We start from the raw sequence: 72,089 nt of genomic DNA, 5'->3' as shown, positions 1-72,089 counted from the left end.
TCACGGACAGCCGAGGTTTATTCTTTTTCCGAGTCTGCGTTTGGAAACGTTCCACAATAACTCAAGCAGTTAAACAGCAGAACTGAGTGTTTTGCATCCACTTGAGAAAGGATCGTGTAAAATATGACCACAAGCTGAATAATGTTTCCCTCGACGAGCCTGTTTACATCCTTTCATCAACTCTGATGTAATCAAAGTTGAGAACGTCCTACATTTTCTGTGTGAGCCTGCAGGTAATTGAATTGCTCTAAAAGGTCTTATCTGGAGAAAGCCTCCCCTGCGCTCATCTCAATCAATCACCCCCCCTTCTGATGCCTATTTATATTCCTCCAAATACATTAGCTACAGGTTTTCCTTATTCATTTCCAGTGCATTTGAGGTTTTATGCCGATGACGTCCCGGTGTGGGCGACGGGCGACAGAAGTGATTGACTGCTCTGTCAAATACACCGCTGCGAGGCGTCAGCTGCTTTCAAGGTGCATGAGGATCAAGGGGAGCGCTCGGTGACAGGGAAAGTTTTGTGGAAGTTAACACTTTTTCCTCTTAACACGCCGTATCTCACATTCCTACTTTTTACACACAGTCTCCCCCGGGAGCTGCAGTTCACCTCCAATCTTCTGCTGCAGGCGGCTGAGCAGCACCAGGAAGCCCAGCAGGTGGTAACCACTTACTAAAGCACAGATTTGAGGCACCGCTTCATGGTTTAATGGGAATAAAGTACTTTATTACATCATTATATTTATTCAGAAACTACAGGAAGTACTTTTTTTTTTACGTCACATTACATTTCGTTGTAAGTGAATTCAACCATGAGGCTACAAACCCAGAACAGCAAGAATCAAGTAAGTACAGCACAGATATCTATGAGTGTGTGAAACTTGGTGCACATCCAAATACAAATCTGGATCTAGTGAATTTAAATGTGTTTTTTATGCCATTTTATTTCAATTATTAAATAAATATTATAAACCTCTGGAAAGGGCCATCGTTCCTTATCAGAACTATCTTTTAATGCTTAAGTACTAAAAGCTGCAGCTAATTTATATCTTTTGCAAACGTGTCAAAGCTGAAAACACTGCACTGCACATTCTTACTGTGTCGAGCAGACACAGAACAACAGGAACATTCAGTTGGAGTCCTGCCGCTGTTTGACAGAGTTCACAAGTCGTTCTCATTTTGTTTTGTTTTAAATCAACTCCTGAAAAACATATCTTCGGCTGCTACTTGCTCATAAGTTTCAATTTCGATTAAAGTTATGTGAGCAATCCAGTGTTTGCGGTTATTTCAAGTCACTCTGGACAAAAGCATCTTTCAAATGCATGCAGTGCGCCCCCTCTCGGAGAGGTACGCCTCTGCAGACTTTTAGAATAGAGGTGATCACTCTCTGGTATCCAGGCAACCTGCTTATCATTAAACTGTTATGATTACTGGGTTTAATTGTTCGTGTTATGTTTGTGCTCACTGTGTTTTATGCCCCGCTGACCGATTCATACCTAACCCTAACCTTCGCCCAACCACAGTTCTCATTTTACCACTAAACCTTAACCAGGATCTCAGAAGTTGTGTTTCGCCTCATCAGGACAGAACTTTGGTCCCATGAGGTCGACTGGTCCCGACAAGGTCAGTGGGAAAGGTCCTCAAAAGGTAACAAGTACACACACTGAAAACCAAGGTGTTTGCCTGTCCCCCCGTCGAGCCATTTGATTGTAAGTAATGTTCTTCCTAATTGGAAAAGCTCTCGACTCCGTGATTTAACCAATAACTCGGTCGACTGTGCAATCAGTCACCAAGTTCAGTATTTTCACCAAGGGCACTCGAACATGTGGACTCTAGTAGGAGTCATATACGCACACACAGCACCTGAAGGGTTAGAGCAACACAGTAGTGCATGGGTTATCAGTGTCGCCCCCCCGGCAGGAGGGTTCTACATGAGGACAGCTTCCCTCCATGTGCAGCACACGTTAACCTGAGAATCGAAATAACTCTGAATGTGAGCGTGAATTGTTGTTAGTCTCTGTATGTTGGCGTTGGGATCCGCTGGCGACCGGTCCAGGGTGTAGAACTAGACTCAATAGTGGCGTCCAATGTGGCTCCATCCCTCCCGTGTCTCTCAAAGGATAAACAGAAGATGATGGACGGACAGACAGACAGACGGACATATAGTAACCGCTTGGTGAAGTGATGGACACTCATTATTGACAACAGATTTAAAAGCCACAACCCTGAGAAGCTGAGAAACAATAAAATTGAATCGAAAGAAAATTCTGATGTTGTGTCTGCAAACCCTCATCGGACTTTGAATGTACTTAACATTCACCCCGGCTCCGTCTCTGTCTCCGGTTGAGGTCAGTGATTTCGCTCCTTTTAATGAAAGACTTTTCATTTTCCAGACCACTCCACAAACTGTACATTCACGGGCACCGTTCCAGTTTCACAAACCAGCTTTGCCAACCCTTCCACCACAGCCAGGTCACGGTCTGTCTGAAATCAGATAAGAAGCTGCCTCCAATTATCTGAGTGATGAGTATGATTTTACAGGCGCTGAGAGGAAATGTTCACAGTGCGTTTGCGGCCGCGCCAGGCAGCTGAAGACATGAAGGATTCCACCCACTGTGCTCGCCAACGTGGTGAAACGTTGGAACCCACTGACAGTTTGATGAATCCCTGCTCTGCTGGAAATATGCTCCCAGCTACAGCAGCTTTTCCAGCCCTGAAGCAAGGTAACGAAATTACAGCGCAGCCACATACAGCCGTCGTCCTTCTAACCAAACTTTACTGTAGGGTTATCATCCCTGAGTTAGAGACGCGTGTGCTAAGCAGTTGACTTTGTCTTTGTCCGTTCCTCTGAGGCAGCACTGATCTCTACGGGGGATTCTCGCACTACAGAAACGAAAAATTAGATCTGTCCAAACCAATCACGCATCCTGTGAGAAAGCAAAGCGAGGATTCGTGGTTCTTCAGCATCGGGGCTGTGTATGTGTCTGACTGCTGCCTGCAGGTGTCTGAGCCTTCGTGACAAGTAGTTCATCTCAGCTGTGAAGCTGGACAACAGGAAACAACAGAATGTGACGACTCAGTTAAAACAGTGAACAGCACCTCTGTGATGATTGATGGTGGATTGTTTTCTTGGTATTTTTCTCCCACATTACGAAACATATTTTCCTCACTTGTCTGAATGCAGCTAGTTTTTACTTTTACCTGCTAAAGCAATGCATTTACAGATCTCAGAGCAGTTTTCATTGGAATTACTTGTGTTTGAGGAAATAAATCACCTATGAAAAAACTTAGTCTAATAAAGAGTAACAGGGACAATGAGACATGCCCTTGTTAGTTTGAAACAAATTAAATTGTGAATGAGTGTACTCCAGTAGAGTGGTTTATTAAAGACTAAATAGTTCGGATGAAATTTACTTCTTTGTTCAGATAAATAAGCTTTTAGGAGACATTTTGTCGTTATGGTTACGATAAAAATAATAACACTTGGCCTTGGGCATAAGAAACTCAATGTTGAGTGTCAGTAGGAAACAGTAAACAAAAAGAAAAGTCCAAATTTATTCTCATCCTCACTTGACTTCCTCCTTTTTCTCTCTTCATAATTTGAACAGCTGGGTTTTTGAAGTGAAAGAACTGATTCTGTAATTTTTCATCATCACAGGGGACACGTCTCTGTGCCCTGATTAATTCTGTGATCTGTCACTGATTGAGTGCAACACAGTGTTGTCCTGTGCACTATTAAGGTCTTCATGGGTTGTGATACTTCATTTCACATGGACACCCCCCCCCCCCCTGAATGAGAAGTCGGATCACTGGACAGAAACATTCCTCCTGTAACGTCTCCTCAGCAGCAGAGATCAAGGACTCCATCCGAGCGAAGCTAGTTTCATCAATCTCCTGCCGTTTAGAGGAAGAAGTTAGTGGAAGGAGACGAGAGCAGCTCTGTTTACTGAGGTCAAATTACAGGGTCTGTTATTACATTGAGCGCCAAGTGAAGAAAACATTTACAAACCAGATTTTTACATTTTCAGAAACACTTAAAAGGCACATTTCAGTTTGATATGTGTCCTGAAAGAATGACTGCACATTTAACTACCTTGGGTTTTTTTTTTCGCTCTCTTGACAGCTTTACAAATGGTTCCACGCTCTCTGTTCTGCAGCCCTTCACTCCTGACCTCTGATAGCTCCCTCGTCACCCAGGAAACCTTCCCGAGCATCTGGCCCACTTTCTCCCCCCCCCCTCCGCCACAAGAGTAAGCATGTCGGGGCAGACGACTGTGCCTCCCTCCGGGCCCGGATGATGAGATGGTGCATTTACATTAGCCCAGTGAGGCAGGAGCAGTGGCTCGCTGCCAGCACAAAGCGTGGAGCATGCAGCCAGAGCATCTGGTGAGTTTGTGCTAATGCAGGAGCCGCCCCGGTTTCGCCTTCAGACAGACTCACCGACGAAGCGCGGGCAGGCGGGCAGACACACTGGCACACAGACAGATCATAAAGTCAGATAAACAATCATATTCAGGAAGTTAATTAGCCATTACTCGTTCAGCCAAACCATTTATCAGCCAAAGAGGGAGACAGGCTCCTGGCCTGAGCCTCAGTTAGTTATAACCAGGGAGAGACATTAGAGAGGAGAAGGGACGGCTTCATTTAAGGGAGTCTGGACTTCAAGCTCTTGGCTCGGGTGGCAAGGAGACCAGGTTGTTCTGTTCAGAGGGAAATTAGGTTGGAGGAAAAACTCATTCTGTGTGGAAATTACTCAGCACACAATCTGCCACCTAACCACTGACCATCGGGGGGGGGTTTTCTTTGGATTTCAGCACGACTTTCAATAAAGATTCAAATGGAAGGGGCTGAGAATGGGACATTAGAGCCACGAATGTGAATGTCCATTAGCAGAGATGGAGAGTGGACAAGTTAATGGCGGTGAGCCCAGTAACGATTTGGGAAAGGTTGCATTACACCTAGATTTGATGTAACAGAGAAGAGGAATAATGCAGTTCTTTAGGTGAATTGGGTTAAAAATGGCCGTGCACTATAGCTGAAATAAGCAATAAAAGTAGCACCAATAAGCATTTATCACATCCCACGATTCAGCCCGAGCAGCAAAACGCAGCACAATATGTTCCAAAGCAGAACAGGAAAGGAGAAAGACTGGATGTTATAGAGTACGGCCGTCCAACCTTTCCGCCTTCTTGTTCCTTCCTACACACCAACGCAGTGTGTCCATATATGTATGGATATATATATATGTACACACATTTATAATGTAATGGGCTTTTTATATAATTACACAACCCCACAAAAAATAAACATAATCTGTTTTGTCTTCTGCTCGTAAGAAGTATGTTAATCGATCTATTAGAAAAAGACCATTTATGTACCAAGATACAAGACTAATATTAGAAACTAGAATCCCAAAACATTATATATTATCATTGGATTTCAGCTACCTTATCCCAAATTTTCAAGTTTTACATTTTTAATAGGATCTATTACTGTAAAAGTTGTCTACGACCAAGAAGTTGCACGATAAATTATCAGAAATTAGTTTTCAAACCATGTTGATATAAACTCATATCAAATCAAATCAAATCATCGACATATATGTGAAAACCTGCTACTTTACATGATCCTGGTGAATCACTCATATATAAACAAGAACAGAGGTGGACCAAGAACAGAACCCTGTGGAACTATTTTCTTGTCACAAGACAAAACAAGCACTACTTCAAAATGTAATGAATACTTTCATGATGTTTTTAACTGATCTGTTTTTCTCCCTCTTGTCTCCAGGTTGGGAAACACTGGCCCCACAATGTCATACAAACCACTTACGTTTACCTTGAGGTTGGTAGGCTGCTTGCATTAGGGGCGGGGTGGGGACACTGATGCATCACCACCGAGCTACGATCCCATTTGCCGATGTCACACTCGGAGTGTTTGTCTCACCTCCAGCAGAGAAACGCAGGAGAGACGGCGCTTCACAAAGCGTCGGTTCCCCCCCGTGTGCCCGTGGCCCAGTCACCCCTGAAACTAGATTCCCTCTTCCATCATGCCTGAGGGAACAATTTAATTAAAGGCCAGCACACCCATCACCCTATTCTTGACATGTCCACAGTCAACAAATATGGAGAGCACATAAATGCCCTGTTGGACCGAGCGCTGGTCCTGCTACACTAACTGTGAACACACACCAGCAGATTGTGGCGTGAGGACTTTAATTGACACGGTAAAGGGGCAGAGTTATTTTCACAAGAATGCTTCTGCTGAATGACGTCGTGTAATTGAATTCCGGTTTTGTTTTTCTACTTTCCCGACCTGAATGGGCTTCATTCTTTCCTCCAATCCGGTAATACAATCCATTAATTTCCCCCTTAATTATGTGTCAGCTGTTTTCATCGTGTTAACAATGTGTGTGTCAGACAAAGACACAACGGTCTCTCACATTCCTGCAGAGACGAGAGGGGTCAAATTCAGTTTCAACTCAATGGAGACTGTGTCCAGCCGAGTGAAAAGGGCCACACCAGGGTCTCTGCATGTTCTGCTGATGACAGGGATGTTTCCACCATGGGTGACTGGGTGGGATGATAATAGCTTTACTCTGGTTGTACTCTGGGTTTTGTGTTACGCTGTCACTAAGATGCATTGATTTATGTGTGTGTGTCTGTGTGTGTGTGTGTGTGTGTGTGTCCACTCCCTGGTAGAATCTGGGCTCTTTAGCTGCATTCATGTTTCATTTTCTTCATAATCTAGTTGCTGACTTTCTCTCTGCTGTTCGGTGCAGTGAAACAAACAGTAGGTTAATAATAATAAATTAAATAGCTCTATTTCTGGATCGGGAGTGAACTTTATTTGTCCCTGTGAGCTCTTTAGATTAATCTTTTGACCCATCGTGAAAGATAAATATATTGTTGAGTGTAGCTTTGTGTTTATGGATAAATGCCGACTAGAGGTTCACCGTGATGAATTCAATCAAGTTCCCAGCGTCTGATAAATAATTCAAACTAAGATATTTACATAAATGGAATGAAAGTAAATCAGTAGTTCATCCAGATGGTGGACAGATATTTAAAAAATCCAAAAGAAACTATAATGGTTTGCAAAATGTTTAGAAGACTTGTATAAAATATGCATGATTTATGACAAGTGGGCTAATGCATAATGCAAAGTGACTCTAGTCCTTTAAATCCTCCCTTCATGTTCAATCCACTGGTGAAACATGCATGTGTATTCTAAGTGGGATGTGCGAGGGAGAAATAAAAATCTCTGCCATATTTTCTGTAAGATGGTTTGATAATTAAACTACCTTGTGATTTTTGTCTCCCGACTCTTGTATAAGCCGTCGACCCGGACGGGACAGCCAGCGAGTCCGCGTTAAAAAACAGGCGTCCTCATCATTTGTCTCTGGGCCCAAGGGTAATGAACAGGGGGAATTAGATGTACTCTCTAATTACGGAGGGGACAAAAAGCCAGTCAGGCTCCCTTGTCAAGGTCTCGTTCCGGCAGCACCACAGGGAGCAGCTTTCACTCATAAATCAGAGGTGGGATACAGATCTGCCGCAGATTAGAGAGAACATAAAAGGGAGAAATATCGTCCCCGTGCGGACCCGAGACAATCAACCATGTAACGGCCTACGACAGGCAATAAGTGGGGGCCTGGGCCCTCCTGCGTGTTATAGGCATCGTAAACACCTGCTGATCAGCATCCGACACCGGCCACGTGCTCGGCAGCAGCCGTCGCAGCAGCAGCCTCGCCGCCATCATCATGATCGTCACGTTGGCCCTGACAATCAGACGCTGCAACCTCAGTGTTCCGGGATCCTTTTACATCGATCGACGTGCTCCTGCTGCTGCCTGCCTGCATGGTGATTGCATTTTAAACTTGTATGACTGCTCGTGGCCCAGTTGTCATGGTAAGATTACACAGAGATGAGATGCCCACGCAGCTGTGATCAGCACCGGCCCCTCACGGGTACTCACACTGAAGCCTGTTTTTAAAATACCCCGAGTTAAGGTCTGCTATACGGCGCCTGTTATTCTGAGTTTTTGTGCAAAGTGTTCCCCCCTTGGGTCTCCGAGTGTTTGTATAGCAGCGGTAAAGAGACATCACTCCGGCAGAATTACAAGCACAGACTTTAAGTAGCACATAGAAAAGGAGGAAAAAAGGACGGTTACTACCGACTGCAACTACTGACCACTCTGTCTCGGTGTTTACAGCAGCTCCTACAAACCCACACTGAAGGGTGGATCCTTTTATCTCACAAGCGTGTCATCTATAATGTATTAACGCCAGTGTTGGAGTTACCGTATATCTGTAACAACAAAGTGGGGAAAAAAATCCTTTCATTTAAATCCTGTTTGAAGTATTGAACAATATACCATCCATCCGTTCTCTATACTGCTTATACTTCGAGGGGTCGCAGGGAAGCTGGAGCCAATCCTAGCCGACATTGGGCGAGAGACAAACAAACAGTCTTGGGCTGTGGGAGGGACTTCAAACAGAAAAGTCCTCGCCCAAGCTAGGATTCGAACCGGGAACCTGCGAACCAGCACACCACCGTATCGCCCCACAATATACATGTGCCGACTTGCTTCCTCCAAACGCAGCCAACAAATTTGTCCTTCTACCACTAAGCAACGGAGGCTCTACCAGGTGGATCCTTCCCGGCCCGAAATATATCCCATGATTCATTGTGGATACGTGACAAACTGTTTTTTAAAGAGGTAATGGCGTCAAAAAGGAGGCGAAAAACGTCAGAAGTACTCAAACGGTACACATGTTGCTTGGCGACGGAGGTAAGGAACAAGATGGTGATGTAAAAAGTTTGATTTTTTGCCAGTAAACTTTTGAACTCTTGAATTTGCTTCCATTGTTTGGTGTGATCCTTACTTTTGAGTCAGATTCTGTGTCATCACAACACCACACAACCCAATTCAACGTAGACACATTCAGGAGAATCAGAGAAGGTATCAGGCACCGCTTCCTCATTTCCAATATTATATTCTGCAAATTTTTGATTGCCTTTCTATTTTTTCCAATTGTCTTCTCCTTTCCCGTCGAGGGACCGAGAGATAAAAACCAGCAGTTTATCTACTCAGGGGGAATTAGAGTTCAGGTGCTGCCATGTTCAACTCGTGTTCTCTTCTCGGCGCTCGTTGAACTTCTGTTAAACTTTCGTCCTGTTTCCAGAGAGAAGCTGTGGAACATTAAACAGACTGTGCTCTCTTTCAAACCCTCGGAGGTTACGCTGAACGGTCAGCTGATTGGGTCGTTGGGGGGGGGGGGCATTGTGTTGTATTGGGTTTTACTTAAGTGTAAAAATCCCTCCAGTACCAGTGCAAATACATAAATATATAAAGATTCATGCAGTGGTTACCTGAAGATGTCTGTTGTTGCCGAATTGCTAGATTGTCTAAATAGCCCTGTTAAAGCTCAGGGAACCAGGAGCTCTTTCACTGCCCTCCACTAAGTGCACACTTCAAAGATGGCCGTTATTTGAAATTGCTTTTGTGATATGCTGCTGTTGTTGTCGTTGTTATTGTCGCTGCTAAGCCTTCCAACCTCACGCTGTGTTATCGCACATTATTCCCCAGTGACACTCTGATGGCGACAGGGATGTGGATTATTACTTCTGGGAAGTCTCTCTCTCTGTCCCTTGTCCCACGAGGACCTGGTTTTTCATAAGCAGATTAAACACAATCACTGGAAAATGGGGGTGAAACATGCGCCAGCTTCACTTCAGATTTGTTACATGTTTATATATTTAGTGCTGTTGATTAATACTGAACGTACTGATTTTTCCGATCGTTAATAAAACTCATTAAATCAACAATAAACTAGTAGGACAGATTCTGCAGAGACGAGCCGTTCACACTCACTTTCACATCCAGAGTCTCCAACTAACCTCTGCACGTCTTTGGACTGTGGGAGGAAAACGAAGTACACACATTAAAGTCCTTAGCTCAACCAGGGTTCAAACCGTGATTCCTTCTCGCTGTGAGGTGACACAGCGCTGTACCACCGTGCCAAACCGCAATCATGGTTAGATGGAGGAACATTTGATTAAAGTTGTGGAAATATTTAAAGGAAATTAACCACAGGCCGCTGATTGGGAGCTAATTCCAGTCTCCGACGTGAAAGTCATCCAACAACCTCACCTCCAAAATACACAGTGGACAGTGATTCTTACTTTGGCTTTGAATGTGGGGGCTGCTCGCCAACGGAGAGGATCAACACCATTTGTAGTGATACTGGGCTGATTAATATTCAACACCCAACCAGTCTGAAAATAGTCCCCAACAAATAAAACACCATTAACTCCTGTTTATGCTGAAACAACTGCAGTGTCCAGCAATTTACTGAAACTGTAAACTTATATGTTATAAGAAGATTAAAGATTTAATGTGTTCTTCGTGAAACCAGTTTTCGATTTCCTCTTTGTGATGTAGTGTATTATCACGCTGGAGGTTTATATTAGAAGATGGTTAACTGTGGCCATGTTGGAGAGGAACAATACTCAGTTAGGCTATTACAGGACCCAAAGTGTGCCAAGAAAACATTCCTCACCTCATTACACCCCCAGCAGCAGCAGCAGCAGCAGCAGCAGCAGCAGCAGCAGTCTGGGCTGTTGACACAAGGCAGGTTGGGTTCATGGTTTCGTGCAGTTGATGCCAGATTGTGACCCGACCATCTGCAGCCTCAGCGGAAATCCAGACTCATCGGAGCAGGCTGTGTGTTCACTCTTCATCCGAGCAGCGTTGGTGAATCTTTGTCACCGCAGCCTCCGATTCCTCCTCCTGTCTGACGGAAGTGGAACGAAAGGTGTCGTAGCTCGTCCACCACAAGGTTCAAACAGGTTTCAAACAGGTTTCAAACCGTGAGTGAATGAGTTACTATAAAGAGTCTACGTTGCTCAACATTAAAGGTATTTTTCCTCTGTTTTCGGAGACAGCACCGCGACACCCACAGCTGCTGTAGAAATATGTTTCCTAGTTAACTGTTTATTTTATTGATTCATAAATTGTTGATCATTGTCTGATAATTTCCTATAAGTGGCCTGGAAAAATCTGTAAAATCTGACACTAATTATGGGGAAATTCTAAGCCTACAAATAATAGAATAATTAATATGGATCCATTGATTTAGTCTTTCAGTCGGTACACTATGGAGCCAGGTGATATGTTTTTATCCTTTGAGCACCAGATATGAACTTGTTTGCACAAGATTAGTCACAAGAAATTCACAAGTGTTTCTCAAGACTTCAGCCAACGTCATGAAGAGAACTGAAGTTTTAGTTTCACCTTGGAATATCATACTGTGACATTCTTGCTGCTTTTGTACGCAGATGCGCGATTGTCAATAGTCAATATCAACGATAAATACCTTGTGGGTTGTACGATATGAAATGTCTACTTGATGTATTTGAGGAGTAATTCATTTGTCCTTTGCTTTCAATGGGGCTGTTATGTTGGAAACTTGTCAGCTTTAGACTGAAATACCAGTTTGTGCCAAATCACATAATTCTTCCTTGTAACCTTTTGAGAAATCATTAAAAATTAATGCAACAGTAAAATAGTTCAAATGATATGTTAGATGTTGTAAATCCAGCAATGATACAGTGAACTGACCAAATGAAAGATGTATTGGATTTTGTTTTGTCCCTTTCATGGCCTTCAGAGAGTCTCTGTTCAGTCTTGTTCCTGTTGGTTTTCGGTGGTTGGTATTTTTCTCCCTGTGCTTTGAAAAGGGCTCTGAACATAAAGTTATTAAAATCTGTGGTGAACTGAAACATGACACATCACTTTCAGGACGTTCAAGATCAGAGCCGCACATTTAAAAGCAACAATGTGACTTTGCTGTTTTACGATATAGAATCATTGTTGTGATACCGTGAATCTTATGTCCTGCATCATACAGGACAGACAGACAGACAGACACACACACACACACACACACACACACACACACACACACACACACACACACACGAGAGCTGCATGTTGTTTGTTTGGATAAATCCCTATTATATTTCATTTTGAATAGGCTGCAGCTTATAAAGTCAACTCAACCCAAAAAGAGACATTTATAGCTTTTTTAAAAATCAATTAGTATTAATGAAACTTTACATTAAAATGATTGATTAAAGAAATAAAACCATATCAGTTTACCTCAGTGGTTTTTAATGCTGGGTGGTTTCAGTACTGCAAGCAAGCCAACCATATTTATATAACACTCTTCAGTATGTAAGACAATGTGAGATTAAAAAACGAGAGGACTAAATGTACGAGAGGAGGAACTGGAAAACCAGTCACAATAAAGAGGAAGAGGATTAAGAGCTATTAAGCCGGTGTTAAATCGCTGCTCTGGTGCATTAAAAACAGCAGCGGTGATGGAAACTTTCAGATATTTTACAATGGTAAACCACTGCAGGTAGAAGAAATGCAATGAAAATGCTCATTATGTAAAAAATACAAACACAAAAACATAATATTTATCTGCAAAATAAATTAAAAGTACTGAATACATGCTGAGCCCCTGAGGGTTATACTAGCAAATACTTTGATTTATAAAACCACAGTAATGTTTTAGCAGAATTTCCATGCTGTAATTGGTCAAGGTGAAGCGAATATGAACCACTACTAGTTTCTTTATGTGTATTATCAGCTAAACTGTTGCACGGTTTAAGGACGGTGGAGTATTCGGGCCATATTGAGGGTTTCGTGAATAAAGTCCAATTGAAAAGGAAGTCATCATATTATGAGGAAATTAAACATTTTACCAAATGAGCAGCAGCCCGTGGTCACCGGAGCTGAACTCCTGGATCCAGAATCTCAAATTTGACTTGAAAAGGCTCCATTTACACCAGGTTTTCATCCTGAATGTCGTCGTTATCCTCCTCTAGAGTTGCACAGAGGACATTTAGGCTGAAAACACGGTGTGAATGACCTCGTTTCCAGTCGAATTTGAATTTTGGGGCTGAAGAATCGGTCACCATTTACTTCAATTGTATTAGATTTGGCTGCAAGGCTGTTTACCCCTGAAACTCCAGAAGTTTTTAATGGACTCAGACACTTCACCCCCACTCCTCCATCGACATAGAGGTCAGTAGATAATGAGAGGATTTTCATTTTTGGGTGAACTATCCCATTAAGCCCTATGAGACAAATTGTAATTTATGAATATGGGCTCAAATTAGATTGATGATTGATTGATTGATTGTTAATAAACAGGATATATATCACGTCCCATGCTTTCTTATATCTTATCAAGCAGATATCCAGATCCAAACCCAGATCCCCCATCACATGCAGGTCTCCAGGCTCTTGAATGAACTGGCTCCTGAGCTGCTCGGGCCCGTGGAGCGCGGGGGGCGTTAAGACCCAGCAGAGATACGAGATGTGAACATCTGTCGCTCGCTCTCCTCAGTATGAGTCGCGCCCGAGCTCCGGGTCCGGAGACACTGAGGCGGCGGCGGCCGGGCTGGAACGAGCGGGCACGCAGCGCTTAGTGGATCCGGGAAGCTGGAGGATGCGGAGACGCGCCGAGCCGCAGCCATAGAGACACCATGAAGACACCCATGGTAAACAGCTTTCTGCGTCGCAGCCCCGCGGACTAACTGTTTGTTTTCTCGCTTTGAAATGTTGCATTGTTCTAAGAAGTGACGGATCAAAAGATTAGGATGTGAACAATGGACGTCCAGCTGTGCGCCCTGTGCGCCACGGAGGCTCCGGCTCCTCTTCCATTAAACACTCCCGGACCGCGGCGCGCTGCGTGTTGGTTTTACCCTGCGCGTAAATGCAGAGGCGAGAATTGTATTGCTTTAATAATACTTTATATTTGAGCACCAGTTGTGTAATGATATTTAAAAAATAACAAGTGCCAGGAGCTGCTTATCTTTCCCCGTCTGTAATTTAAAATGGATCTATAACGTGGAGGCTCGCACTGATTCCCATCTGGACTTCCAAGGTCAGGATATCGATCCGAACTTTTTTTACTTGAGCTCTGTGCGTCCTCCCGAGGTGTGGCACTTCGCTGTGCAGCTCACCCTGCAGATGTTCTCCTGAGCACACGTCCAACATTGAGACATATGCATGCAGAGTAATGAGGCAGAGGGTGATGTTACCACCCTGACATGTTGTCAATGTCATGAATACACCTATCCACAGTTAAGTGGATGCGAGTTTCGGTCAGTGCAGTGGTCGGTTTAATCCTGGCTGTTTGGAAAAGGCAGTTTACTTCGCCTGTGGTGATGCTGGTTGCAGCTTTACTTTCTGTCACTGGAAAAGTGACCTGCGGTAAACGAGCCGTGGAAAGTAAAGAGCGACCACAGGACCCCGGAGCCTCGCCACCGCTGCTGCACAAAGAGCTGCTCACCTGTTCACTCAAAGTTCGGTGAAGCTCGACTCATCAGAACAACAAACTGGAGAACCCTTTGTCGTTCTCGTGAACCCAATTCGACACTGCACCTCCCCGGGCACTTATTAATACGCATGCCAAGTTTCATCGAAATATGTGTTCCGTATACAGACAGAGAGAGATTTCTGGAGTTGTTAGATAAATGTACCATGATTTACAGGATGTTGTTTTTTCTTTATTCACAAGCAGGCTGCCTCTCATCTGTTATTGAGCCTCAAGGTTCAGCTTCAGTGCAACCGGACTAATTTGTCAGCATCTGCTTGTGTCTTTTGTGTCAGCGCCATGGGGTAACCGTGCTTCTCGTGCTTCTCCTGTGCGCCAGCTTGTTCCTCGTGTACAACGGAGGCTTCAACATCGCTACCAGGGACACTAACGACACTCGCACCCGACAGCATGAGCAGCTGCGGCGGCCCACCGAAGCCCCCGCCGGGGTGGCCGTCAAGCCTCACCCCCCGGTCCTCCAGGGATACAGTGGTATCATCGACCATAAGGTAAACAGATGTGGTTGCGGGTGAACATGCATCTCAAAGCAGGCAGGAGAGCCTTGGAAAGTGAAGCCAGTTTTTTCATTAAGGACTATTTTCGTGCTGCATCCTAACTTAACACCTGAGGCACATAAACACATTTCCTCTTGTCAACCACAGTCCTCTACCTGCACAGCTCTTTAGACAGGGAGGAAAGAAAGAGAGGAGAGAGAGAGAGAAAGAGCCTCCCCGTCATTTATCACAATTTTCTCCAGCACGGGTCTCGGTGCCCACCTGTCGTTACGAATAACAACTTAGGCTACAAATGAAATCCTTGGCTGCATTCTTACTCTCTAATTGATAAGCCCAGGAGACCTGCAGCTAGGTGAACCCTGACGTCACTGTAGGGGTGTATTGACTTCCATCTATTTACCAAGGCAGGAGAAAACAATCAATGTGAGTACTGGGGAGCGAAGGCGCTGCAAGTTAAGCAGACCTAATCACCCTGTAAAGGTTTTTCTTTTTGGGCAACAAACAACAGCAGCTTGCTTCTCTGCAGGTTGAGGACAGTTGGTGAAGCAGTGGGCACAACTGACCCAAATAACAGATCTGACACTTCTCCCAACAATTAAAATTTAGAGTTGTGGAAAGTTTGGAGATTATGAGACAACATGGACAGGTCCTTCACTCCTCCTAAATAAATGGTTAACTTTGGAACAAGAACGTTTCAGTCACTATAAACACAAACTCCAGCCCAGGGGCCCCTGAGCCCACAAACCACGAGTTTGTGCCCAGTAAGCGTTTTCAGTAATGCACGCATGGCAAGAATCTGTGAATGGCAGCGCAATCAAAACTTCCATCTCACTTTCTTGGAAAATATCTGCCGGCGGCTGGAAAACACGCTGTAAATCCTCAGATTACGTGATTGGTTGTTTGCATATGAGTAATTTGTCAGCCTCCTCCCTGCTGTTCCTGTGTGGATGAGACAAATGTGCAGCGTGAACGTGAATCAGTGAGAACAGTTTGGAAATCAACACATTGCTCTCGAGCGTCAGAAAAAGTAGCCTGCTTGGTAAATGAACTTTTGCTAAATGAAACACCGGGGACTCTGGAGAGTCACTTAATCTTAACGGCAAAGCAATGCAAGTTGGCAACAGAAGGTGAAACTATTATTCATTAAGAGAAATCTCACGGGTGCAGAGAACAAGTGTGGAAACATATTACGCTGGTTGCTGACGACTGTGAAAAGTTCAGCTGGGAGAAACACTGTTAATTTGTTCGCTAAAGTTTTCCCCTCAAGACACAGGCTTCCCCATGTTGCAGAACATGCTGGTGATCTTAATATACTGGGCTGAGCTGGTGCATGTAGTTGTGGCAATTTCATGAGAATGTGAGCAAGATTCTTTGAATTAGACGAGAAAGAGACGACATGAAAACTACTGAGGGTTAACTCTTGGGTTCAGGTTAGGTTTAGAGTCTGGGTTTATCAAATGGTTGAGATGAGGCACAAATCAAACTTTCCACTTGTGCACGGCTGGAAGCATCAACATGGACCATTTGCATGCCTCCAAAAAAAGGAATGACTGTGCCAACAGTATGTGCTGACAACCATGTGTGAATTTGCCCTCTTGTGCATTATGTGCATCAGCATCAGCTCCGGCCTTCAGGCTCTTGGGGGAAAAACGCATTTATGTTGTTTTGTCGTTTTACATTTCAGAAGCACAACCACACATTTTAGAACAAACACGCTTCTGGGCGTGCAGTGGACATTTCACACGCACGCAACTTTGTTTTTACTTCCAGATAATTGGGTTTTAGATAATTGGTTTAAGCCGGAGATTCTCACAGGCCATTTGTCACTCGAGTTGCATTAATGGACTCAATTGTGGAACTGTGTGAAGTGTGGCTGCTTTCCCCAGACCTCAGTAATTTAGCAATGATTTAGCAAAGATGTTTGTTGAATTACTAGGAAATCGTGCCCAAAATAATGATTAAAAAGTGTTTTCCTTGTAAGAACGAACATTTCTAATGGTGTGGATTTGTGTTGGATGTGGTCGATGTTGTACAGAATATCATAATCCAGTCGAGACTTCTCCAGAGCTGTGGTCAATGTGCCAGACGTTCAGGTTGTGGTCTGTGGATATTGCACAGCAGAGTCACGCAGCTCTCTCAGAAGATGAGTGGAGCACAAATAAATATGAAATGAGTCAGTCATATTTTAAGACAGCTGATGGGCCACGCAGCAGCAGCATCCCCCCACTCACTGCCTGAAATGCCAATATTCAGTGACCGTGTACGTTTTGATTTCATGAGGATTTGTCTGTAATGCATCAGTAAACCCAGCTATGGATGAGAATTGATTTTCTCCCACTGACGGGAGCAGTCGAGCATCGTAACTAAACCGCCAATTTATTTTTTTCTCTTGGCAATAAACTTATTGACATTTCGGTGACAGGGGACATCAATTAAGGCCGCGGCTCCACTGAACATCATTTATGCTTCTTCAGACCTGCTATTATGTCACCCTTCACATTCTGCCTCTGCAAGCTGCAATCCATACTTTATGATTTGAATGCTCTTTGCCACTACAGCATGTGCTAGTGCATAATGCAGAGCAACCTTCAAATGCATTGCATTCAGTTTTCTGGGCCATTGTGTCCTCCCCGCGGTCCCGACAGCATGGATGAGCTTTGTGTGCATATGTGTGGAGAAGTGTGGAAAGTTGTTGCCATTTGTTCTCCTGCAGCGCTGAGTGATCGGTGTTTGGAAAAAATACTCTGACACGAGCATTTGTCTCCTTCATCGTTACTTGCTGACCTCTCTGCCGTATTGATCCGTGTAAGATATCAGCCGCCTGGCTCGCAGGGTGCAGAGCCAAGCGGCCTTTGACCATCTCACTTTATCTTCCACCAGTATTGAACTCACCCCAGAAACATTGTAAAGTTTTGGCCAAGATACTAAAACATTTTACACATCATTTAAAAAAATGTTTCACAATATTTTATTGAATCATCCCTGTTTGGTGATAAAGCAACATTTTAAAATGTTTTCTGTGGTTTACAAACTGTATTTACGTATCTGAAAACACATTAAATCAAGTTAAACCAAGCAGTTTCAGAGCAGAGTGCTTGATTTAGGTTGGAATAAAGGCTAATTTATTTCTATCTATGCAGCACCACTGGTTGGCCTGGACTAGTGCTGTGAAGACTGCGGAGGAGGGGGACCAGATAAGGAAGCAAAGAAAAAACATAGGACAGAGATGAAAAGGGAAAGAAACTCTTGTAAAGTAAGGGGCAAAGAGAATGAATGGAAGAGGACAAAACTCGGAAAGGGTGAGGATGGAGAGAATGATAAAAGAGAATATAGGACCCAGGGAAGGTTCAGCCGGAGAGAACGAGACAAGAGAGGGAGGAAGGAGAAGCCAGAAACAGACACGAGAGTGAAAGATGAATGAAATCCCAAAGGAATTCCTTTCTTCTAGAACTATCCTGCTTTGTATTTTCTTGGTGAGGAGGAGAGGAAACCACACTCCCCTGTCTCTCTGCGGATGAGGCAGCGGAGCCGTCTCCTTCTGATTGCCTCTCTGACACCAGAATCCTACAGATCCCTAACTGATATCCTGCAAGCCAGGTGGAGGCAAGGTAATGGAGGAGACGAGGAGCCAGGAGCCTTATCAAACACGAGGGGCACCCTGGTGTCACGGTGGAGAGGAATGAACTGGGCAGACTTTGCCAGATTTGACAAGATACCAGTTGCTTTTTCATATGATTAAAAGTCCAACATTTGACTTCTTAAGAGACAAGAGTCTTCAGTCACACTGGCAGCTCTGTCAGACTGGGCTTGAAGCAATTTAGCATCGCAGCTCAAGATTCGAGATTCAAGATTGAAGAAGATTTATTGTCATTTCAAAACATGAGTGGGAACCAAACTAAGTGCTGTAAGCAGCAATGAAATAGAAACACTTGAATCTAAAAACTAAGGAGAAGCATCAATTAAATACAACGAAAAATTAAAACAATAGAAACTCAAACTACACAAGGATAAAAAAAAGATTTGTTTAATTATGACGCCTGCTTTACCCATGATGCAATTCACTGTGACGCAAATGGTCTTTAGATGCAGCCTCCGAAGGATGTGGGCCCTAAGCTGGGATACAGCGTGAGATTGGGGTGTGTTATACTAGTAGTCTCTGTAGTGTAGCCTTGGGTGTCTTCAATCAGAGATGAAGAGGGAGCTACAGAGGTCTGGCAAGCTCGCTTCTTTCTCCATCATTAGACCTTTTTTCATTTTAAAACTTGCAGTCTTTGTAGATCAAACTGTACAGACCTGACACTCCTCCCTCTGGAGCCACAAACAGCTTTATTCTACTTTTTGAGTCCTGATACAGGCACAAGATGAAAAGTCAGAGAATCGCCAAAGTGATTATGATCCAGCCGGCCGGAAGCATTATCGTGACACAAAAAGAAAAAGTCAGGAGATCATGCTGGAACAAACGTTGCTATCATGGCCAAAGAAACTGCCAGAAGCTGTTGTGCAGCTGCAGACGAGACGTCAGAGGAAATGTACAAAGCAGCGTCTTCTGCACAGACTCTGGACAGGCTCAGTTTGAGACATATCTGGGCTGGAGATATTCCCTGACTAGGTACACTTTGCTTGAAGGCATGAGCCAAGGAGAAGGAAGCCATCTGTGCCACGGAGACATGACAAGGCATCCTTCTCCCAGCCACAGCTTCAGTGACAGCTGGAGAAGTGAGATGTTTAATATTTCATCTCAGACAGCCACATCTTCCACGGTTTTTTCTCCGAGCAACAAAGCCATTTTTCACCGTTCATTAGGATTTCGCGATGCAGTCAGCCAGCTGGAGAGCGAGACAGAAAACTCCCCAATTAGTCGGTGATGGCCAAGGACTCTGTAGTCATTTTATGCGAACTAACATTGTTTGTGAAGTCTGCAGGGCTGTGTGTCTATGTGTATAAATCCGTGCATGTGTGTGTGAGGTCCGTCCTCGTGTTTTGTACCATTAGGACTTTTTAAATTATGAGAACTGCTCAAAACATTACGACAGATAACCACTATTTTCAGTCAGAGACCTTGTTAGAATGCTAAAAATGACTTTTCTTTGACTGAAGAGGAGAGAATATTGGCTTCGTTATGCCACAGTGGTCCCAATTGGGGCATAGTCTTGGATTTCAACTTATCTCCTGTGCATTCTGCTCCCGCCAAACATAACAGCTCCCGGCTCTGTCCAATGCACGCCTAGAAAGCAATTATGGATGAAGAAGGTAGAGGAGGGGGACGCTGCCTCTCGATAAGCATTCCCTCGACGGAGTAATCTCACACTCGGTGCCTTTTGGCATTCTGTGGTTTGGGAATCACCGCTGGAGTCATACATTTAGAACATAAAGGAAGTGGAGGGAAATTTCTTGAGGCACGCGAACAGTGCTGAATGGTGATTTCACGCTTCTCCGTGTTTTAACCTTTGGTGCTTGGTAAGTCTGAGCCTGTGGGGCGCTCTCCTTATTTGGCCCCTGAGAGACCTGTGAAGGATCTGAAAAGGTTAAACCACGAGAAATGGATGATACCTTTTGGCACAACATAGGGAGATGGATGATGGTCGCCTTCCACATCACCTAGAGCGAACACAAAGAGACAGCTAGCAGGAAGCATTGCAATAAAACCCAATTTCTTTGCTTTTCCGTCCTCTGGCTGCACAGATGCACAAGGCTACATTACTCAGCTCTTTAGGCGTGATTAATGAGCATGTCCGCCATGCTGGGAGAGAGGAATGATCATACTGTTATTTGTATTTTGGCGTAATCTCTTTCTGTATGCCGTGAACACCCTCCTACACCCACACACCCATACACATAGATTAGAAACATATTGGATGCCAAGGTTATTAATTATGTAGGCCTGAGGTACGAAAACAATATTCCTTTTGGCCAGAAAAGGGGCAATGGAGCGGTTGTGTAAAAGTTGGCAAAGTTTTGATGTAAAATAAGACATGACAAAGCTAAAGTTGCCGGAGAAACCTGAGCACCGCAGTGTCACGGAGAAAGAAACTTTGGAAAACTGTAGCCTTGTAGTGTTTTGCTGACGTGACATTAAATCGCTGCCTGTACCACGTTGTCTGTCCTCAGTCGAAAACACTCCCAATTACAGAGCGGACTTTGATGTACATCCCATCACCTCCCACCCAGTGAGGAGACAGTGTCATGGAAATCCGTCGACGGTTCTTTGGTCTCGCACTCTCACTGACAAGCCTACTGATTGCACCTTCCACAGGAGTAAGCATTTTTTTTCCTGCGCGCATACAGAGTTGCTGCCACTTTCTTTTTCTTCCTCTCCGCTGGAGACAACACATTAATTCAGGTTATATCAACAGCAGGGTCTGTCTGAGAATTATTTCAGATGAGGCATCAGAAACCGTGTTGAAACCGAGCCAAGTTGTTCACACCGACAACAAACGACTGATAAAAGGAAAAACCTGAATAAATAAGTGGTGAAACAAATGCGGGGGTGCAGGACATGAGCAAATCACTCATCACTTCGATGAGCATGGACTCAAGATCTCTTGAAGCTAACTCAACACCAAAGGTAGATTTTGGTTCAATGTGTAAGACAACACGTTGAGGTAGGTTAGTAGGTAGGTAGGTAGGGAGATAGGGTGGTTAGTAGATAGGGAGGTAGTTAGGTAGGTAGGTAGGTAGGTAGGTAGGTAGGTAGGTAGGTAGGTAGGTAGGTAGGTAGGTAGGTAGGGAGGTAGGTATGGAGATAGGGTGGTTAGTAGATAGGGAGGTAGATAGGTAGGGAGGTAGGGAGATAGGGTGGTTAGTAGATAGGAAGTAGTTAGGTAGGTAGGTAGGTAGGTAGGTAGGTAGGTAGGTAGGTAGGTAGGTAGGTAGGTAGGTAGGTAGGGAGGTAGGTAGGTAGGGAGATAGGAGGTAGGTAGGTGGGGAGGTAGGTGGGTAGGGAGATAGGGTGGTTAGTAGATAGGGAGGTAGATAGGTAGGGAGGTAGGGAGGTAGGTAGGTAGGTAGGTAGGGAGGTAGGTAGGTAGGGAGATAGGGTGGTTAGTAGATAGGGAGGTAGATAGGTAGGGAGGTAGGTAGGTAGGTAGGTGGGTAGGTAGAGATAGGGTGGTAAGTAGATAGGGAGGTAGTTAGGTAGGTAGGTAGGTAGGTAGGTAGGGAGGTAGGTAGGTAGGTAGGGAGGTAGGGAGGTAGGGAGGTAGGTAGGTAGGTAGGTAGGTAGGTAGAGAGATAGGGTGGTAAGTAGATAGGGAGGTAGTTAGGTAGGTAGTTAGGGAGGTAGGTACGTAGGTAGGGAGATAGGGTGGTAAGCTGTTAGGTTTAAACAAAAACTACCTATCGAGTTTCCTCAAAACTTGGTTAGGATGGGACATAGGCCAAGAAAAAAACCATTCAATTTTGATGCGGATCCAAGAAGTTTGGATCACTTCCATCACAAAAAGTGACAGAAATAGATGTGTAGTCGAGTCAAAGAGAGGAGTTCAAACACAGGATCCTCTCATCTCCACCCAGCTGACAGGTCAGGGTGGGACATGAGTGAATGTTGGATTGTGAAGTCCCAGAGATGGTCGGACTCAGGCTTCCTCTCATCCGGCTTCTTTAAGGAAGAAGCCCGTCACTGCCTCCCCCACTTCTTTCCTGATGTGCTATGAAAAGTTTGTGAGATTAATGTAAACTTTCCACACTGACACAGGGAAGAAACTAAAAAACACCCAGGATACATTTGAATCACTTATTTCAGGACTGATCAAAATGTTCTATCACGTAAAGTTAAGTATTGTTCTGTTGTGCTACTGCAAAGCAAAATGAACCTTTGTTGAGAAAAGATCTGATCCAGTAAATTACAGCTTCTTTGTAGAATCAATGAATTGTGTTTTGAGATAATTGATTCATGCTCGTTACGAGACGGCTGGCCGTTTACTTGAAAATAAAAAAGGCCACTTTAATTTTTTTTAAACAATAAAATAAAAACGAAATGCATTGTTTCCCAGCAACACAAAAGCAGCAGAAATTAAGTCCTTATTAAACATTCTGAGCGGCACTCGTTTATCTTCCCGATCATGTCAGCGGGGATTAACTATTTGTTTCGAAAGCAGCTCGACTTGTTTGAAGATTCTTTTGAGGCGAGTAAAACAAACTCGAGTCAAACTGCAGTTATTTCTGTCAAGATCAACAGACGGATGAAGTCGTCTTACTTTGAGGGAGCAAGTGATTCTGTGGAAACACTGTTATTTCAACTCACCAGCAAAACAAACAACACCTCCCGTCGCTGCTCCTTCAGAAGTTCCACCCCCCCACCCCCACATTCATGGACGGGTGTTGCCAGGGCAACGGCTCGACAGCGTGGAGTTAAAACTATCCCCTTGTTTTTCTTTGTGTTGTATAGACCTGTGACGTCAATGCTTTTTATTGTGCGTCCTTACCGGTGGAAGTTCTGCAGGTGCCCCTGAGCTAAACCACAGGTACATTGCTTTGTGGAGTTTGCCGTCATACCGTCACCGGCAGACATTCCTTCCACGCGCTCGCCTTAACCTCACTGTCGATATCTTCGCCCAATCAATCCCACTCAAGGCTCCACACGGTCTGGCAGCGATTTAAGGAAAGACCGCCTCTTCCTTCCCGATGGTAAATCCTTGAATCTGCACTATCCGTCAGCATGTGCCAGAGTAACCATCACCGTCCACTTTCCCCCACGTCGCCTCTTCTCCTCTTCTTTCCTTCGTCCTATGCATGAACACGAATGCCCTCTGTTGCTGATTGGCTGTAAGAGTAATGTGTGGAGCCACTTTGTTTGTTTCCCTTCTAGAGAGTCAGGGGTGTAAGGGGTGTGAACACACTGAGCGGAAAGCTAGCCGACCAATAGACATTAACTGAATTTGACAAAGTGTATTGGATTCAAATTGCTGACTCTTCCTTTAATAAGCCACTGAGACGTCCCTAAATAACCAAATTTACTCGTGGTCACGTTTGAAACTCCACAAAAGTAAGTTTCCAAACTCTGAGCTGAGAAGAAAGTTTTGGATTAAAAAAAATAATGTAGTCATTTTGACACAGAAGAAGAAGAACGGCCTGAAGACCATTGACTACAGCTGATAAGATGAACAGATGCAGAGGATTACAGTGTCTTTTTATGAGCTGAAGATTTCCTCCGCGTGTAATCACAATGTTAATTCTGTCTTCCATCATCACCTCATTAATAATGCAACAAACCGCCTTTTGATGATGATGATTAGGAGGAGGAGGAGGAGGAGGAGGAGGAGGAGGAGGAGGAGGAGGAGGATAATAAACAGTTAGTAGTGTAATCCTAAATTTGACAAAAACTGAAAAAAACAGACATCAGTTTCTGTGTTGATGTCATGTTGCTTTAGGATAAACGGTGCAGAGAAGATTGATCAGATTTACAGTTATTTATAATTAAGTTTAAGAATAAACTGTAAAATATTACGCCTCAATTGCATTTATTTGTGATAAGGGTTTAATACGACATCTCATGAATCGTTGACATTTAAGAAAATAATACTGGTAACTCATAGGGTTCAATTCCATGATGGGAACCATTGAACTAATTTTGCAACATTTAGTTTAATCTCTACAAGCTGGAATGGAAAAGTATTTATCAGGGAAAGCAATGGAATAATGTAATATATAATACTTTTGTATGAAACTGCAGGGTGTTTTATTGTACTGAAGTATTTGTCCGTCGCTGCACTGATGCTTCTGCTCGGTGAAAGGCTCTGAATTCTTCCTCCGCCGCTGCAGCCGTGAGACTCTCACCTCCTCTTCATCGGGGAGATAACGTGGTCGGGGCTGGTCGGGGCTCATTAAGTGATAAAACAGTGTGGGAGCACCTCCCCGACAGAAAGCTGTTAGCATGCATGTGGGCATTGTTTGTGTCTCTTTGAATTCCTGCTAGACAGAATCCACTCAGGATTAGACTAATGAGCCCTGTGTTTGTGGGGGAGGCTTATCACCTTGGAGAAAAGCTGGAAAAAAATAACCAAACAACAACAACAACAACAACAACAACAACAACAACACCCCCCAAACAGCCATTTACTGATGTGATTCATATCCAGAGCTGCTGGCAGGAACCATTTCTCTCTCAGTGAAGCTCAATCTGTGTGAAGCTCACATGCATGTTCCTAATCACCAGTTTGGCTATTATCGCATCTCAGGTGCGTATCCATTAAGTAAATGAATAGGCATTACCTTGGCACTAAACATTAGCACTGTGATTCATTCATTAGCGCCCTTCTATTGAAAGTCTGTGTCTGTGGTACTGCAGCGTAAAAGAAAAAGCACAAACCAGCGTCTCCTCCTCTCCCTGAGTTGCACCTGCGTCTCCTTGGGTTGGACTCAGAAAGCTTTGTCATGCAGACGGGCTTCTAAACATTATTGTTAATAATTAGTCATTGGCGTTTGCACAGTCAGCGCGGAAAGAAACTCAGATCCTTTACTTTAAATAAAAGGATCCATGGTGTAAAGATGTTCCCTTAAAAGTAAATGTCCTCAGTGTCTTTGAAGTGTTTGCTCTGCAGAAATTAATCCATGTAACTGATATATTAGTGTAAATGGCCTTTTTTAGATTGTTAATGCTGACGTATCAAAGCAGAAGTTTAATACTGTAGTTAGTTGAATTGTCGCTAGTTTCTGAACTCAGTCAGGTCCCAAGGTTCAGGCGCCACATGATAAATATGAGGGGTTGAGATGATTAACGGCCGAGTGACGACAAACAAAGTCCTGCTGCACAAATCTGCATTTTCTGGACTTTTAATTTTTACTTTTTTTGCGAAGTATCGGATAATTTACCTCTTTGAAGTTTCGGGAAATCCCTGTTTGAATCAACAACAACAACAACAACAGCTCATTAGTCAAGTTTCCATCCAAGTGTGGAGCCAATTTTAACCGAAAAAAGGAAAAAGAATATCTGTGTATAAATATTAGGAGAGAGGAACATCGAGATAAACAACTGGTGCGGCAGATGTTTGAGTCCAGTGCCATTTAACTATACTGCAAAAAAAACGATGGCCCGGGAGGATGATGTCATCAAACGAGCACTAATCACACTTTGTTTCATGTATTAATTTGAGGGACAATACTCTTTTGTTTTTGTGGACAGAGTGCACTACGTTTTTCTCCCAAAAACGAAGATTAGAAGATTCCACCGAGAGTTTGAAAGTACAAAGAAAAATCCAGAATCCACAAGTTTACTCGGATCAATTCCAGAACGGATTGGGGCCTTCTCATTCCACACCCATCAACAAAATCTATGAGTAGTTTCCTGCTGACACTGAAAACATAACCTCCTTTGTGAAGGTAAAAATGGAAATACTCCACCTGAACTTGGGTAAAGTTATATTTAGCAAATGTAATTATTTCATTTCCTCCTTTCACAGACAAATTAATGCCCCGAAACAACAATGTGCACGAGCGCAGAGATTGAAAGCATCACTCACGTGTCCTGCTTGCCAAAATGAAAACTTTCTCCTCCCAGGAGATTCTCTCTGCTCGACGAGTGTTGTCACTGCCAGCTGGTGTTTTATACACTCGCTCAAACACACACAGACACACACAGACACACACACACACCCTTTTTGGTAACCGTTTCTCATTATCCTCCGTTCCAACACATAATGGACACACTCCAAATAGAATTTTACTATTGAAAATGTTTTCAGAGGGAAGCACAGCCTTCCCCCGCACAGAGACCGGACTATTATTGATGTATTATTGATGTCTTCTTTCTGTTTTTGCATGGGCTTGTTGTGATATTGCGAGAACACAACAGTAATTGCTCCTTTGGGATTGGGTTCGACGGGATTTATTACACTCACACTCCAAGATTTAACAGGCAGTCTCCAGTCTGGAAGACGGGAGTTCTTGCGTTGGTGTGAAAATTGCTTGTTTGCCCTTGTTCGCGGTAAACTTGTCATCTCGAGTTTGACGGTTAACAGTACGTCTGAATGCCACATTCAGATTCCCTCCCGCTGTCCCTACCCATGCATATATTCGCCTCTACGCCGGGATCACGCTGCACCTTTTATCTTCCAGCTTCGTTCTCAACCGGCTGTGTCTTGTGCAGAGAAAGGGACTTTTTGCAGTGCAGCTGTGGACGTGATGTGAAAAATGAAACGGTGGCACACACCTTGCGCTCAGACGTCTCCTCCCGAGTCATTACTCCCACCAGATTTCGCTTAACAAGATCATCTGCTGGTTATCGATTCACTCCATTGTTTAGCACGCCGTGCCCGAGCGTTAACCGTGCCTATCGCTCCCGACCACTGATCGGAGAGGATTACGTGAACATATCAGCCCGGCAAGATCGATAAGCGGCGCCCGGATGAAGACCTGCCCTGAGCTCCCTTGTAAATGTGAAACACAGAATTGACTTTGGGCGTCTGGACGCAGAGAGCTAGCAGATGTTCTAATGATGTTTGCGAGGCGGCGGCGGCTTTGTGTTCGCAGAATGACCCAATCAGATCCCATCAGGTCGCTGCGAGGCCGTGAAGAAGAAAAGTGTTACGACTCGAAGTTTTCCTCATCAAAGAAGCGTGTCTCTGTGAAGGTCCCGCCCTACATTTCTTTACTGCTACTGTCTCTGACAGCCACTCCTTTTCCTTGCTCCTCTTTCTCACATCAGATTGCCTTTCATTTCACTCCCCCCTCGACCCGCCTCTGTCTCTCACTCCCTCCAGCTCCCCTATCTCTTTTTCCTTTTTCTCCCATCGTTCTCCCCGCCCCCTCCTCTCTTCCTAATGTTCCCCTGTCATTTCCTCCTGGCTTTTTCCTCCTCTTATCTTCTCCGCTCGCCTCCCACGGCTGCAATTTCAGAGCAAAAAAAAAAGGTGGGGGGGGGAAGAAGGAGAGATTCTTTGAAATTGCTCCTCATCTTTTGTATTCATGCCAAAGCAATCATACCTACAGGGATGTGTCTGTGTGGTTGTCACAGCGGTCGCCCTCCTCCTCTGTTTGGGCGGAGGTTACAGGGACGAGCAGTGGCTGCGGCGTTGCACCAGCGACTACAAGTCAGATATGGAGCCAATTAAGCCAAAGGAGTTTGTGTTGTAACAAGCTGCAACCTGATTGTCTGCACTCTCCCACTGGCTTGACACGTTGGGCTGCCGGGGTCCGATCTTTACAGCTTCTCATACTAATAGAAAACTCACAGCGAGAGGAGCTGTTTTGTTCTTTTCTCCGGGTCATCCACACCGGACGAGGTGAGGAAGAAGAGGAGGAGGAGGAGGAGGAGGAGGTTCACTTTTTATCCAGGAGAAAAGAGAGAGAGGGGTGAAAGGAACAAGGTGAAGCACTGTTCCTTTCACCTTTTCTGTGCAGGCGGTGAGGAGAGTTCTGGTCTAATGACGCAGAGTCTTGGCCTCAGGGCTGCACACCAGCTGCAGAGGTGTTTGGGAGACGAGGGCATTTTTGATTATGGGAGATGAGTGTGAGACAGAAATCGAGCTGGGGATTCAATGTGGGTGGACACAATAATAACAACACCTGTATCTGAAATGCAGTCCGTGTATTCAAGCACGGAGATGATTCTTCAACTCGATTTCTGATGTTCTCTGGTTTTTATCTTGGGGTTTTTACCCGCTTACAAAAATAAGAATCAAGAGAAATAGGATCTATCTATTGGATCTGTTCAGGTTTTGGGTTTGAACCTGCCCTCCCTGTGTCTCTGTGGGTTTTCTGCTCTCGCCCAATGTCAGCAGGGAAAAGATAAAGATCAGCGGTAAAGATGATGAATGCAGTGGTGGTGTTTTCAGTCGTACTCATTAATACTTCTTGCAGTGGAATAACATCGCCCCAGGTCTTTACTGCTTAACATAAAGAGGACAGTCTTTTATGAGCTCGTGAAAAGTTTGTGTTTTGGAGGTGCAATGATCGTATGTTTTATTTAAAGGACGGTGATGTAGTTTAGTGCGAGTTTAGGGGCAGCCGCTTGTTACATGAACAAATGATCAGAAGCATTATTTGAGCCCACGAGGCCACTTATCAGATAGAAACAGAAGCACGGGTCGTTTTAACATACGACCACTGTTGTTTGTGTAAAACATTCACGAAGCTCGACTGTTGAATTCCACTTTTATCTCTGCCAGAGGAGTTATGTTTTCACCCTTGGTTCTGGCTGTTTTTTTTGGCAGCAGGATCACGCAAAAATTACTTAATGGATTTTCCAAGACAGAACAAATTTCATTTCGTGGGAGATGATTTTTCTTTCACTTTCGTTAACGCTACAAGGGCCTTTTTTAAAAAACATTTTTACTGAACAATTTGTGGGATTTTGATGAAATAAAAAGAACTGTTGGGCCTTGGCACAGGCGCTTGGTGCTTCACTCACTGATCTTTCTAGTCTTAATTCTTAATTAACTGACAGCTGCCTGTCATCTTCCTTGGTTTTCCATCAGTCTGATTGTGTTAGATCAACTTTTGCTGCTGATGTGAACTGTGCAGTATGTTTTCTCTATAAGAACAAGAACTACACTCTGTGTTCTGTTTGCACTCTGTAATCTGCGTCTCACGTTTCACTGCTGCGATCGGTTGTAGGTCTGTTCTGTGACCATTAATATCTCCCATTGGAAATTAAAAACAAGGTTCAAGACCCATTAGCAAATGCATCAATGTTCCTGTCTCTGTGGACAACTCTCTGCAAAGAGAACTCTGTCTCCTTACACGCAGCTTTAGACATTGATCCGTTTATTTGACTGCAGAGACGTCAATTTGTCAACCAGGTTTCAAAGGGCTGCCGGTGGAAGCTGTATCCAAGCTGCTTTGGTTTTACACGTCATTTTTCGACTTTTCGACTCGTCAATGTTTTTGTCACTAGGTGTGAACAACAGTCCTCATCAGTCCTCATCCGTAAATGAACAAAAACACACATAATTTGTCTTTGAATTCTTCTGGTTGTCAAGTTAATTGTACGATGCAGTTGTTCCTCAAAAGTTGCAGATGGTATTTTGCTGCAGTGTGTGTGTGTGTGTGTGTGTGTTTGTGTGTGTGTGTATTGGTGGGTGGGTGGGTGGGTGGGTGGTTCTTTGAGAGAGACACTCAGTTTGATGTCCTCTAAACTGTTGTATCTCTCTCCAATGGCCGTGCACTTTTACTTTGATCATAAACGTGCAGACACACACACACACACACACACACACACACACACACACACACACACACACACACACACACACACACACACAGACACACACACATAGTGAAGAGCCCTCTTTACACTCCTGCTTGCTTTGAAGATCAGAGCTCCGCCGCCTATCTCTCCTCCTCTTCTTCAAACGCACTTGATGATATCAGCTCTTGTTTCAACCAGTGCCCTCTTAACTACATCTTCAGCCATGCCACTTACCCCCCCCCCAAAAACAAAAATACACACCATCAACCCCCATCAATGAGCTTTCATTCACTTCTTTTTGGGTCAGATGTGATTTTTCTTCTTCCTGAAGTAGATAATTGCCCTCCATCAAAGAGGCCGTCTGCTCAAGGTGCTCACAGAAAACTCTGCCCTAATTAAGACCAGAGCATCGGAGCAGCAGGAGCTGTCAACCTGGTGCATGACTGCTGGCCGCTCCAATCCCTAATTGCCAGTGTTTCCAGATCCACTCCCTCCCTCCTCGTCCTCGTCCTCCTCGTCCTCCTCCTCGTCTCCTCGTCTTCATTAGTCCTCAGCAGCTCCCTCTAATGACTGGTCAAACGTGCATGCCGGACAAACAGCTCCAAATAGGCCTTCCTCCACTGACTCTGCCCTGCGGCACTCAACTGCCAGTGTGTGTGAGTCAGTGTGTGTGTGTGTGTGTGTGTTTGTGTGTGTGTGTGTGTGTGTGTGTGTGTGTGTGTGTGTGTGTGTGTGTGTGTGTGTGTGTGTGTGTGTTTGTGTCCTAATCAGCACAATAGAAACAGGTTTGATTCTTCTGCCACTGCAGTTGAGTTTTTATCTCTAATTGGTAACCGTGCTCTTTCAGCCCATTCCCATTCTCCCTCCGCCGCCATCGACCCTAATTTTGTTTCTTTTCATTTTCTATTCATTCGCTCTTTCACTCTTTATATCCCTGCATTTCTCCCCCCCCCCCCCTACACCACCTCTCCTTTTTCTCTTTTAATCATCTCATATCATAAATTGCACATTTTGGCTCTCGCAGCAGGGAGCAGCTGAAGAAATTAACTTTTTCCACAGGGCATTTTTGTCCCTTTATCTGATTTTAGAGTGTTTTTTAATGGTCCTTTTTTACATGCAAATATAATGAGTGGAGGAATAATACACTCGGTGAATCCCAGTGAGATGTGTTTTAACTTTACAACACAATTAGACACAACAGGCTTTCCTGAAGATTGTGGTTCTTTTTATTTGTTTCTTAAATAGATTGTTGTATTTATTACTCCAGCTTTCATTTGCTGTTGAATTTTCCAGATGCAGTTTTTCACAAAATTGTCCAACCACAGTTTCATAATGATCCACTTCTCCTTAACATGTAAAAAAAAATCAGTTTTAAACCCTTGCTTCATTGTAGAGTTGTGTGAAGCGATCTTTGTCACTCTCTCTCCACATTAATAACCAATCATAACATCCATAAAGTCTTTACCGTTCTCTGCAGGTGGCAGAACTCGGCATAACATCGGTAGATTGCTTCTACTGTGGGTAACCCCCAGCTTCTGCCATAGATAAAGTGCACTGAAGATTTTGTGCGGAAATTCAAGGTTTCCAGAGAACGCTTCCTGACTATAATGATCCAGTGACTCTGCTTTTATTGGGACCATTGACATTCATGGTGCGGAGTGACAATCTCTCTGTATTTCGGATCTGTCAATTGTTAATTGATTGATATTGGATGAATTACCTTTAACACACATGGTTGATATGGAGCTATGAAAACCTGGCGTCAAATAAATATCGAGCTTCGGTCTCGTTTCTATTGTCTGTGTATATTTTGCAGTTCTACAGGCTGTGTCTTTGCTGCTGCTCTGATTTTATAACACGAGAAAATATGACCCATCAGTCAGGCCCATGAAGGACAAAAGCTGTATTCATAACAGTCAACAACACACGAGCAGGTTGGCATTCAGTAACAGAAAGTTTAAATATACATAAGGTCAGAATTTCCCCTTGTTTTTCGTTTTTTTCAAAACCCTGCAAGGTGCCTCCAGCCACTGTTGATTTCTGACCGTGGTTAGAAGCCGTCTCTCCGAGGAGACGATAGAAAACAACGATTTCTTTGACAAGCCTAAAGGTCATCCTGGAGGGGGTTGAAAACGCTCCATTCTGCTGTGGTATCTCTGGGCAATACCAGACAGCCAGACAACGACCTGCTGGGCTGGATGATTGCCGCCTCTCAACGCGTGCATTTACCAGCCATATCCTCCATTTCGCTCCCTTGCAGAGACCCAGCGTCCTCACTAAGCCCTCACTCGATCCCTCACTCGATCCCTCTGCATTTGCCCACACGAAATCAATAACAACACTCAAATGCTATTTCTCCACTCAGGAGGAGTATGGCATGCATCAAGCGTAAAGGTTCACTGCAGCGTAAGTATGGCTTTTCCCTCAGGGGGCCGAGGCGGTTGGGGAAGGAGGGAGTGGGGGACAGGGTGAGGAAGTGAAGCTGATTTGGTGCCATGCGTGTTTTAACCACCAATTAGTGCACGTGTTACTCATGGGCAGTGAAGGGCTGACCACGAAGCCAATCAGGCCGGGCCGAACTGCACGATCTTTCCCAATTACAATCACATCGTAACAATGTGTGATTATGTGAGTCCTCCGGGGGTTTGATTCCTCCCTGTTGTTTAATTACACACTCTACTACACAGTCTCCGGACGCCACTCAATAATCGCAGCCTCCTGATGTCCCCAAACAGCCTAATAACACTGGAGAAACAATTTAAATGGCAAAACACCATCTTTACTCTACACTTGAATAGACACCCGGAGTCCATCTTGTAACACGAACCACCCACCCACCCCGTTGCCCTCCTCTCTCAAGGATACGTCTCCCCAGGTGGTGTGGGAATGACCCCCCCATCATCCCCTCCACTATCTCTCAAGGTTAATCCCCGCTGCTCTGACAGCCATGTTCTCCCCGGGTCAGGGAGTCAGGCAGGGTGTGCGCAGTGGGCAGCCGCTGATGGTTCATGCAGCCCGATGAAGGACGAGCTCAAGCAGAGGAGGCTTCAGATGCCGACGGAATGAGGAAACAGAAGAGGGCGGACCTCAATGTCAGGGGCAGATGCGACGGGCGGTTTTCTGTCTGCGTGTTGGAGGTTTTGTTCTTTACTAGGCCACTGTGGATGGATGGATGGGCTTAATGAAACCAGGGCAGGCTCCTGGTGTTTGCCACAAGTGGGACAAGGTTACTCTTCATCTCTCTTAGGCTGAGGATCTCACTGTGAAACGGGAAAATATAGCTGAGCTATTTCTATGTTTATCAATACTGGGCAAAACATTTTAAAGACATCTTCAAACAAGAATCTAGAACTGAAGCATTTAGTGCTTTGATTAGTTATTTGATATAATCTGCAACAAAGTCGACAAACAGCTCACAACTCACAGATTATCTGAAAACATAAAAAAGGGCTGCACACTTGGGGTGGGTTATATTTTACGTTTTAATATTTTTTATCTCTAAAATGTAGTGGAGTAGAAGTATCAAGTGTAGCATAAATACTGTACTTTAAGTATATTACTTGAGTAAATGTATTCAGTTACTTTCCACCACTGATGTACACACACACAAACTGCAAGGGAGGCAAGTAATAGATAAATCTCCCTTTCACTTGACTCCATTTATGAATCTGTAGAAGAAACACAGAATCCTGTTGCATGTTGATAATGGTTTACACAATGGAAAATTGCTCCTGAAGAACATTTCCTGATAACTGTAATTTTATTTTCCTTCTTACATCTATTTTTAAAACCTCCAGTAAGAAAAGAAAAAGCCCAGCAGTAATAACAATGTATTATTTATCTGGAGAAATCATCTCGTTCAAAGCTTGGCGTCGCGTGTCGTAACGAGACAAACTGCTGAATTAAATATAAATTAAATAAAAATTAAAATACTCAACACGCACAGTTTAGATGTGGAAGATCTTTTCATTTTGATCAAAGGTATTTTTCTCCGTTTTTGGAAAGAACAAAGCCAGCGATTCCAAAATACATAAATGATAGATGTGTCTTATGAACCATTTATTGCATGAATCATTAAGCAGAGCACAGTTTTCCTGGGAGGTTTGTTGAGGACAAATGTGAGTTTTTAGGAATCTCTCCGAGCCGCTGCTGAGAAAACGCTGCCTTCACAAACGGCCTCGACCTCGACTCCATCGTCTGGACCTGAGCCGCCGTGTTGGACGGGTCACATAATCCTGGCTGAAATGGAGAGCCTTCTCCAGACCATCCAGCCCATTTCTTGGTAATAGCCTGACCAAGCTGCCTGAAGAGGCCAATTCTGGCCAGCAAAGGCCCACTTAAATTCTCCGTGAGACAGAGGAAGAGAGAATAGGGTCTGTGGAGCCACTTAAAAGCCCCTGCGAGAAAATGGGATTTCTGACCTGCTCCACTGGTGCCGTAGCTCTACTGCCAGATTGGCTGTCAAGGCGCTGCCAGGTGGGAGAGGGAGAGGCAGGGGGAGACTGGAGGAATGGATGCTGCTGCTGCCGCTGCTGCTGCTGCTGCTGCTGCTGCTGCTGCCGCTGCTGCTGGTGATGTTGTAGACCGCCAGGACCTCATTAGCTCAACATTTCATCAAACACTGTGGCACAGAGGTGGCTCTCACCGCCTTTATATATATATATATATATATCTCTCTACTCCATCCTTTCTTTTTACTCGTTTGTATCACTTCTGTCACTCCTCCTTTTCTTCTTTCTGTCTCCCTTTCTCTCCCTCCCCGTCTCCACCCCTCCATCTCCCTCCCCTCCTGCTCCTTGAAGTCTCATTAACCAGATGAGTCTGTTCTGCTGGTAATCTGCCACTAAGTCAAAGTCAGCAGATGAGAATGATAATGACACATCTTCCAACTCCACACACACACACACTACACTGCTATAATCATTTGTTCTTGTTAATGCAATGAAAATGTAAATTTGTTTTTTGCTATGAGACCATAAATAACCAGCATATTTCTGCTGGGGGATATTTCAGGGCACATTACAGGGTTCTGCAGTCCTGGTATGTGTGTCATTGATTTTTCAGTGCAGGGGTTTGTGTGCAAGCACGGAAAATCCCAGACACACCCACATGACGCACACATGACCATGTTTGTGTGCAGGAGCCTCACACACACACACACACACACACACACACACACACACACACACACACACACACACACACACACACACACACACACACACACACACACACACACACACACACACACACACACACACACACCACCAACAGGCAGAGCAGTTTAACACAACACAAATAGGTCTGTGTTAATGATCATGCTGAAAAAGAGGTCACATACTTAATGAACTAGAACTTAGACGAACAACTGTGAGACCGTAAATATAACTGAATCAACAACAACAGCCACAAATCTGACTCTACAGGTCTGGTTTTCCTTTAGCGATTATTTTATCATTTAACTGATTTGGTCTATAAAACATATGCAATTACATCCATATGCAATTTAATACCACAGAAGACGAAAAACATATATTAATAAAATATTAATAAATTGGAAAAGGGAACCATAGGACTTTTTTGCTTAAAATGATAAATTATAACTCAACTAGAACAGCATACCATCGCATATCCTCCTAAGTTAAATCAAAAAAGCTTCACCAAATTACACATACTCACAGAAATCAGTCCCTTAAATATGCCTGATTTATTTCATGAAGACCCATTAATTATTCCCTGAGAAATCAGTGAGGATGTAAAAAAAAAAAAACGCCTAATCTGCCAAAGGTGGAGGTATATTTCCAGGTTTGTCATTCATCTTTATAGCTTCATCTTCTGGGATTATCTCATGTTGTTTTATTATTTCAAACAAATTTGGATGCATTGATTATTTGTTTCCAATCACCGAACATGATAGTAAGACTCTTTTATAGGATAAGAAAACAAAATCCCCTTTCTGAAAAGGATTTGCAGGGATTTAATTCACATATTCTTCATATATCCAGTATTATGGTATTATCAGTATAACATGATCCAATCAGCAGCTTCAGTTAATGTTCACTTCAAACCTCATGATGGATTTTTGGTGGGATTGTTGGTTTGACTATTTCTGAAACCGATCTCCTCCATTCACAACAGGCTCCAGAGGTTTTACTCAGAATGGTGCAAAAAATAAAATATAAATCCATCCTGAGCAGCAGCAGCTGTGCAGATGGAAACGTAGTGTTAATAATAGAGGTCAGGAGAGAATGACCAGACTGGTTGGGGCTGATAGAAACGGTAACTCAGATAACCACTGTTTACAACTGGGAGGGGGGGTGAGCAGAAAGGCATTTCAGAATGAGTTCGGTGAACTTCCCAGTCACCAGATCTGAATCCAATAACACAGCTTTGAATGTGGTACAACAGGAGATCGACGGCCTGAATGTGCAGCAGACAAATCTGCAGAGATGATGTGATGCGTTGACCAGTTTTCAGCATCATGCCACAGAGAACTGAGCAAACAGGCTCTTTGGAATCAGTATGATGTTCCTGATAAAGTGGGCAGTATATTCTATGCTAAATACTTTATAGCTTCATATTTAATAAGCATCCAGATGAATTGTAAGCTGTAGTTCTGGAGGTAAACACACACACACACACAGACACACACACACACACACACACACACACACAGACACTCTCCTCTGTTGTGTGCGAGCTGGAGAAAGATTTAAGGTGAATTTTTGGAAGACCTCAGGGTTTCTACCAATCACAAAGCAATATGACAAGCTACACATACCCGAGAGGCTCTGTCGGTATCCATTTGTCAGCAAAGCATTTTCTGCCTCAAACACACAGTGAAGCTTTTTCACCAAAGTTCCCTTAGGTGTGCATTTCTGTCTGCCTTTGCATATTCTGTATAAACCGGGGATAAACACAACTTTCTGAGCATTTTTGACTTCTGAAAAAAAGTCTGTGGGTTTTTTATTATAAATATGATGCAAAGCTAACATAAAAATTCTCCTGGCAGTGCTGCCGGTGCCTCCTCGAGGGATCAGGCAGCCAAATATTTGGATGTGCAGAAGCTATTTTTAAGAGAAAGTGTATTTTTCTTCTGCGGTTACTTATTCCTGTTTTTCTCTCCACCCCCCCCGCCGTCTTCAATCAGCCTCTGCGGATGCACTGCCAGACCTGCGCCCTGGTGACCAGCTCCGGTCACCTCATCGGAGGCGGGAGGGGTGAAGAGATCGATCGGGCCGAGTGCGTCATCCGCATGAATGACGCGCCCACCGCCCGGGGTTACGCCTGCGACGTCGGCCGCCGCACCTCCCTGCGTGTCATCGCTCACTCCAGCATGCAGAGGGTCCTGCGGAGTCGCCACGAGCTGCTCAACGCCAGCCAGGACACGGTGTTCGTCTTCTGGGGCCCCAGCAGCTACATGAGGCGCGACGGGAAGGGCCTGGTGTACAACAACCTGCGGCTGATGAACCAGGTGCTGCCCAAACTCAAGGTCTACATCATCTCCTGGCAGAAGATGCTGCAGTTTGACGAGCTCTTCAAGAGGGAGACGGGCAAAGACAGGTGAAGTTGCTGCTCCGATACTTTGTAATACTGTGCATGCACCGGCTCTAGGATCAGAGTTTTCTCAGCTGTGAAGTTTCCGAGGGATTCGAGAAGTTTCTACAACAGCTTCTCCCGAGCCGAACAGGGTTAAAGGGCTCAAAAGATGGAGTTCTCAGCCCCGGCATTATTAGAGCGCAATGAAAACACCACCTCACATCTACACATGCACAGTGTCTGTCTTTCCCTCGTGTCGTCTGAGCCTTTGTCTGCAGTGTCACTAGTGACTGAATCTGTCTCCAGCTTAAGATACGTGTCAGGGGGGAGAATTGCAGAATAGAGGATTTAGAGAATAGCTCAGACATTCATCCTTCAGAATCTGCACCTCCAGTCATGGTAAATAGATGTTTACAGTGAGCGAGCAGCTTCTGGTCATTTCTGCTCCGTGGAGCTTATTAGAAAAGAGGAATAAGACCCAAATGCATTAAATCTGTATCTCTCTAATGTTTGAGAAAAGTTTAGAGGAGGCCACCAGCGTGCAAAATGTGCTGCACCTTCAGAAAACCACAGTATTCTTCACCTAATATTTAAAATTACTCCTGTTGTCTTTAAGGATTCGGATCCTGTGGGAGAACGACATTAAAACCGTAGAGTTTCTGCGCAATCAACTGCGTGATCGACAACCCTGCAAGCATGTAATTGTAATTATGGGTTATGCCATTTCAGTGAAGGTAATTAAGATGGTGTGGGGTGATGCTGCATCCACCCATTTTAATCACACTGGCGGAGGAGCAATGAAAAGCAGGTACCCCTCTGCATCCCCTGTGTTAAATTGCAGAGCAGCAACGAGCTTGCGCTGGTGATTAAAGCCAAATTAGCTTCTGAAACGTTCTCTTTCCATTCAGCGCTTTATGTTTGCGTAATGCGTTATGATAATCACCAGCAGCTCTACTGTGGAGCACTGGTTTGTACTGGATACAGAGTCGTGGTTTGGTTTGCAGGAGGAAACTGTGTGAGTTACATGGTCCAAATCATTCTGTCAGCACAATGTCACAGGTTTGATCCCTTACACAGTTAATCTATTAAATATATACATATTTTTAATGTATGTAAAAGAAGAGACTCCTCAGCTCAGAGAAAGATTCACAGCTTCAGCAGGACATCATCAACCAGGGATGAAACAGATCCAGAGCAGTGGTGGAGAACCTTTCAAGAAACTTTCAAGAACCTATCAAGGGACATTTCAATTGTGAGAACATCCTTTGAGGGCCACACTAAATTATGGATCACACACATGTCAGTTTTTTTTTTTTTGACAGTTGCCATGACACTCGTCTGTGATGACATGTAACAGCTGTGTGGGCTTTTCATTGGCCGTGACCTGAAAGCACATAGAGCCAGAGGGGTCCACCCTGAAGAAGATGTAACTATTATATTATAAGACTTATAAAAAGCTATTACAATACATTCTTAGTTTTCTTTTAATGCAGAAAAGGTTTTAAACATTTTGTATTTCTGAGTTATTTATTTGTTATATTTATAAATTGCCGGGTCAGTTTATATATATACAGGTTGAAGGTCGGCAAACCTGGGCTGAAAAAAACTAAAATAAGACGTCACCAAAGTTTTTTAATAAACTAATACAAATGAGAAATGTGTAATTTGGAAAACAAGATATCACCAAAAAGTTTTCATGCTTTAGGCTGATTGGAAATCGGGGGCGTCTAAAAAAAACTAAATGAATAATAAAACCAATGAGAAGACTTTAACACTCCTCATATTAATACATGAAATAAAAAAATAGATTAATTAATGTAATATTTCCCACATTTTCCATTGTTTGAGGTCTGACTGGGGGGGGGGGGGATTTTAATTAATTTAATTTAATTAATTGGACCAGAGAATTGGTTCCACCAGCTGTTTATTCATTTCAGTGAATCAGCTGATATGTGAACCAAATATATATCTATACACATAACAGCCATTAATTCTTATTTTATTCCTCTGGATTTCAGTTTAAATGTGCACTTTATTTGAATGGTAACGTGACTACATCAAGTCTTCACCCAAACCTCTTCTCTTTATTTCTTAAAATCTCTTGCTTTATGATAAAGTAATAAAACTCAGACATTGCCAACAACCACGAGAAGGAAAATACTAGAAAATTGGGCAAATTGGACTCAAAATGAAAAACCAAATCTAAGCAGGAGAGGGTTTGCTGCCGGTGGAGAGGAGGATTCAGAGGAGATGTATATTAAAGGGACTGTGGTTGAAAGGAATATGCTCAGAGAGACGCGGCACACGAGGCAGCTTTATTCTCGCCCCGTCTCACCCTGAGGAATGCAAAACAAAAAGTGATGCAACAGACACGGGAGCCGGGATCAGACTGTGACAGTCGAGGCAGATGCAGACGACCTTGGGAAAAAGTGAAGGTCCTTAAATCAAAGAAACATAAAACAAACATCGAACAACCTCTAATCGCTGGAGTCACTCAGGTTGAACATGTCGAGTGTGTGTGTGTGTCTCTCTATGTGTGTGTGTGTGTGTGTGTGTGTGTGTGTGTTTTCCCCGTGCACTGATAATGATGTTCAACAGGTGTTTCAGCTTGAACTAATGTGACCTTTAGCTCCCAGCAGTCGTGTAACAACCGTTATAATGAGCTCGATGACTTTTCTCCTGCTCTTTAGAAACACAGCAGCACCCTCCTCTCTAATCAGCTGCTCATTTTAATTACAGCTTTATTCCTTAAATAGTCCACTAATTTCATCAAGTATTCAATTTGTTATATTAATAAGAACTATTTGGTTCCGTGAAAGAGGAACCAGAGGAAGAGATGATTCTTGATTCTTCTTTTTTGTGTCAAAGGATTTTTTGAAACGATCTGATTTATAAATTGAAAATACGATTTGAAGGACTCACACAGTTGAGCTGCTCCTTAAATTGGCACTTTTGCAAGATTTGCAGAACAAAACTGTGCAAACAGGAGAAGCAGCTCCGTCTCCTTCACAGGGATCAATCCGTCTTCCTGCTCCCAGCTGGATCTCAGGCCCTGTTTTTGAGAAGACAGCCACTGAAGCCAGGAGCTCGACATTTCACGCCACATTATTCACCAGCATGTTCATAAACAAGGAAATGAAGAGGACTTCTTATGTGAGATTAGCTGCGTGCCTCCGACTAAGACCTCCACACACACACCGCTGATTGCCTGATGACAAAATGCCGTGCTCTGAACTTTGAAAGTTTTCCAATTTGCAAAGTGTGTGCGTGCGCGAGCGTGTGTGTGTGTGTGTGTGTCCAGTGTTTGCATATCACAACAAATCAACGTGTTCCAGACAACCTGGGTCCTGTCTTAATTAAATGAAAATGAGAAGCCGGTGCGTCATCTGCGATAGCATCACTTCGGCTCCACGCGGCTGTTTGTTGCACCAACAGACTAATAAAGATGAAAGTCGCACAAAAGTACATTGTCACTATTCATCACGCCGTCACTCAGCCGGTGCGGAGTGATTGATTTGGGAGATTTGGCAACGCGCGGTAAAACAGCAGGAGCGGATCATTTGTTGACACATCCAGCGAACACGGTGTTGTATTAAAGGTCGGACCAGGGAGGAATAACACAGGGAGGAAGGAGTTTGCTTATTTCCTTAAAGCGCTTAATAAACAGTGGAGTCAAACGTCCAGAACGGAAAACTGACCCCAATTAATCCACCAAATTCAACATCTGCCATTTTATTTGAGTCAAGTGGGACATTTATGCTCTGAGAAATCCCCACAATGTAATCAAAATACAAGTCCATAGCATGCACACTATTAGCTTGTTAGAAAGCAATGCATGGTTATTGATAACATTTCAACGTTAACACATTAATCAATAGAATGTTACATTGTTAGCAGGTTATGTATATTAACAAGTTATGCTAAATGCTAATAAATGCCCATATTCATGTATTCTTTAGTAAGTTGTGACATGTATGTTACAGATGAGAACAGATGAGGAGACAAACCAGAATTTACTCTTTGAGTTTTAATGGAAGCTCTGATTCAGCCCAACATAAGAGACCGAGCAGCCATTTTGTTCTTCAGTCTGAAAGTGGACAGTGATTCAGGCTAAATATGTGAAATGTCAAGAGGCAAACCGAAGATTTCAGTGATTCACTCACATCCCAGTAACCAGGACTCGAGCTGCCAACGTTGTCAGACCCAGCATCTTAAATCGCTCTGATTGCTCCAGGTACAGTTCTGTTCCACTGCTGCAGGTCTGAGGTCTGTGTGTCAATACGTCTGATATCTGGGTCAATGTAAACTCGCCGAGATAATTGCAGGAGAAAAACGTGTTTTCTTCTTTAAAGCCTGCAGCTGCTGGTGAAGCGGTGATGATTCTACTGTTGTTGTTCTCTCTGTGTGAGTCACGTTTGAATTTGGTCTCTCTGTCCTCATGCTCCTGTTGGATGGGATTCCTTCCTGTCAGAGTTCATTCATGCATGTTGGATCTGAGTTGATGTTTCACATGTAGAAACCTTTTGAACCTGCGAAGACCCTCTGCGCTAAATTTAATTATTTCAACCGGGGACCATGAGAAACGTTAAATTCAATTAAATTTCATGGAAATCAACTCCTTGTTTTTGCAGATATTTCACTTTGGACCAAAGGGGTTAGGCTCAAAACACCCAGAGGTGTGAACACAAAGCTTTGCCAACCCGGCACACTGAAGTATATTTCTCTGATTACACTGAAATCCTTTAGAACAGTCTGGTCACATTTCCTCGCTCCACTTCAACGCTGCAAGAAGATGTGTTTCTATCCCGCCGTCCCCGCGCAGGGGGAAAGGTTCAAAACACAAATGCTAATCAGGCCTTTTATTTCAGGACTTTTTGGGGCTGATTTGAATCCCCCACTGCTCCGTTCTCTCTCTCTGTTGTTTTCAAACAAGCAGGCAAACCCCTCCACTCGCAATGTGTCATCCTCATCCGCTGGGGGGGGGGCGTCCAGGTGCCCGCCTGCTGGTTCTTGTCAAGACATTTCCTATAAGGCCTGGGTTTTGTTTCTCAGTGGATAAAGAGTTTGTTTAATGAAACAGCGAGAGTTTGACCACGTAAAATATATCTGCTGACATGTCCTGGAGTTCGGGCGCTGGGGGACCACGGCCAGTATGTTCTCCCTGTTTGTTCGTCTCTGTACGTTGGCCCTGTGATGTGCTCCCGACCTCTCGCCCAATGTCAGCTGGGTTTGGTTCCAGCTCCCCCCGCGACCATCTAAGAACAAACCCTATCGATCATGAATGGATTTCCTGGACCAAAGGGAAAGTTATGATTGTGAACTAAAGTACTAAAGTGTTGTTTTAAGTATTTAATGCCCACTTGAAGTGAAACATCACTGTTATCCACGATGGTTATGATCCAAACTCCAGTATCACAACAACAAGACTGAATTGATTCTCTGACATTTGATCAAGCCTCAAGTCTCTGATTCTTTCATTGAACAATACATTTCAGAATTATCTGGACTGTTTTTTTCATAGTAGCATAATTCTCCTCTGCCCCATTAACCTTTATTTCTTCTGACAGGTCTAATAATCTGAAAGTGTTGTTTATGTTGTCTCCGTCCAAAATGCAATATGAAGGTCAAACTCCAGACGTCTAAATGAATGTGGCAGGGATTTACTGGTGTTAGAAAACTGCCTGTGGTGCTACTACATCTTTAATTATTGAGTTTCGTGATGATGAATGATTTAATATAATTGCCGTGCATTATTGATTTTTATTTTCCTCCTACACTGAATCTCTCTGTGCGGTGAGAAGCTCGTTGTTGGCAAACCGCAGCGTTACAGTCTCGACCCCTGTCGGAACAATTAGAATCAAGGTTGCAGGGGTCACACACATTCATCTTGTGCCCTCGCCGTTCTGTTCAAGGGAGCCGTCTGAAAACGCACCGCATATCTGATGCATGAAAACATTTACTGGTCACCAGCCGTAATCCCGTTGGAGACGAGGCTCAGCTGTGCAGCAGCGGGAGCGAGACGAGACGCTCGTCTGGGCCCCGACTCGGCTGAAGGATTCTAATCTGTCCCCGCTGAACGCTTAATATTTTCACACCGTGGGAAATGAGAAACAGTTGAAATGCAGTTTTCACTTCAACTAATCACCTCCGCCGGGGCTGTTCTCATCGCCACCTGTTTGTTTGTCTGAGGAGGATTACGCAAATACGACTGGAACCGATTGTATTTTAAACTTGGTGATTTACTTTTGGAGCAAGTTCGATTAAGGGGTTGAGAGATCTTTATGAATAAATCAGGCATATGCAGAGTAGGAATATCTATGAACAGGTGAAACAGTCAAAAGTTTTATGGGGATAAAGTGTCCAATCAGCCCGGGTAGACCAGAGGCATTAGCTCACTGTGTGACCTCCTAATTTATACATTGATTTGATGAATATTGATTGTTCCAAAAGTGCTTTGGACCACAACAACTACCCCCTGGCAGTGATCAGAGCTGCTACGGGCCAACAAGCCACAGATCAGCAGCATCACGAGGTTTTTCTGTCACTTCTTCAACGGGACTCTGCAGCCTTGTCGTCGACATGTGAGGCCGCTCAACACGTCGGTGCTTCGAGTTAGATGCTGATCCTAGAAATGTGAAAAATGTGAGGTGGTTGATTAAGAAAAGATTCTTCCAATAGCTGCTTATATTTCATATACTGCAGTCGGAATGAGAGACGAGATTCCTGCTGTGGTGAGAATATCTCACAACGTCTCCATCGCAACACAGAGCCCTTTATGTGGCCCTTAGTTTCAATGACGTTACACTTTCTCAAAACCAAATGCCTCAGATTGGAGTGTTTTTTTTTTTTTATGTGATATAAGACACACTTTCTCTGATGGGCATGTGTAGACAGAGAGGTTTTTGAATGCAGATCTGAGAAGACTTTGATTGGGGCACATTGCTGAGCTAAAGGAGACGGTTCTGAAGTTTAAGCTCGATATGTCATTTCGACTTTGTGCTCGACATGCAGACCGAGGCTATTTTGTGATTAAGGGTTTGATTATTTGACAGGGTTCATTTGTAGCAGTCGATATGTGGGATGGATCTGTATTTTAATGAAGCTGTGTGGGAATTTGAATGATCTCGCGTGCAGCCAGGAATATCGACCTCTGGATTTAGAGAAATCTTTATTCTGGCGTAGTACCCCAACATGAGCTTTTCTGATTATCCATCCCAGTTAATCACAGTCAAAAAAAAAATGTAATATGGTTCAGTTGTCAGCCTTGTGGTCTCCCACACATGAAATCCATCTAACTGTCTATTCTCATCTCATCTCTCCGCCCTTCCTCTGCAGGAGGATATCAAACTCGTGGCTGAGCACCGGCTGGTTCACGATGACCATCGCCCTGGAGCTGTGCGATAGGATCAACGTCTACGGCATGGTCGCCCCTGACTTCTGCAGGTGAGACAGTGGAGCTGAATGTGAAGCAGCATCGTCGGCTCATCAGCGAACAGTTTTTAAAACAGAGCTGTACGCGGGTTGCTCCACATGTATACAAATTCGTAGAGGCACACGATAAGAAAGATTAAAAGTGTAAATATATTCAGGCAGCTGATAAATAAAATGTCAGTGTAGCTGGAGATGTTTTTGGAATTCTCAAATTGCCTGTTAGTGAGAAATAAGTCAGTAAACAAGTCAGGGAAACGTCACGGATAAGGCAAGTGGTGCCGTTCTCATCCCCGTCTCGCACGAGATGTTGAGATTTCACAGTAATTTTAATTTGAAAGGAAACAACTTTTGCGAATCAGTCGACAGATTTTTGTTTCCTCTTATCTTTTATTTATTTTTTTTACAAAGCTCAGAGTCGGGTCATCAGGAAATTCAGCTCATCTGCTCTCATTTCCTGCTTCTCTACCCAAACTAGTGGAAATCAGACGGTCTCCCTCTGACTGGTGCAGTCTGCTCGTATTTGATTGCAGGACGCTTTTTCAATTTCCTTTCCGAGCACACGTCACAGATGTGGCGTCTATAAAACCAGCGGATGATGACACACATGTCGAACTCAGGCAGAGGAACGCTGCCACGTTTCTCTGCTGTATTTGGAACGAGTTGGTCCATTTCGTTGTGATATGGATCATAAAATGTGGAAATGCAGACTTGAGAGGATCCAGTCAATGAACTGGAGCATTAATCTGTTGCTGTTTGAGTGATTCCATCATTTGCTCTGATGCCGACTCTGATTGTCAGAGAACAAGTTCCTCTGACACCGATCTGACTCTGACTGCTCGTCCGTTCAGGTCAGTGCACTCGATACACACAGTTCCTGTTTGTAGATCGGCCCTGAAACCGTTTAGGTCTCAGTGCAGCGGCTCATAAACAAATGTCACGATTGAACAGATTAACACTTTTTAATGAGAAAGATCTTCAGCCGGGGGCTTTGTTTCCCTACAGGTGGTTTAGTGGAGCACGTTTTGTTCCTCCTCAAAGTAGCTGCTGTGATTATTGAGCATTGGCACATTAACGTGTGTTGAAAACCTCCATCGACGTGTGTCAGTGAATGTTGGATAAAACTGCTGGATTTTAAAGCTGTGTTCCAATAATTTAGAGTTTAACACTTGAAATTGGAGCGTTGCATTAAGACTATAGGACACAGAGTGTTTCTATAACACTGAAGAGTTGTCATAACTACACAGTAACAACCTGTTAGGAATAAGGGTTTGGTTAGAGGCTGTTCTGGAAGTCAATGCAAAGTCCTATTGGAATTAGACGGTCGTTGTGAAGCCAGTTCATCCAAACTGTTGTGTTGCAGTTGTTCAGGTTAATCCTTTTCAAGCAGGTTTCATTATCCCAGTCACACTGGGCTCTAAGACTCTTTCATCACATTAATTGTTTGACCATTTTTGACCTTCACGATGTCCTACTGCCGAGTAATGGTTTTTTATAAGTGGTTATTTCACATTTTGAGATTATATTCATAAAAAATAATAATAATTTCCTGTCCTGATCCATCCACATGTATATATATATACAGCTGTTAATGGATTCCTGGCTTTCATGTAGCACCTTCAGTGCTCAGTGGTTTAGAAATGCAGGAAATGTGTTTTTGAATTACAATTGGTTATTTTCTTTCCCCTCCCACCACCACCACCCCTCATTATGTACCATTCGAACTTTCCTCCCCCACTTTAAAAAACATTAGCAGACACCGTGGGTGCATGTATAATAAATATATATATTAGAGAAATGCAAAGAACCATGGGATGCATAATCTGTTCTGTCTCCATCTTGCTCCGAGCGACCGAGGCTCCTGCCTCATTAGCGCAGTTTAATGGTTTGAATTACAGCTCACGTCTCCTTCACATCTCGGCAGCAACACTTTAATTGAGGACTTTTATTGGACAAGGAACAAATCTTGTTCGGTTTCTCAGTAAAAAAATAACAAACTGTAAAATGCTCAGTGTTTTATTTTAGCTTCACGCATGGATGTGATTGATTCATGTTCGTTTTTATTTGGGTTTCGGAAGTAAATTCAATCTGGACGATAATGGAAAGAATTGTCGGTTCATTCTTTCAGCTCTCGTTGGCGCAAACTGATACGTAGGATTCTTTTTACTTCTTATAAAAAGAGAAGTCTGTAGAATTCAAAAACTCCTCTTGTTCAAACCTTATGTTAAATGTTCTCAATAAACCAATAAACTATGCAAAAAACTTATATTATCAGATATCTGGATAAAATAGGAGTTTTGATGCCACCCTCCTCTTCCTCCTCCTCCTCCTCCTCCTCCTCCTCCTCCTCCTCCCTCCTCCTCCTCCTCCTCCTCCTCTTCTTCTTTCCCCCTTTCCTTTTACCCACTTCCTCCTCTGTCTCGGCTTCAAAAGAATAGTTTTCCATGTTATTAAGCTGCTGCTCTGTCACAGTCGCTTACATTTCTCAAAGAACCATCCTTTCTTTTCTTTTAAAGAAAAATGTATCTCGCATGAATGAAACGGTGTTTTTAATGATTTCTTACAGACTACCCAATCACTCTTTAAATTTTCATCCAGTGGCCCAGTATCTCCTGCCTAAATTACTGCACTTCTAAAAAAATGCTTGAACACAGCGGTGAGGTGCATGTTTCCTCTGGCTGAGGATTCTTTTTGTGACATTTTTGCCTTTTTTATTTCACTGAATATCTGCAGAGAGAGACTCAAACCATCCCTGTTAGGGTTTCACGTCGTTTATGAATCCTACACAACTGAATGACGACATTTGGACAAACAAAACAAAAGGAATATTGAAACATTACTGACGCTCAGACATTGAATAAAATGTATATGAAAACAGCTGCAGCTGAATCTGAGAATCAGACAGTGAAGCGTCTCATTATTATTACAGCTGCATCTGAGATATCCCTCTTGACAGATGTGTGAGCAGCGTATCTGCAGAGGCGGAAGGAGGATTCACTGAATTGAGATTTAACACAATTCAAGGACCTAAATAGTTTTAAATACCAGAGGTCTTGTCCCATTACCACAACATTGACTCAAATGAAACACCGAGAGGTTGCGGCCTTATGGAAGGTGAATACTGTCAGAATCATTAGCGTCATCATTAAGGCTGACTCTTCCTATTAGGAAGCACACACTGCCAAAAGTAAGGCACAGCCATAGAGATCTTAAGGTTACAGTGAATGTGATTGAGGTAATAATGTTTGGTTTGGGAAGAACAAGGGCTATTTTAATGGCAATGCCCCCCCCCGCTCATATTTATATTCAGCATAGATAAAATATAAAGATCTGGCACTTTTGGATCTTAATCCTTGAAGTGTGGGGAGACTGAAATCTGGAAGAGTTAAAATATAAATACGTGTTTAATAACAGAAAGAGGTGATTGTATTAAGTATTTTAGCATAAGTTTCTAATGAAGTATGCATGTCACAATAAGTCCTTATCATGATTTTGGGCACAACAACTATGGAAATCTGTTATTTTACCTTTTTTATACAGACTAAATGTTGTAGTACTTAGTTTTATATGCTTGCTACAGTTTGATTGGTTGATTTTGTGTCCTTCTGTTCAATTAGATCAAATCAGAGCTTCTTCATTTCAAACATTTGGAAACTTCTTGTGTGTTTATGACCAAATAAAACCAACGCAACGATGCAAAATAAAGAAAAACACAGCAATACATGAAGATGATAGCCGAGCTCAGCTTTGTTTCATGGCGACCAAATTACCACAAGATGTTTAATGAACTGTCGGCCGTGACAGAGGCCATTGATATGATGGAAGAGAGCCCTGTGTGGAGCATGTAAATATAAAATGGCTTCGCTGTCTAATCTCTAAAACTATTGTTATTGCTCAAACAAAAGCTGACAGCTTTTTCAAAAGGTGACATCTAGGTAATTAAAACGAGCTAAATTTGGAAGACAAACCGCCGAACGCAGATCAGCCTCCTCCTTCGCCGCAAAGTGAAAAACACTCGTCGCATTAAACTCGAGTGACTGAGCGTGGCTGAATGTCAACTGTCTCTCCTCTCCCTCTCCTCCACTGCAGGGAGCCTCAGCACCACTCCGTCCCCTACCACTACTACGAGCCCCGGGGTCCGGACGAGTGCGCCATGTACATTTCCCACGAGCGCGGGCGGCGGGGCAGCCACCACCGCTTCATCACGGAGAAGCGGGTCTTTGCCAACTGGGCTCGGACGTTTGACATCCACTTCTACCAGCCGGACTGGAGCCCCGCGCCCCTCCCGGCCAACCGGACGCTGCAGGGAGCGGCCACCGGGGCGCCACTGCTGCCCCAGAAGACGTGACCGGTGCTGCGGTGAAGAAGCACACGGGAGAAACCCGCATCAGGACCGAGGAAGGGGGCGGACCCTTCACAGAGAGGATAACACACGACGTAGGCAAGAAAAAGTAGTTTCCACGGATGAAGACCGAGGCCCAGCTCCAGCACTGAGCTTTGTTTACTGAGGTGAACCAATTCAAAGTTGTACATCCCTGTTTGGAAAACCTTGTGAAGTGAGGTTACACAAGAAGGGGAACATCATCACACACTCTCAATGCATGCAGTGTCTTACTGTGGATCCTCCCTGTCTTTGTGCATATACATGTGTGTGTGACTGTGTGTGTGTGTGTGTGTGTGTTTACCACAGAGGTACAATAGAGGATACAAGTTGGGCTTAAGCTCACCACAAAGCCTTTATTGGATAACGGCTCTGTGCAGGATTCACTGCTTACAGCTCACTGAAAGAGAAATACCATTACAATGCCCTTAATCTAACAGTGCAGCGCTGGAGAACCTGGGGGCTGAATGGTAATAAGAGCCTGGTTTTGGATTTGGCTGTTTGAGGGACTGAATTATTACTGTTCAGATGCCATATTCTCCTGCAGCTTTTCAAAGATGGAAGAGGTCAAGTGGACGAGAGTCTTCAGACTCCTGCTTCATGCAACAAGGCCCAGGCCCCTTAGAAGGAGGCTTAGAAATCACCTCCCTGACTTTCATTTATTCTGCCGTCTGCATCGTGAGCTCACTGAAGTGTCACTCAAGTCAAACTTTGCAAAGGTGCATTTTCTGGCTGAAAAACTGGAGCGTGTTAAGAGGTTTTATCCTGTGTGTGTCTGTGTGTGTCTGTGTGTGTCTGTGCGCGCACCTCCTCTGGCCCCATACATATGTATCATAAGGCTTTGTCAGCTCCCTGTCACCAGTTAATAATGTGATTTTATATTACTACAAGCTGCATTTCCATGTAAATGCACGGCCATGCCACACAAGACAAGTGGGAGATTAAGATGGAGAGCGGAGATGCGGCAGCGGCATCCATCTTGCCACGCTCATCTGCCGCCGCTTCTCCGAATCGCCTCCAGAACGACACCGTTTGGAGGAACACTTGATTTTTAGTTTTATTGTAGAACTCATGAGTATGTGATCTGTCACTCTCCTCTTTCGATTGTGTTTTATGTGCCGTCTCCTCTCATTTGGCGGAGTCTGTGCTACGTGTGCACCGCCTCTCTCTCGCTCGCTCTGAGCTCCTCGAGTTCTCCTCCTCCTCTGCTCGTCCTCCATGAATAAGAATCAGGTGTCAGTCAGACACAGACACTTGTTCTTAATGATACATCCTGGTGCAGAGTCCCTATTGATTCTTTATCTCTGTAATGTGAGTAATGAGGGGACAGGTGCTGTGGGTCACCAGCTGTCGCTGGAGATCAGCTCACAATTGCTTTTCCATACATCAGCAGCTGCAGGAGCGGTGCTGCCGGACGCCGCTTTGCAAACATGCTTTTGTTTCCCAGAGGAGTCGAATCATCTGTGAACGGCTGTGTGAATTTGTGTATTAGTGATAAAAACGCCCAGAGACCAAAGTTATATTCTGAAATTACCCCAAAATACTATTATTTAGTGAAACCAAACCAGAGAAGCAGCAAATCCTCACACGTCACAAAGTGAAGCCAGAGAAATGTTTGACATTTCAACTTTTCACTTTCTTGCCGAGAGTTCGCTTGTCTTTCACGTCTGTACAGTAAATATGTAGAAAGAGCTCATGATAGATGAGCTTAGTACCGGTGATAGAAGAAGTACTCAAACGTTTCTCAAGTTTAAGTAACACTTTAACTTTTATACTTCAGTAAAAGTAAGTACTTGTCTTTTAAAAATACTAGAAGTATCAAAAGTAAAAGTAGTTGCAGAGTGTAGCCCGTTAACTGATAGAACTGACTGACTTGTTGTCCTGGAAGGAGGCGGAGTCTAATTACCTGCCAGCTCTGATTGGATAAAAAGACAAATTTCCCTCTTGTAATAAATTAAAAAATGTAGTGAATTAGAAAGTACACAAATTTGCTGATATATGTAGTGGAGTAAAAGGGAAAAGTATACAAATATAGACAAGTACAGATACATGAAAAATGTACTGAAGTACACTGATAAAGTAAATATACTTAATTACATCCTACATGTAATGACATTTTGTGTTTTTCTAGTACACGACTTCCCTGTGGAAGTTTGTTCGTTGGTGAGACTTTAAGGTGCAGCTCTAGTTGTCATGCTAAGCTAAGCTAAGCTAACTGGACACTAACTCGTATTTACTGTACAGACTCAGCAGTGATGTCAACCTCAAGATTTAACGCGAGAAAATACATTTTCCCAAAAATATAACACAATTCCTTTTTTACAACTAATCACATTCAGCTGCCAGTCGATTGTGTTCACTTATGTCATGTCAGCACTTATGTGCTCGTCTCTTTTTTGTTGTTGTTGCACATAATGGAAAATGTCAATCCCCTCAATAAAATACTTTTTATCTGTCGTCTCTCGTCTTCTGCACTTTCCATATTTACCAGTGAGATAATGACAATAAAAATGTGACTAATAGAGTCAGAGTGTTTCCTCCGTAGCCTCCAGACATGACAGTGGAACACAGAGGTTCTGCTGAGGATGTGGCGGCGAGCTTTCATTAACATCTCTCTCTCTGAGCTACAAACACATCCATGACCACAAGGACATTTCGTTCTTGTGTTTGAAAGTAGAGCTGCCACATCACCTGGAGATTAGGAGTATAGCTCAAGGAAACCGTATTAGATGATGGAGGGAGACTCAGCATTCAGCAGAGGGTCATGAACACTTCAATTATTCGACAGCTGAGCTTTTACCAGATCAATAAAATGCACTTAAAATGCATTTAGGAGGATTGAAGGCTCATAAAGCAGAATATAAAAATCACCCGACAGCTTTTCTTTGTATCCTCTAAAAGATACAAAATGGAAGTTATTACCAGGGCTGCAACTCACAGGTTATTTTTTATCATCTTTTTTTGTTTATATTCATCTACAAATTGGTCTATAAATATGGTTTCTGCAGAGTTCACCAGGATGAATATAACATTTAAAGAACTTTTAAATTACACACAGAATCAAAACATGTAATTTAGGTCTGATGTAAAAAGGTTTTGACTATTAGGCCTTGAATTTTTTATGAATTTAATATCAGTGTCTCAGCACTTCCCAGCAGAGTATAAAGTGTGATATGGTTAATTAAATTAATGTAACCTGGAGCCAGATAAGCAACAGAACTGGATAAAGGGATTAATCAATTAAAAGATACATTAAATTAAGTTTAATAAAATCAACACTTTCTCATGACATTATAACTTTGTGTCTGTGCCGAGTTAAACTCCACAAAAGACGATTAAAACCGCTTCCAACACTATAACAACTTTAGCTTTTACCACCTCCATTTACAGTCTATGTCAGGCTAAAAAAATACCTTAAATAAATATGACTTTTTAATGCACTTCAAGGTCTTTTTAAAAGTAAATTTAATGCTTGTCATAGCCTCTAAAAATATATTTTAAAATCCTTTAAATGTCCCAAAGCCCAGGAGTGATGTCTTGAAATGCTTTGTTTGAGTTGTTTTAGTCTGGAAACCCAAGATTTAGTCATTTAACAATTAAAAAACAGATTAAAGCAGATAAAATATGTCACGTTTTCACTGAATCGTAAACGTTCACATATCAGTTTTTTGTGCAGTTTGAGGACGTGTTGTTGGGACTGAAAATTCATCCTTAACCTTTGAGGCAGCTGCTCATTAAGAAGATGTTGCTGTTGCTAAAAGGGTAAAAGAAAAACATGCTGTTTTAATACAGGATCTTAAGTAAAACATAATTTCCAGTTCTATTAATACAAACGTCATTTGTATCAAGCAGTTGTTCTGTTGACTTCTCTTCACAATTGACTTTATTTGTAGGAGTGAATCTCAAGCGAAACAATCTGTCCAGAGAAGATTAAGCAGCTCATATTTATTTCTGCTCTTCCGCTGCCTGAGGAATCAATAACAGCGTCAGCTTCTCTCCATTCTCCTCTATTTCTATTTTGCTTTAAGTTTAAGCTAAATTCTAAAATAGAGGAGCTGAGCGTTGCAGAGCTTGATTTATGCAGCTATTGTTGCAGATGAGAATGAAAGTGTGCGACTGCTAAAATTACTATTATGCTTCCTGGGAATGATTGACATTACAAAGGCTCAGTGACAGGCGAGCGGTGGGAAATCCAGAGTTTCCATGGAAATTGGACAACCTGTCAGGTGCAGACACGGTCTCCAAACAGCGCGTGTTCTTGTTTGTGCATAAATCATTAAATTTAGCAAGACGCCTCATGGGGCTAATGTCGATGTTCCACTTCTAAAGGCAACATGTGTGTGTGTCTGTGTGTGTGCGCTCGCTGGAGAAATGCAACGCTGTCGTTTGAACAACCCGTGTGACACATTCAGTGCATCCTGCACGACTCTTCAGCCCGAAATCCTTCTTCCTCTTCGGAGTTGGCAGCTCTTATATTGTCCTGTCACTGGTTTTTCACCCAGCAGGTCAGGTGTGAAGGATGACAGACACCGATCTCTATTAGCATAAAGAAACCATAGTGACAGAGGAGAGTATATTCCCCCGACGAGAGGCTGAGTCTATTCAGTTCCGTCTGCGAGAGCTCAAGTAGGAACGAGGAGGCTCGGAGGAGATGGAGTCGAGTTTGAAGTGGGTTTAGGAACAAACAAATTCATCTGAGGCTACATGCACACTACTCATAACTAACCTGGAACACACAGACTGTACGGAGGCTCGGAATCATGGGCTGCTCTGTCTTTTTGAAATCCAGGACTGGAAGAGAAAACCTCTGTTTCCAGACAGAAAACACTGAAATAATAAAAATATCAGCCCAACCTTCACGGATTGAATCAAGATCTCATCTTAAAACTGCATAACTGAGTAAATAAAGAAGTTTGTTGAATCAATATATGAATGAAAAAGAAGAACAAGACAATGAAGTCATTTCTTTGATTCCATGTTTCACCTTTAATCAGAGCATTAAAAATCCTAATTGTGGAAATGAACATGCACGTCTCTGAAAGCAGAGCAGGAGAGAGGAGGTGATAGAAAACAAGAGACAAGGAGGGAAAACAAGAAACAGTTAGTGTTCCACAAATAAATGTAGAGGAGAAGGAACATGGCGGCTGACGCAGCAGCTGCAGCTTCCATACGTACGCTCTCATTTCCAGCTCCATCTATTTTCCACTTTAGCCGCGAGGGAGAGTGACAGCGGACATCCGATGGGAGGGTCCCCTGCGCCGAGGAGCAAACCCCCCCCCTCACCGATTCAATCCCTGTGCTGTGAGAATCAGTCACTCTCCTCAACAATGAGTCTGATGCAGTGGTTACACGTGGAGAGAAAGGCCCGAGAAAAAATAAATAAAAAAGGAGCAAAACACGTCCAGGCACGGAGGAGATTCATTTGGGACGGCCGGCGGCTTACCGGGTTATCACTCACTTCTCGCCGCCGTAGTGCGAGGCGCAGAATGGCCGGGGAAATAGCTGTCCATTACCCAGAATACAATCAGCCGAGTGCAAGGCTGGGGGAGCTAATGGATGTTTCCACAGGGAGGGCAATTTGGTGAATGGGAAAGTGGACGGGTCCATCATGTGAGATGGGATTATGTGCGATTGTTATCCTTCACGAGCGTGATATGACGGTCAAGGGGTGTAATGTATATGGACAGGGGAGACATTAAAGAGTAATCTCTCCACAGCCCACTCACAGCCAATCAGCCCGCCCTCGTCCCACGTTCTCCTTTTCTGGCCGTGCAGTCGTTCTGAGTAGCACTTAAACAAAAAGGGCCGCCGCCGCCGCCACCACTCCTGCTGCTGGTGTATGCAGAGCAGCGCACTCTTGCAAATAAATTAAATTCTTATCTGCAGACTCAATTCAGTGCATTTATAACCAAATCAATGCAATTATGGAACGGCTTAACAAAAAAATAAATAAATTGAAGTCCTTTTGGAAAAAAGACCCAGTAAAAGCAGTTTAAAAAACAGCAGCAACGCCACTGGTGTGCCCGCGCTCAGCCGGGGCTTTCCATATCTCATGCCCCACTTTTTAATTATTTTGTCTCTTCTTCCTCCTCACAGCTGAAATAATATAAAAAAAATGACTACCTTTATATATTTACATCAGTAGTGAGCAATCATCCCAAAGAAATAAATTAAAAAAGGCACCAGTAGCATCGTTCAGTTGTGGTGCCACTACATCTTCTTTCCATTTTTCAGGGATAAACAAGCCCGTGACAAACCGCTCCTTCCCTTCGACATCCCTCCAGTGAAAGCTCCTGGTCTGCACCTCCTCGCTTTCAGGTCCCCCGCAGAGAACACGCCCCCGAAGGCCTCAGAAGATGTGTTTGAGGTGTTTCATCCCGTACGTCTTGAAGAACACCAGGAGGATTAGAGTCCACAGGCCCAGGATGAAGCCGTCAGGAGGATGCCAGTCTTTCTGCTTCGGTTTCTGAGGGGAGGCGGTGGGGGGTGAGGTAAGGTAAGGTGAGGGTGGGGGTGGGGGTGGAAGGAAAGGTGGGCGGGGGGGGGAGAGATGCAGTTAGTAATAGTGTGTGTTTTCTCCTGTTGAGGCCACCGCTGATTGCTCTGTCATTCAAACAGGCAGCAGCCGCAGAATCGCACACACACACACACACACTTTATCTCTACAAACACGTTATGTACACTGTCTGTTGTCGCACACATACAAACACAAAGGTTCGCACAAAAAGCAGAGGGGGGCACACTCCTGTCTGGTGTTTGTCCCATTCACCGCCACATCATCACTTTGTGTATGATTATACTTTTAAATCTCGCCCGTATTAAACATGCATCTCACAAGGAGCACATTTATATGCTAATGCAGCGGCAATATTCTGCAGGGAGATGAGATTTAACCTCTAAAAAAAAAATCTCCCTAACTCCTCGGCTGGTGACAAAGCCACCGACGGGTGGTGAGGACGCACTTAAGAGATTTTCTGTTATCCCTCAATATACAAGCTGTCATTATCCAGTCGGGAAATCACCAGACAGAAAAGGCATCCCCTAAAGCCAAAACCCCGAGACTTGGCAAAGAGGATGAACAACAGAGCCCACGCTCCAAATCTGCCTGAGTCACAAACTGTACGCACAATGGGAGGAAGACGTGTTGTACAGTGAAGCTGCTACACAAATGTTCGAGTGATCCGTCTCGCTCCGGCTTGGCTCAGCTAGTGTGTATCTGCTCCTTCTCGAGTACACACATATCGGCTTGAGAAGCTCTCACACACACAAACAGACACACACACACACCAGTAGGAGCTGGAGCCTGACTGAGAAGCCCTGGAGGTTTAGACACTGGTGTAAAGTCTTACAACGGACACAAAAGACACAATACAATACCTGCAGTAGTGTATTCTCTACAATCTGTGGTAATTATTTATCACTAATCCGTAATTGAGAAACTGAAAGTATGATGAAGAATCACCAAACTGCAGAAACCCTCTGGAGCCAATGTCTCTAAAACTTTGTCCCTATAGGAGTTGGTGGAGAACTGAACAACCTACTGACTGTATGAATGTGTGAGTAGCAGCATGTGTTGAAAACTGTCAAGCTGCTGTCTAATATCTGGTCATATTTGTTGTCATCTTTGAAATTTCTTGTATAAGAATCATAATTTTATCTTGGACATAACTTTTCAGGTGCAGTAACTCACAAATTAGATGAAAGTTCTTATTGAAAAACATGTTGCTTTTCCTCCAGACACAGAAAAACCTTCATCACAATGTAAAAACGTCCCCAAAAACTATTCAATTACTATCTTTATTATGTGGGCAGACATACAGCTTATAACAACTAATATTATAAACTGTAAAATCAGAGGTCAGGGATGTTTGCTCTGCATCTCTGGGCCAGTTTTCAGGGCAGGATTTTAACAACCGCAGCACATGGTGCACGGAGCGAGTGCATTTAGGAGATGTCCAAATCCATTTTTGCAAGTTTAACAGCAGAAGAAAAAGGTCAGTGCACCGGGCACATGGTTCTTAGTCTTCCAATTAATCATCCTGCATGAGGGCGGATAAAAGATATAAAAACGCCATCTCACATTACCTTGAGAAGCCCGGTGTGCTCGCTTGCACTTCGGCAAACTGCTGACTGGTCTGTTATGAATGTGTGTTGCCGCCACTGGTCAAATATCCATCAGATTTCATTCATCATTCCCCTTTGTAGACACAGGTTACTGTCTTGGTGATGGGCCGTTAAAATAACAGTGAAACACGACCTTTTGTGAGTCGATCATGTGATCGCTTCCCACCAACTTAAGATGGCAACACGCCAACAGAGCGCTTGATCACACACACACACACACACACACACACACACACACACACACACACACACACACACACACACACACACACACACACACACACACACACACACACACACACACACACACACACACACACACACACACACACACTTCATTACAAGACCTCACACCCAAGGATGCTCCGATGGCCACAAGTGCACTTAGTGAACTTCATGGGCGGTGGATGGGAAAATGACAACAAGCAAAGACACTTGCATCCGACTTGGCACTGCACCGCGTTGGGTTTAAGTTACGGAGCTTAGAGTTTTCCAAAACACAACTTAAACTCTTAAACCTTAATCTGCACAGTTTAGTTCTGTTATAAAAACATCAACAGACACGGTTTGGTACAAGAAACCATAAAACAACCCGTGTATGTACCTTACAGTGATCTCACTGCAGTGCAGGGAGAGAAATATTTAATTTAATCCAAATGCCTTGTGGCATTTCAGTGTTGAAATGCTTTAATTGCCTTAGTATCTAATTTATTTATTATCTGCCTTTCAATTTATAAATAATTTGATGTGTAAGACCGGACGTCAAATATGTTGCAGGATTTCTCTTTTCAGAGGGGGACAACTGCTGAATATATATATATATATATATATATATATATATATATATTTAAAAGGAGACCCACACATACTGTACAGTGTCTGAAGTTAAAACCCACCGAGTACTGAATGTCACAGTAATATGTGTCTATGCAGTTAAAATCTCCACTGGCTGAGACTGTGCCACCACAGTTCTATTCACTGTCTCGTCTTTGTCCTTTTACCCAATCAAATCAATGTCCATCAAGGCTCCGTCTCAGTGTTTTCACTGACTCGGCTCGTGCAGAGAGGGGGGGGGGATGATGATGATGAACTCGACCCACTGTACAGAGTCTTAAAATAACCCACTGCACCCATTCATGAAATCGCATTTAGACCAGGCGCGATTACATGTCCCTTAGGATAATGAATATTAATCGCTCTGGCCGGTGTTAAACTTATTGTAATTTCTCATTATTTCAACAGCTGTTGGTAACTGAGGCAAAAAGTTAATTTCAGGAGCCGCGTGTTAGCTGTGTGCTCGGGGTGACCTCTGTGTGGAGGGCGCCGTCTTTTCAATCTAAACTCCAGGTTACTCAACTTCTCTGCCAATTTTCTAATGTAGAAAGACCGAGGACAGAAAAGTAAAATTGGTTTACGTCGAGCTCTACGTCAAATCAATAAAGCTCCGCTGCCGTCCGGAATGCTAAAGCAGAAAGGGAGCGGCCTTTGCAGCCGACGCCGGCCCAGAGCTCCGGGAAGTTCAGGAAGTTTTCTGACCCTTTCGCCTTTTTCACAGTTTGTTGCCAAGACTTAAAAAAAACTGTCCATTGACAAACGTTAGGATAAAACCTTCGCTCGTTGTTATTCACAATCAACTGAGGTTAATCACACCAGTTTTTTAAAAAGCGAACATTTGGAAAATCAATTCAATTTCCATAAAATTATTTGTGTCTGTATCAAGTTTCTCGTCCGCGGGCAGATTGGCTCAAGAAGCTGAAGAACATCAGCGCTGAGCTTTGGCCTAATTTTGACAAACAAATTATTGACAAATTTCAAATGATCTCGACAGCGTTTAACCTCAGACACCAACTTTCCAGCAGAACTCATTCGTGAGGATGAATATATGAATTGTGCTGTGCAATGTTTTTGAATTTATTTAAGGCCCTTAAACTCGTACTGTGTCCTAAGAGAAATCTGAGGGTCACACAATGAAGAAGTGGAAAAGGCAATTGTTATAAAAATATTGTTTTGGTTATTTATTATGGGTTTTTTTGTTGCTTTTTTTTCCTACTTTAATTCTTGAAACTTTTAGGCACAAAACATAATTGAAATTAAATTTCTACGAGGGGAGAAATAATTAAGTTTGGTTTGACGAAAAGCTTTAATCTAATTTCATTGAGCACAAGCTAAAAAAAAAAGGTTGAAACTATAAACTGTTTTGGGTTAAAATTTATCTTTATACTTATGCAGATGTGACTTGAATCAAATAATTAAAGCGTAAACAGGATGAACTCAGAAAGCCGCTGCTCCATCTTTGTGTCGGACAGATTTCTATCCTGTTTTAAAATGATTTCTGCCCCACAACGTTGTCAGGTTCACACAGAACAACAGTGTTTGCAGGTGGTCTTTTGTGCTCTTGATGTATTTCTGCTGACAGAACAAGAAGAATCCCCTCACGGTTTCAAACACTTAGTCAATTTTGACCTGATCTGCTCTTGTTTTGTTTTTTTGAAACAGAGGTTTCGCCCCCAAATCCCAAATTAAATTTGCCAGCATGCTTGAGTTGTCATGCTCCATGTTTTCCGGTCAAACGGACGCCGCGCTGTGACAACAGTGATCTGTCCCATGGAGATGCTGACATAATCTCATGAATACCGATCTGACAGTTGAAACAGCCATCACACGGAACACTGACATCAGCACACGAATCTGGTCCGAATTATAAATTCACCGTGCGTGTTCCTCTGCTGCTGCAGCTCCCTACACGCCTCAGATCAGTGTGACATACAAAAAGCAATACAATCTGGACAGTTGAGACACTTTCCGCTAAAAACCACGATGACACATGGGCCGGCAGGAAGATGAAAGGAGAAGAGCAGAGGGTGAAACACTTGGAGGACGAGGCAGAGCCCCGGAGAGGATGTTCACAAGAGGCTACGAGAAGCCATCAGGGGCAGTTGACCTCTGTGACAATGGTAGGCAGAGGTGTGCGTGACTGGGACCGTGTCTGTGTGTGTGTCTCTGTCTGTGTGTGTGTCTCTGTCTGTGTGTGTGTCTGTGTGTGTGTGTGTGTGTGTGTCCCTTGGGTAAAGAGGAGCAGAGGGAGATGGATGGACTGTGACAGGAGGCCACGTCAGCACAGCTGGCAGAGAGAGGAGCAAAAGTCAAGAGGGAGGAGAGGAAGAGGAAGTTTAGAAGAGAAGCAGGGGGATACGGTTGTGTCCAAAGGTTTAGGCACCGTGGGCAAATTCCATGTTCTGTAGATTTATAAACTGAAAAGTAGTAAAAACAGACATTAAAATAAGCCTTTTTTTCACATGTTAATACACAGTTACTTAGATTTTGTAGAGTTAATATAACTGACAGCACTTAATAAACAGTACTTGTGGCATGTGGTACACCACAACGTCCAAACAGTAATTCAATTTTAATAAATAGCTAATGGTTATCTCCACTATGATATATTTTTTGTTGAATATTAGAGTAGTAAAGATGCACTTGGAGAATCATTTGATTGAAATAGCCTAAGGCTGGTTTACCAAGAGCCACACGTCTCCAATAAGCCATTATTGGCCCGGCTGACTGTAGTGTGAAATATACCATGTGAAGTTTCTCTAATAAAAAGGCAACAACTGTAACAAACCCAAAAGAACTAAAACTACGTTTATCTAAAATACAGATAAACAGATAACTCACATTTAAGGAGCTGGAGCATGCACATGTTTGAAATGTTTAATTAATGACAAGAGATTAAAATCATAATTGTTGAAATCTGGTCCACAACTTATCACCACATCGTTTACGACTTTAAATATAAAGTTTGATTTATTGGCTTCAACACACTGAAGGAGGAGTTTTTGAAAAGAGGGACGATGAAAAACAGACTTGAAAGAGGCAGAAAAACATTCAGCACAGAAATGATGGAGCTGGAAGAAACAGCTGGACGAGGGGAGCAGGGAAGAGGCAGCATTCACATGCCAGGGACAGACACCCTCACTCAGGCAGCCTGCCTCCAGTCCACACGCTCTGTGTTGCGTATTCAATTCACCGGTAAATCGATTAACAGCTACCCATCTAATTGATTGGAGCTAATTAACATGGCCCTGCAGGACGCTAATGGCCGTTGAGGGAGGTCTGAAACGCCAAACACTGATACTCCAAGGTCACAACTGCAGCAAATTGATGTTGTGCAGAGGCCGATGACAGAGGAGCAGCCGTTGTATGTTGCCAAGACACTTGACTGTATTGAATTCACATTCAAGCCCCCAGCGAGTGCAGGGACAGTCAAAGCAGTGGGTGCATTATTCTCTCATGAGGAAAGTTTTTGCTTTTCCAGAGGATATTATTTGTAATCATTGTGCGGCAAAGCTAATTGCTATTTGATAAAACAGAGGGCGGCTGCTCAGGGTGGGTTTGTCCTGTGATCCACACAATTCCAACAATTACTTTTGAGCAAAAGTCAGCAAGGGGGGGTTTTTAGCAGCGGAGGGGGAGAAGGGCAAAGCATTAATTTTCACTGTTTCCATTCTTTGATTCTCTGGAGCCACACGGTTTGGCGTCAAGCCGGCGAAAGAACAAATAATAATTTGACGCCACAGACCAGGACTCACAGCAGCGAGGGAGGGTAAAGAAAGAATACACAAAGATGGAGAGAGGGAGAGAGGGAGAGCGAGAGAGCAATATTTCCATAACTGAACATATTGTGATTAAGCAACGTGATGAGATGTGTGAGGCTGAGAAGAGACGTGTCAGAAGAGGGAACTCACCCTGTCACCACTGGCAAGACAACCGCTAACGGTGACAGGGCATTAATCAACTCCTCACACACACACAAACAGACACACACACGTACACAATGAGGGGGAGTTTGTACACAGGCCATACAGCACAGCAATATATACCCACTGTCAGTCACTCTGATGACTTCTCTATTTACAAGGTGTCGCCCGGACTCCCAGCAAATGGAGAAAATTGATTCCTTAGACAGTGAAAAGATTTGTTTTTTCGTCAGTGGCACGGCTGAAATCACACCACTTGGGACTTGGATATTTTAGACTTTAAATCTTATGAGATACAAATCCAGTTCTTCAGACGAGTGTGTCAGATCAGTCACAACAGAAGAAAGGGGGCTCTGCTACAGCGGCATGAAGACAAAGACGTCTCAGAGAGCACCGAGTACAATATGACAGCTAATCAAAAGCAGGAGAGCTGTCAATAGACTTGATGGACATTGGTCATTCTGCTGCAGTGCAGATGGACGATGATGAGGGGGCGAGACGACTCGGTCTATCAGGACTCCCATCTTCAGCCCAGCAGGAGTGCTAGCCGATAATCGAAATCTCTGGCTGGGGTCGTCGGGTTGACCAGTGTGTTTGTGTGTTGTACGTGTGTGTGCATTTAAAAAGAGGGAGAGAAACACCAGAAAGACAAGAAAGGGAGAAAAGATGTATAAAAGATGAGCAGACAGACAGGGAGGGGGACAGAAGACCGAGCCAAGATATGAAGCCAAGTAGCCGACAGCCGAGGCTTAATGGTGTTTGTGAGAGCGAGTGCTGGAGCTTTCAATAGTGTGATTGCTACATATTGAAGATATATTTATGGGACGCTCTCATGTGAGCAACGGGCAAAGATCTGAAATTGGCCCGTGTTTTGCTCCATATTTGAGGCAGGCCGAGGCTAATTTCCCAGAGTGCCGCTGGGTGTGGGGACCCCTCCTGTTTCCCCCTCACGATTACTCAATAAGCATCTGACAGCAGCGCGGACCGTGGTCAGCTTCATTTTCTCTCGGCAAAATGACCGAGACTCTTTTCTTCACACTGAAGTCGATATCAGCCGGTGATGTGTCCACAAATGGGGCCCAAATGATTAGTCTTCCTTTTTTTTGTTTTTACTCATTTTTACCGCTTACTCAGTTCGAATGGATCCGACCGTAGCTTTTTAAACACAAGAATGGTTTTGTTTCCAAAGACAAAAGGAGACAAATATCAATTCAAAATCAAACATTCAGCAGATGGGAGTCTACAGCACTCACCACAATGTGAAGCAGGAGCAGTTCAAACAGATTTGAACTCAACGAATTACTGACTCTTTTCTTTGCAGTTGCATTTGATGCCTCAGTGTCTGATTACTAATCACAAACAGCCACGGTTTCACTTTACCTCATGTCTCCCCGGGAGCTGTTGTCTATTGTTCTGGAAATCCCACAAAGCAGCTGTTTGATCCCGTTTGCTTTGGCTTTAAAAATCGAAAAAAGCTAGATTTGACACTTTGCATTAGTTCAGCTACAGAAATTACTTGGCGTCGGTTTCAGCGAGTGAGACAAACTGTCACACTTCAACACAGCAAAAAATATCACATTAAATAGTCTGCACACTTTTGATTTGAAATTATAATTCCTACGAGGCTCTGAAGTTGACATCCCACGAGGTTTAGATTAGAGCATAGAGTTTGGTTAGGACTGATTTACTGTATGTATAACGCTTGTTTTTGTGTGTTAGGAAATTGACAAGATTGTACAAATTTAGCTTTTAATTTGGACGAAAACTGACTGTGTGGTGTCTGCATTCCTCTACCTTTAGAGCCGCATGAGGCGAACACATGTTGCTGTTTTAAAAACACGTGACCAATGAAATGCATCAGGATTTTATCAGGAAGGTGAAATGTATTACGATAGATGTGTTTCAGTTGCTTGTTCAGAGGTAATTTTTCCTTAATGATCATCGTGTTTTAAAAAGATAAATTACCAAAAAGAATCAACTGAACTGAAAGTATTTTCTTGAGATTGTTTTTTTTGTGCCTTTTCCAGTTATCAAGGCAAATGCAATCACTTACATAAAAGTCTATGTTAAAATGACAAATGCTTTTTACTTTAATGTTTTAATCTGCTTCAGAGCCTGGTTTCAGTGAATGGCAATGTATTTAAGAATGTGGCTTAACTGGTGTGCAACAGTAAAACATTTAAATTCCTACAACAGCAAAGTAATTAAACCTGCATGTTCAATAACTGCTGAAATTGTATCATCCTCTATAAAGATGATTCAGTGAATATATCAGCGAACAGTTGCTCATTTTAACATCCAGCTGAGATGGAGCAACGTTATCACATCTATTTGGCATCACTGGGGAAGGGAACCCATCAAGTCCACCATGGTGGCTGCAGCGAGGAGCCTCACTGGATAAGATCCAGCAACAATCGGTTTCCATCAGCTTCCCAAAACGTGGCAGTTATTGCAGGGATATTGGAAAATGCAGTGTGGTTCATATCGATGTGTCCACTCTCTGCAGTTTTGAGTATGGATTTCTCAGAGGCAGCTGAACCCCAGATGTAAATAGGAATAATGTCAGCTCTTGCCTGTGGCAAAGATAAATGTGACTTTGTTACTTTTCTGAGGCTCAGGTTGAAGTGGGAGTATAGAAAATAGTATTTTTAATGGGCTCATAATAGGAAATCTTACAAGAACGATACAGGATCCGGGACCAGCTGCTCTGAATGCGGAGCACATGCTGTATAGGAGGAATGAGAAGGAATAGGTGTTCAATTGTGAAGGTCGGCCGACTGAAAGCCACAATCCATTTGAGAATGAGGTGAATGCACAATTGCTCGCCACAATACTGCCTATCCATTCTGCTGGATTTCACAGTGGCCCCTCCACACCGGGACCAGGAGGCACTTGCATTTCACACTTAGAGCCGTCACCATGGAAACGGCACAAAGACATCTGTTGGTGGATGTTGCACATAACTTTGTGCCGTGTCCAATGTTAAGGGTGAGCATGGACACATTTCAAATAAGATGAAAAGCATCAGAGGGGCTATGCAGAGTCTTTGTAAATAATATCCTCTCGATGTCATTCCTACCATATGATCAATTCATTTTTTCAATCTTAAGGTTCCACACACTTATAGATTATCAGTCCCCTAAATGTGCCTGACTTTCCATGAATTAATATCTGAGAAAACAGGGAAAATATCCAATGCCCTATCTCACAACGTTAAACAAAATGATAACAAATATTTCAGGATCTGCACCAAAATTGAATGGTTTCTTCACTGACCCAAACTGCATCCTTCCACCACGTTTCGTGCTGATCTATCCTATAGTTTCTGTGTAATTTTGCTGACTAACAAACCAACCTGCAGGGGTGAAAACAGAATCCTTGGCAAAACCAAATTTCCTTTATAGCTTCTTCATGATGTCAGATGATGAAGAATCATTTTCCTGATCAATAGAAGTTTTAGATCGTCCGTAATATCTTGTCAAATGTATTTTCCGGATCATATTTTTGTTGCCCTCAGCCGTGCCCTTTGAACGATCGTCTAGGAAAGTGAATATCTGGAGATACTCTCCGAAGTAATATTCCCACCAAGTTTGGGGAAATCCATCCATGAATGAATCGAGTTATCACACACACACACACACACACACACACACACACACACACACACACACACACACACACACACACACACACACACACACACACACACACACACACACACACACACACACACACACACACACACACACACACACACACACACACACACACACACACGAAATACCCTGCAAAACACTGGAGGCTTAATGTGGCTGCCTGCACAGGACATAAAAAATGACCAACAACAAAGGCTGATGTTCTACAATGAATCAAAATTGTCTGGCTGATATCAACATGGGTCTGTTACCGTGGTTTTGAGTGTCCTCAAGTGACCCCTATTAATTTCATGGTTCTCTCACCTGATGGATGATCTCAGACACCGGAAGCTGGTCCGAGTACGAGTACGTCTCCTTCTGCAGCTCTCCGTACGCAGCACTGGAAGACAAAACACAGACACACAAAACAGCCGGTTTTTACCATTAATCTGAAGTAAGTGAAGGGCTCTTTGAAACATTAGGCTTTTGTTATGAGAGACACCATTACTCAGTGATGAAGAAAAGCTGTCAGGAGGAGGAACAGACTCCAGTGTCTCGGTTGGCAGAGTGTGTGTAGAGGACGTGTGTGTGATTGACAGATCATTTCACAGCCTGGTCAATGACACGCAGCGTAAATCGATGCAAATGAACCCATTTCTTCCTCTTAATGAATGAAAAATAATCCCGAGCGTCACTACACGACTCTAAAGGCCACAAGTGATGTGAAAGAAAACTGTTTTAAAGTTATACACCACCTACAGTCATTTTTTTCCCCATGCAACCCACTGACTACCTTTTTATTTGAACTATTTGAGGCGTTATGAGAACTCCAAACTCCCAGACCTCGTGTTCTACCAACGCTGCCCTCAACTCTGCTTAGTTTCTCTAAGAACCGGAGTGAACATCAATGCAGCAATCACTGCAACTCAGAAAGAGCTTTAGAGTCAACTTCAATACTCATACAGGGCTGACGTTCAATTTCTTGAGCGGGTAAACAACGTCTGATACGTTTGCTGCTGATGCGACACAGCAAACGTCAACTCTCCACAGCGTCACACACCACTGCTCTCATTGTGCTTCTCTTGGTTGCTCTTAGCAAGTTTATGAAACCTTTGAATGTGAAGCTTTACAACTTTGGCATTTACCGCGTGGCACTTAACACCTGAATCAATAAAAGTAGAACGTTTTGTCCAAGCAGAAGGTAACAGCACAAAGAAATAAGGAGAGTAATTTAATGGAGGACGGTGTCTGCACTTAATGGAAGATCCCAAAAAAGCCTTTGACTTCAAACTTGTCACTCGTCCTGTTAGTATTTTAGTTTGTTGACAGGAAGTAAGCTTGACATGCTCAACAGATTTTTATCAACCTAAAACAAAAACCTTTTTAAAAATAACGAAAACAAAGAGCATGTTTTGTGTTGGGCTTTGTCCAACAGTGTTTCAACAACAACAAAACCCCTGTGGGAACTCTTCTAGAACCTGGTAAACTGTTCGGATCCACCACCTTGCCACGATCGCCGCGGGCATCTCGTGTGTTTCCATGTATATCTTGGTGTTTTCTTGAACAACATCCCTGTCTGATACAGAATTCAGAAGAAGATTCTCGGCTAAAGGTCACAGTCGAGTGGAGGCGTTTTTTTTTTTGATAATCAAAGTTCAGGTCAGACAGCTGCCGACAAAGTGGACCACGTCCCCCAGAGATGCACCGAGGCTCCCCCCCCAACCACTTGTTAGGTGAAGCAACCTTTTCTTCTTAGTTTCTTTCATGTTTTTCGGTAACTTTTCTCTCAACACTTTTCTCTCATGGCGTTTTAGCCTCTTCCTCCTTTATAGTCCCGTCTTTTCTCCCCCCCCTTTCTATTCAACTGCATTTTCTCTCTTCTGAACATTGGTGGTGGGGACGAAGCTGCTCTGACAGACAGAACCACGACTGAAGAAAAGAGGCCAAGCTGGCAGGCAGGGAGCTGATCTCCTGCTGAGCCCTTCATGTGCTCCGAGCTCCCAGTGAGGGCACCCACGTCTCACCACTGCCCCCCCCAACCCGACCACCCACCCTTTCACTTAGCACAAGCGATGAGCTCTAATTCAATTCCAACCACTTTCCACTTTATTTTTCAGAAGAGATTTTTGGAGAGGATTTCGGTCCACTTAGCTGATTCTAATGGATACGACTGCCCCCCCCTCCTCTCCCTCCTCTCGAGCACTGCTGTCTCCAGCTGCCATCTTTATGTCAAACAAATTTCCTTTTGACATCTGCCCTACTAATGGCCAGAGTACTTTCTGTAGACTCTATCCTGCGCTGCGGGTCACAAATTAGATTATGATTACTTCACAACTCAACAGGATATGAACTCAGCTTTAATTTGGTTCTTAGAATTGTCCTGGGAGTCGTGGGACCCGCAGGTAAACGTGTTTTTGTCAACAACCACCTACTGCTGCAAGTATGTAACTGCACAACGTCACTAAACCGTTAAGCCTATGTATAATGAAGAGGATTGAGGGGGTCCATTAAAATGTCCTCTCCATCAAGTGCCATCCACTTAATGGAAAAGACTTTTCGTTAAAAAACGTCTGTTTAGAAATGGGTGAGAGGAGAAGATAGAAAACAGAGGAATAGAAACAAAAGACAAAAGAAGACCAGAGAATAAAGAGACACACATCGTGCCCATCTTCCCAAACAACAGTCTCCTCAAGCAGGAAGTCTTGTTAGGTGGATTATAGCAGCAATATATGTAATAACAGCTTGTTTCAGAGGACATCTGTGATCTGTTCTCTGCCACAACCCACTTTCAGGTCATATGAAATGCTGTAATTTAATTTTTACGAGTGCATCTGCGCAGAGGTCTCATAAAGATCCTGTTTCTGCTGCATCTTAGTGATTTCTGAGAAGATCCAGATGTGTTGGTAAAAGGTTTAGCAGAACTAAGTCTTTAAATTGATTTGTCCGACCATGAGTCTGAAACTAAAACATTTTCAGGTAACTAATAAATAACACAAGCAACAAATCCTCACATTTAAAAAGCAGAAAACTGGATAGATTCAATATTATTCATCAAAAGTTACCAGTTAATTTTTTGTCAACATATCAATGGATCAATTGACTAATTGCTCAATTGCTCCTATGATTTCCCCCCAAATTCCAATAATAATTCCAGCCCCTATTACTTTCTGTTTATTGGCACATTTTCTGGTCTTTCCTATATTTTAAGTCCAGGAGAAGAAGTATTTTTTTGCATAAAGCAAAATCTTCTATTGTTGAATTTCAGAGAAAAGAACCTTGTTTTACCTTCTTGACAACTTTAAGAGGAGAGAGGTGATGTTGAAGGTCGTGTTTCTCCTGCAAAATATTCTTACATTTTGCCCATGGTTTAAAATTTGACCGAACCTATGAAAAGCAGGGCAAATAATTCTGTGTAATATTAATTCTGTCTGAATGAGGCTTAAGAAACACTAATGTGACGCGTGATATGATGGAATGTGTCGTTAGTCTCTCTAATATGTTTGAACTTTCAAAACAGCTTGGGTTTTTGAAATCATTCTTAAAAGTAGAGAGATCCGACTCCTGCTTTGCACCATCACTAAACTTAGCTCCATTAAACATCAAATGAATCAGGGGATTGCTGGTCTCTTGCATCAGAATTAGAGATAGAACGTCTCTCTCTAGGACCGAAACGGGGCAACAAGCAACTCGATAAGTCGAGTGCTGTGTTTCTGTGTTGCTTGGGGAATCAGCAAACCCAATGTGTTGGCCCTAATCAATAATAAAGTAATAGGGGAAGTTGTGTGCAATGACTAACTAGCCCGAGGCCAAAACAGCCAGTGACTAAAATCGGTATGGCAATTGCCTCTAATTACTAATTAGCAACCGAGCACATTAGATTCTTTGACTATAATACCTCCCAGTGGTTCAATTAAAGCCCATCTTAATGAAATTAACAAGAGTGAAGGGAGGGTAATCATGAATAAAGTTTTAATTTCTACCACATCTGTTTATAGAGCACTTCAATCTATTCTTTACACACAGCCTGCATTATGGCAATAGCAACTAGTTAGCATGGCCAGCATTATTAACACAGCCAAATCATGCTGTGTGCACACTATAGGCTGTGTAGAAAAAGGTGTAGCCGCAGCATTTATGGTGGTGAGCAGGTGACATGTGTGTTTACAGTGTTTGTACGTGTCTGAAAGATGTCACAGCACTGAAAAGGGAAACAGAAAGTGTCCATCAGGGTGTCATGTTTACACCACGGCCAAATGGAGATGGAGTCATTTCACTATAAATCCACGGAGGGACTCAAACGTGAAGGAAACACTGGACCGGACACCAAACTAACAACACAGAGGCTCAGGCTACACAACACTCAGGGGGGGTTCATTCTCTGCTCAGGGACACAGTTACTCAACCATATCTTTCCATAGAAAACAGAAGTTTGATTTTTGTGTTTAATGAGTCAACATGTGAAGGAATGTGTGCAGTCAGTGAATCAGCTTTGTGTTTCCTCAAGCTCCTGTTGTTACTATGGGATGAGTGTATTTTTCTGTGAAAGCAGTCAGTCCCTCCCCATGCACAGACGATGTGCTGAGGAGGGTAAAAGTGTAATGCTACCACCATCTAGTGGTCGAGTCCATTCATTACACAAAAGATGCAAATAAAAATGCAGTAAAATGGATTGGGATGCATGTCGTCCTGTTTGCCACAAGGCGGCGCCAGAGACACTGAATCAGAAACACTGCAGCTCCCTCAGGGGCACGGACTGAATTACAGACTGTAAAATAAAGCTTCACACGCTGGTACAGATTGTAGTTCTTAGCTGTATTATTACATCAAACAATAATGTTACCTACTAAGTAGCCATAGCAACATGCACAGCGTGTTTTACTCTATGGGAAGAAATGCCACACAACACATCATTAGTAGGAAAAATCAATAGCACTAGTAATGAGATGTTGTAAACAGATATCGAAGCAAAGTAAGACAGGAAGTAAACATAAAGCAGGTGTGGACACTTCAATTAAAAGGGAGGATGACCTCAATTAAGGATTTTACATCCTGGTTTTCCCTGAATTCACCGTAGTACCAGTACCAGTCTACCTTAAAGTTTTAGGAAGCTTGAGTGAGAACATTCTAATGATGATGATATCTTAACTAAGTTCATTCAACTCACTTCTTCTCCTCTGTTTGCTTGATGGGACTGGTCAGGTTGATGGTTTCCATGGTGATCTCCACTTTGCGCACGCTACCGAAGAAATCTGTGACGAGGACGCTTCCCGGGTCCCTCAGGAACAGGTCGGTACGGTGGCCTGGAGTGGACACACAGTGGCTCTTGGGACACACCTTGAACTGGAAAAGCAGATAAATAACAAATGGTGTCATTAGGAACATGCAGCTTATTGCAGTAGATGGTGCAAAACCCTGCAATAGTTATTAGCTCCATTGTCATTAGAGCCATCCATGCAAATACAATACTTGTTTTTGTAATAATATGCAATTATATAGAAATGTGAGCTATGGAGAGGTTTAGCTTAAAGATATTAAGCAACTTATAATATACTGTTAAATACTAAGTTTAGTTTTACATGTGTTACTGCACTGAATGGCTCCGGTGGAATAAAAATCCTAACGTCAGAAACAGGATGATGGTAGTGAGATAAGTAATGTTGTATATCTACAAAGTAAAAGTTTCCAAAGATCAGCTGCTTTGCTTTATGCTGGGAATCAGACTTTTGTTGACTCTAGCAGACTCCATTTCTAAGCTAATGTTAGCTCATGCTGCACAGTGTGAGAAGGAGAGACTTTGAGACAAAGCACTTCGGTAAAGGTCACATCCTCTGGATTTTCTCAGTAAATCCGTCCCGAGTGCTTTACACAGAAATCAGTCTACAGAGGAATGTCTAATTTTTTCCGTTATGTTAAAATAGATTCATAAATTGGTAATAAAAAGCAATTAGTAAAAGTTGATTAATTGACATTCTTACATAGAGTTTAGTTACACAGGGTCTGAGTTTTTTAATACTCAGACAGCAGTGAATATTTTGTGTCTCCTCCTTTTCACACGACTCAGCTGTAAACTGTGGCCAGCTGCATCAAACCATCGCTGGCGCTGCAGTGGGAGGTGTCACAATATGCGACATTTGTGCACGTCATCGTCAGTCACAAATTTCGGTGCCTGCAGTGTCACCACTAGCGGGTTAATC

At 43.3% G+C, this 72,089-nt stretch overlaps 2 protein-coding genes across 2 annotated transcripts in view; one reads left to right on the top strand and one right to left on the bottom strand.

The window, feature by feature from the left end:
- The first annotated feature begins 13,366 nt into the window (after positions 1 to 13,366).
- Positions 13,367 to 51,836, top strand: st6galnac5a (ST6 (alpha-N-acetyl-neuraminyl-2,3-beta-galactosyl-1,3)-N-acetylgalactosaminide alpha-2,6-sialyltransferase 5a). The gene is made up of 5 exons (XM_035171120.2): positions 13,367 to 13,574; positions 14,689 to 14,901; positions 37,182 to 37,594; positions 44,906 to 45,013; positions 49,088 to 51,836. The coding sequence occupies exons 1-5, from the start codon at positions 13,560 to 13,562 to the stop codon at positions 49,344 to 49,346; spliced, it is 1,008 nt and encodes a 335-aa protein (XP_035027011.1). The 5' UTR covers positions 13,367 to 13,559; the 3' UTR covers positions 49,347 to 51,836.
- Positions 51,837 to 54,338: 2,502 nt separating this feature from the next.
- The window catches only part of pigk (phosphatidylinositol glycan anchor biosynthesis, class K), a 24,535-nt gene continuing 6,784 nt past the window's right edge, over positions 54,339 to 72,089 (bottom strand). Inside the window, exons 9-11 of the mRNA XM_035170754.2 lie at positions 71,060 to 71,235; positions 66,220 to 66,295; positions 54,339 to 55,845 (exon numbers count right to left, since the gene is read on the bottom strand). Of these exons, the coding sequence (XP_035026645.1) occupies positions 55,729 to 55,845; positions 66,220 to 66,295; positions 71,060 to 71,235 (369 nt within the window). The 3' untranslated portion in view covers positions 54,339 to 55,728. The remainder of the gene's footprint in view (positions 55,846 to 66,219; positions 66,296 to 71,059; positions 71,236 to 72,089) is intronic.

The sequence above is a fragment of the Hippoglossus stenolepis genome, chromosome 11 (assembly GCF_022539355.2).
Source record: "Hippoglossus stenolepis isolate QCI-W04-F060 chromosome 11, HSTE1.2, whole genome shotgun sequence".
NCBI classification, from domain to species: domain Eukaryota; kingdom Metazoa; phylum Chordata; class Actinopteri; order Pleuronectiformes; family Pleuronectidae; genus Hippoglossus; species Hippoglossus stenolepis.
Note: the sequence above shows the minus strand (reverse complement) of the source record. Positions and strands in the feature narration are given on the sequence as shown.

Bases quoted from the DNA above. Each gene is read 5' to 3' on its own strand.
- st6galnac5a (XM_035171120.2), top strand. The intron at 14,902-37,181 runs GTAAACAGATGT...GTCTTCAATCAG, and splicing joins GTGGTATCATCGACCATAAG to CCTCTGCGGATGCACTGCCA. The intron at 45,014-49,087 runs GTGAGACAGTGG...CCTCCACTGCAG, and splicing joins GTCGCCCCTGACTTCTGCAG to GGAGCCTCAGCACCACTCCG.